Consider the following 67,878-nt stretch of genomic DNA (forward strand, 5'->3'; position numbering starts at 1 on the left):
GTAACCTGAAGTGTATGTAACCCGAGGTACAACTGTAGATAAATAGGTACCGCTCTGGCGGGAAGGTAAACGGCGTTTCCATGCGCTGCTCTGGTTTCACCAGAAGTAGCTTAGTCATGCTGGCCACATGACCCGGAAAAACTGTCTGTGGACAAACGTCAGCTCCCTCGGCCAGTAAAGTGAGATGAGCGCTGCAACCCCAGAGTCGTTCGCGACTGGACTTAACTGTCAGGGGTCCTTTACCTTTACCTTTTTACACTTCGTAAAAGAATGAAAGTTTACCACCACTCCTTCTCTCTTCCCACCTCTCTTTCCCCCAACCTTATTCTGTATTTGACATCAGTGTATCACGTTGTATCACTGTAGAAAGGCCTCTATGAACTGAAAGCAGAGATGTTGTATGTACTTTGGTAACCCCCCAAAAATTCTTTAATAGGAACAAATTAAATATATATATACAGGCATGTGTAAAGCATCCTTGTACACCCCCCATGACACACAAATGCACCAGTTTCATTTCCTGCCTCCTTTATCCTCTATACCAGCTCCTGCATTTTCCATCACCTTTGGTCCCAATGTGACACTGTAGACCTAATGAAGAGATCTGAATGGCATCCCCATTGCATCCAGACTTTCCTTTGCCTGAATTTGAACATAGCAATGGGAAAGATACTCTGGGGGCATCTTAAGAGACATTCAGCAGGCATCCTCATTAGCGTCTCTGAACTTCGGGGGGGGGGAATGCCATCCACGTACCATCTGGAGGCCATTTGTAAGAAGACTTGGAGACTTGTCTGCACACATTCTTCCGCAAACAGCAGGAGACCCCATGAATACCATGGAAATAATCTATTTATTTAGAAATCCTAAGAGAAAGCCTAATTGGTTAAAATGCTGTGAAATTGCTTTCCCACATCTGAGCTCGATTCAAATGCAGAAGCATCTGAAATAATTACAAGTTATCCGCTCGCAGAGACTCCATAATACATGTGAGAATCGGGAAACGAAACACTTCAAAATAAGAAAACACTTCCAAGAGTGTGGCCTCCATGTTTTTTAGGTGTTACTGTACAGCCCAGATTACACACGTCTGTTTACTGGCCTGCAGAGGGAGAAAACAAGCTTGTGAGCACACGGAATGCAAGCACACAAGTGAACCAGTTCCTTCCAGCTGGAACTAGGTTGTTGCTATAGCAACACCCAAATGACAGACAGGTGTTTTTTTTTAATGTGCCCAGGTCTCCTGTGATAACAGAGCTTCCAAGATTCTCTCCGTGCCACCCCCCCAAAAAAAAAAACAGTTTCAAAAACCTGTTAGAATGCAATGGTACCAAATGCCACGTTGTTTTAAGAGCTGGCTTTTAAACACATTCTCGTCCCTTTTAAATGCAGCGTTGTGCCTAAACTGTCATCAATGTTTAAAGCGCCGCTGCTCCAATTTGACACCACGCAATCTGAACTAAAACCTTTTGGTGCACGCTTGCAGATGTGCTACTTTGTTCCAGAAGAGCTGTGGGAATAAGGCATGCATTCCTTATTCATTGGTCAGAAGGATGTGTATGGAGGGAGGGGGCAAGGATACCCCTTCAGGACTGCTGAAGGCAATATGCCTCTGAATGACAGTTACTGAGGAACCTGCGTAGGCAAGAGCACTGTTGCAGTCAGGTCCTGCTTGTGGGATTTCTATGGGAATCTGGTTGTCTGCTGTGAGAACAGGATTCTGGACTAGATAAGCCTTTGGCCTGGTCTAGCAAGGCTCTTCTTGTGTTCCAAGGCTCTTCTGAGAGCCAGTGTGGTGTAGTGGTTAAGAGCGGTAGACTTGTAATCTGGTGAACCGGGTTCGCATCTCCGCTCCTCCACATGCAGCTGCTGGGTGACCTTGGGCTAGTCACACTTCTCTGAAGTCTCTCAGCCGCACTCACGTCACAGAGTGTTTGTTGTGGGGGAGGAAGGGATAGGAGAATGTTAGCTGCTTTGAGACTCCTCCGGGTAGTGATAAAGCGGGATATCAAATCCAAACTCTTCTTCTTCTTCTTCCAATGACAGCATAGCGCAGCAGGCTTTTCAGGCCAACCAGAGGAAATGTACGGACAGGCATCTCATAGACAGAGACTCAAGTGATTCTCCTACATAGGCTTCAAGGCCTGTTGATGCTATTAGTCTAAAACAGGCCTAGGCAAACTCGGCCCTCCAGATGTTTTGGGACTACAATTCCCATCATCCCTGGCCGCTGGTCCTGGTAGCTAGGGATGATGGGAGTTGTAGTCCCAAAACAGCTGGAGGGCTGAGTTTGCCTGTGCCTGGTCTAAAAGGTTACCCAGGAGAGAATCATTTCTCCATACCATCCAACATTTCTCCAATGAAAATAGAGACATCCCATTCCATGATAATAATAATCATCATCATCATTTTATTATTTATACCCTGCCTGTCTGACTGGGTTGTCCCAGCCACTCTGGGCAGCTTCCAACATATATAAAATCACAATAAAACATTAAACTTTTTTTTAAAAAAAAAAAAACCTTCCCTATACAGGTCTGCCTTCAGATGTCTTCTAAAGGTTGTATAGTTACTTATCTCCTTGGCTTGGGAGTCACATAACTCCATACCTGCCAACATTTCTCCAATGACAATAGGGACATCCCAAGGAAAAGTGGGACATTCCAGGAACAAATCCGTAACCGAGACAGTTTCTGTAAATCCAGGACTGTCCTTGGGAAATATGGACACTTGGCAGGTCTGTTGCTCCTTGTGGCGATCACACAGGGTCCCTGGACACTTCACCATCTATTGATCCCTGTGCCACTACTTTATTTCTCACTGCCACCACCCAGGCCCTACTTAGTACAATACTGAGTCCAGTCAGGGTTAAATTGGAACATGAACTTCTGTTTATTTATTGCAGTTTAACAAGCATGTGGTTTCATAAACGGTATCGGTCAATTACAATCATGGGGTGCCATTCCAGATCTATAACTTCCGCTACCTGCTCTCACTCACTAAACCACCTCTCAGATATTTACTTGTCTTCCTAGCTCCTAACTGTTCCTGACTCAGCTTATTTCTCTACACTAACTCAACCTCCCCACAGACTCTATCCCAATTCATTCCCACTCCACCCAACTCCCAACGAACTCCTCCCTTCGCCCCTCCCAGAGCTGGTTTTATAGGCCCTCTGACTCCACCCCCTGGGTTCTGATTGGGTAACCTGTTTAACTATTTCACCTCCAGCACTCTCATATGTTAACGTCACACTCCTCAGAACTTGACTCTGTACAATGTTTTTTTTATAAAAAAAAAGGAGAGAGAGAGAGAGAGAGAGAGAGAGAGGGAGGGAGGGAGGGAGGGAGGGAGGGAGAACACTTGTGGATCAAAATGACACTCAGTGCCAGACATTTCTATAGCGTCCATAATTCCTGTAACCTACAATTCTATATTAAGTAGCTTCTAGTTAGCAGTTTATGCTGCAGCCATGCAACTCACCAAGAGTGTGGAATTCTGGCTGTATTCTGTAACACAGAGACCTGAAGAAGAATCTGCCCTCGTAAGTGTCTTTCAAATATTCCCATATTGCATAGGGGAATAGAGAGATAAATCTTTTAGCAGCAGCCAAGTCTGGCATGTTCCTTTCCCGCAGAAAGTGGGCAGAAATAATTTTGTCCTCCGAAAGTGATCTGCTCTGTTTGGAAAGGGAACCAGAGGTGGATGAAAAAGCATATATCTTGGGAATCCTTCACTGCAAAGAACATCCAGCATCTGTCAATGTCTCTCACATGTTCAACTCTTCCAAATCCGACAGAGGGAGAAGGTGCATTAAGTAGCATAAGCAGGGAGGAAATAGATTGCTAAACTGGGGAGAGAGCCGCTCTAAAAGCAAAAACAAATGCAAGCTTCCTCTTCCTTTTTCTTCAAACCAATGAATAGCATCTGAGAGCAATTGTGCGTGTCTCTGATGTGGTACAGCAAACAGACGTTTCAATTCCTTTGATTCAGATGGCACCACTGCAATTTTGAGAGGGAGAAACTAAACCTGCGTTGAATATCCCAGAACTGGCTGTATTAATTTATTTAAGGGAGTTACACAATCTCTTTCCTAATAAATCCCCAGCACATAAGTTGCATTTACCCCCACAGCTGCTGTGCAATGAGTCGGCATTCTCAGTGAACCATCAGAAACAATCCCAGAATCCCTTTCCTAATTAGTCACCTCAATTTATTATCTCATGCATGGCATATGTTAAGTTAGGAGAATTATCATCATTGTTATTAGTGTATCACTTTGCAGTTACTTACACTGAACTTCTTTTGATATTTTGTTGCCCAATCCCCCAGTTTGGACTACATGTGAGAGATGGTCATTTGGGAACTCTTTGAAGTCCACTTTGAAGTCCACCATACTGAATACTTTGGAATTACCCATAAACTTGGACACATCACTGTCTCTGGATATGACGTTTGATTCCTAACAGTGGTCAAGAGCAAGCCCAGGAAAATATGAGACAGATGGGAACCCTGTGTTTCCTATGCTTTGTAGGGATTGGCAATTTTCCCCTCAAAAACTAAACAAATCTCACTTGCATGGGGCTTCTGGCTTCATGTTATTTAACAAGCCTTTGAATCCCCTTTATTTTATTTTTTTGACAAAGTAATAATCATGAATAAATAAGAATAAAAACGTCACTCCCCCCCCCCGAGACCATTCCATTGTAACTATCCCACCTCCCAAAATTCCAAAACCTCTCGCGATGGTTTGACCCCTTTCTGTTTTAACAGTACAAATTCTACAGATGCCGTCCATCTCTCCTCAAAATAATTTCTCCTGCATATTCTTCCCCATCTTACCTGAATGGAACATGTTAATTTATCATTAATAACTATATCATGAATAAACATTTTTAAAAATTCTGTAAGCCACTTTGGACATCCTTCATTGAAAAGCCAAGTAGGACTATAGTGGTACCTCGGGTTAAGAACTTAATTAGTTCCGGAGGTCTGTCCTTAACCTGAAACTGTTCTTAACCTGAGGTACCAATTTAGCTAATGGGGCCTCCCACTGCCGCCACAGGGCAATTTCTGTTCTTAACCCGAGGTACTATTTCTGGGTTAGCGGAGTCTGTAACCTGAAGCGTCTGTAACCTGAAGCATCTGTAACCTGAGGTACCACTGTATTTAAAACAAAATAAACACATTGAAAGTAAAAAATATGTCCTGTTGCAACTAGGAATGTATACAGTATGTGCTGGGGAGCGAGGGGGACAACCCTGGCTGTATGAACAGGCAAATGAGATACATTTCTGACACCTTACCAGCAACCTTCTGTGTGAGATTTCTCTAGGCTTTCAGAGAGTGGTGAGTGCCTCTGCAGACTTCAGCATTCCTGTCACACTCCGTCAGCTCAACTCACTCTGGGCAATGCCTCCCCTTTTACAGCTTATGCTTTGAAGGGTGCCTCAGTTACTTCTTGGCATTGCAACCCAGTTGCCTGAGGCAACATTACAATCCTTAGGGGAACTCTGCCATCATTCAGAAGTGGGGGGAAGCAGGGAAACCTAACAGCAGGCATAACGTTCCTTTAGAAGTAATTTCATTTTAATTTGAACTGATATAAAGTCCAGGAGGAAGGATTTGAAGGAATAAGACAAGTAATATCTGCTAATAGGAGCACTTATCACCCAAACGGCTAAGTTCTTCATCAGTAATGACTGCAGCTGCAATCCCGACTCTTCTGAAATCAGTGGGAAAAGGCCCGTTCGCGGGAATCACTAAGAACGCAATCACAATCTGCATATTGCATTAGTGAGATTGGGGTTTTTTTCTCTCTTCATCTATTTCACAGAATAGCCCAAGGAACTGAAATTCAGTCAAGAGAAAAGACGGGCACGACTATGTACTTAAAAGCCTTTGTGCTTGGCGGTGGTGGTTGTGATGGTGATCGCCTCCGCTGCCATCGTAGTAAATGCACAGCTGTCATTTGGTTGTCGCTGGGAATCCAAGTCCATCTGATGGCTACGGTGGGAAATCACATTTTCAGAAAAGAACAAGAAACAGGAGGGAAGCCATTGGCAAAACAAGGCGGAAAGGCTGCTTCCTTTAAAGAGATGATGCACCGCTGGAGGTGAAATCCTGAAGATCAGAGGTGGTGACTCCTCTAGTGTTTGTGGAGTGGAAGGGGAACCAGGGCTGGCAGGACGAGGACAACCCAGTGTCATCGACTGGCTGGATATAAAGGTGTGGTACCAGTTGGGGAACCCCTCTAGGGATCACCCAGGGGAAGAAGGCTCAGAGCCAGGGGATTGGTGGTGCGGTGGCAATGAGTGGTCTGAGGGAGAAGAGCAGGCAGACTGGACACAGGAATCATACAAGAGGAGGGACATTGGAGAATGACAGAGACAATGGCAATGGAGAAAAGCATCACCTGAATAGTGGAGCAGCATGTGGGTCATGCTGGATGGCTGCCGTGATGGGAGGAGGCAATGGCAAGGGGCGCTTTGGGAGAACCATCATTGCCAACACCTAGGAACCACCAGGGGCAGAAGCCTGCAGCACAGCTAGCTAGTGAACAAGAACCGCCAGTCCTGGTATTGGGACTGAGAACATCTCCGTGGCCATTGTGGCACATGGCCTGCTGTCTTCGGTATCGAGCGCCTGCCTTTCTTTGTGCACTAGTTCTGTCCAGTTGTGCTATGGAAAGCGCTTCTGTTCTCCAAAAGTGGCAGAAGGCTCTCTGAAGATATGCAGGTGTCCCTGAAGATGTGCAGGTGTTCAGGCAAGGCAGGCAAACTGGTTCAGCACCAAGGACAGCTCCTAGGGAGCAGCTTAGGTTGCATCCCCACTATACATTTGAAGGACATAGCTTCCCCTCCGCAAATCCTAATTTGTTAAGGATGCTGGGAACTGCAGCTCTGTGAGGGGCGAACCACAGTGTCCAGGATTCTTTGTAGGAAGCCATTGCTGTTAAAGTGCTAAAATCATGCTTTAAATGCATTGTGTGGGTGTGACCTTGCTCTGACAAAGACAAAGCCTTTTAAGCTTCTGCCTCCAGTCCACCCCTCCTAAGCTTGGCCACCTTTCCTGAAGTGTGGAGACAACACCCCTGGCCTGCAGATGGGCACATCTTTTTCTCTCAGGCTCCTGCTCATCAGTTTCCAACTCATCTGGCTCCTAAACAGCAAGATCAGGTTCAGTGACAGGAACCCAGCCATCAGCACCACGACAACAGGTTCAGTTAGCTCAGGCATAGGCAAACTCTGGCCCTCCAGGTGTTTGGGACTACAATTCCCATCATCCCTAGCTAACAGAACCAGTGGTCAGGGATGATGGGAATTGTAGTCCCAAACATCTGGAGGGCCAGAGTTTGCCTATGCTTTAGTTAGCAGAGCAGCATCCATGACAAACCTCAAGGAAGTCATGTCTGGTGGTTCATGTTGGCCACTGTGCATGCTCAGAACTTCAGTCATGGCTTCAAGCTTGGGGTCAGCTATTAAAGGTAATCCCCGATACCCCCACCCCTCAGTAAGTTTATAAGGGAGTGATGAAAAGCTTCAGGAAATACACATGGCCAAACCCAAAAGGTATCTCTTTCATATCGGCTTGGGTTCTGATGGACATCCAGATCTGATCTGAAGACTGGTGAGGGCACACATAGGAAAACCAATGCCTGAGCTCCAGTTTTTGCCAATTCTAGTCCATTGCTTCAAAATACAATACTGGATCTCATGTGTTTAAAAGCATATAGGCATTGGGGACTTCCGGGTCGGCGCCATCGCCGAATGGCGGGCTCCCTCCGAGCTCCGGAGGGAGCCTGCTCGGCAGGGGCTGGGTCCTACCGCACCGGCGATGCGGGGACCCTTAAAAACCACGGCCACGGAGGCCGTGGACATGGAGACTTGGCTGGCACCGTCAGCGCCCTCTCGATTCGTGAAGGAGCCTTTTTAAAGGCTACGGATCGGGTGCCGGGGAGGAGCGTGGTGCTTTGAGTCCTCTGCTATCCCTGCCGAGCGCAGCCGCATGCCATCCGGCGGAGAGCGCTGACTTCTTCTATTGAAAATTTGGACCCAAAAGAAGAACCCGTGAGTAATTGGAATATGGACTAAAAAGAGGGATAAATTTTTAGAATTTGGAGCGAACGGGGGAGGTGGAAAAAAGGAAGTCAGCCCCCCCCAAATTGTAGAAGAGCCAAAACAAAGGACTGGATAACTAAGATCGAGAGGAACCTTATCTTGCCGAACTAGCAACTTCGCGAGGGAAATTTATAAGATTGAGCTGGAGGAGAAAAGTGGAATTCGTATTAAAAAGCAACCCCCCCGGAATCCCTGGAGCGATTCGTGAAAATGCCTGGAGAAGAATAACGGAGGTTTTGACAGCTGTCAAAGAGCTGTCAAAACGGAAGAATGAAATTGAGACTTTGTTATGAGGACTTTGCCGGTTACATTTGTTATAAATTGGAGATAAATTGTTTCAAATAAGGATTTATAAGTTATTTGGACTGGCGGATGTGATCTGGAAGGGAACTTTGTTATTGTAATCCACCTAGAGGAGCTGAGGGACATTGCATGTGTTTTCGACGGGAAACTTGAACAGTTGGATAGAACTTTTAATCTCCTGGGAAACTGCAGAAATGGAACATTATTTTGTCTACAGAGGCCTACACGTTACTGGAAACAATGGATTAATCTGTTGAAAAATGAAAGGAACATGATGTAATGTTTTGCTCCTGAATAACAAGCCTCTGTAGAGACACTAGAAGCCTTTGGAAAAAGAACATTTCTGTGAGGGAACAGGGAAGTAAAAAGGAGGAGAGTGATTGACAAGAACAAGGAAACAACAAGAACTGGACAGAACTGGAGTGGGAACATTTGGGATATCCAGATTTGACAAGCTTATGGATATAAAATTGGAGTTTATACTCCTGGATATAAAAATCTGGATAGAAGAAATGGGCCCCCTTTGATAGACTCCTTCTATGATTGGACATCTGTAATTTAAAAAAAAAAAGACCGGTAAAGAACCAGAGGGATGTGGGTTTAGTGAAATGTGGGTTCATCAGGAAGACATTAGAAGTGGAGGGATAGGAGGAACGCAACAGGGAAAGAGGGGAGGGAAATTTGGAATCCAAAGGTTGTAAAATTATTGTTTGTTTTTATTTTATTTTCATCTGTACTATATTTGAAAGGGGGGAACTCGTGGAAGGGAATAGGTCGACCTTAGGGGATGGAAATTTGGATAAATTGAGTTATTGATGATGAGTGTATTTTGGGAATAAGAATTTGTTGAATATTATTGCTTTTTTTGGAAGATTTGGAACACAAGAGGGGGTGGGGAGGGGAAGTCCTGGATATTGGAAAAAGTTTATGAATTGGATTTTATTTGTTTTAATTTGGAAAACCTTAATAAAAATTATTTTAAAAAAAAATAAAAGCATATAGGCATTGGTTAGAAATGCCATGATCAAAAATGAGCTGCCTATACAATTAGATCACATAGCCCTAGGGCAAACTTTAGATACATGGCATTCCAAGTTTTGACACTACTCGCCCTGCCCGCCCACCCCCGCTTATTTCTATATAACCATATATATATAACCATATATATGTGGTTTTTCAAATTACAATTTTACAGTCACACATCCAACTTACAACTTGGACTTCCCTTCTCTCCTTTGTGGGTCCTATTGTTAATCATTTCCTTCTGCATCTTTTATGATAATCCAAAATGTTTTTCTTGTGTCTAAAATTCACCATTAAACTACAAGTGATATTCCAATCCCACTGATGATTTTAACTGTTTACAATGGTTTTCAAGATAAGTTATAAAATTTCCCCATTCCTTATTAAAATTTTGGTCTTCCTGATTTCTGATTCTTCCAGTCATTTTGGCCTTTTCGGCATAATCCATAATCTTGATCTTCTTTCCATTTCTAGGCCAATAACATCTGCGCAGCTGTGGTCGCATACATAAACAGTCTTATCTGCTCCTTTGGGATTTCGGCACCTAGAATTCCTAAAAGGCATTTCTATATTAAAAGCAGCTTCAGGAAGCTGTAATCTTAAATGGGGAATTGGTGGGTGGCAAGAAGGTGCTGGGATGCTTTCCTTGCCAGCCACTTCCCTGCTCAAAATCCACTTTCCCGGCTGCTTTCCCACCTACAGGGGGAAAGATACAAGCGCACAACAAAAGAGTAGCCTCAGACTTCCAAACGGAGTAGGTAAAACCAGATACAATTTGTGAATGGCTTTCTTGGCCACTCCCCCAGCTCAAAGAACCTTGCCAACGATCATTCATAGCCCTCCCAGTATTTGTTTAGAAGTGGCAATTGCCAGTGTACAGCAGATTTCTTTTGTTACATTGGTGAGAACTATGGTATAGGACTCCCACAGGCAGCTTCAAAGTGCTCTATTTACTTGCATCGGTTTTTCTCCTGCTCTCTGTCTTTCTCATCACAAGCCTAGCAAAATGGTTCCTGCTCTTGGCTCTCTGTCTGAATCCCATCTTGTGCACAGTTGGTTCCTGGAGCAGATATAGATTCAAGCACAGTTTCATTAACGGTATGAAACACGACATTGTAATACAGCCAGGCGTGTGCAGACCGAGGCTAAGAAAGGGGCATATTGTACAACAATATGGCATCCACTGATAGCTTTCAAAAGAGATGCTTCATCCTTCCTGAGCAGAGCAGAGACTTCAGATAATGGCAAACACCTGCTCCAAAAGCCCTGGATGTCCAAGAGGGAAAGAGATGAAAGGGGACTTTTCATGTAGAAGACAGATAAAGGCAGCAGATGAAGAACAAAGGTAGTTTGTACATCTCTCCACCCAAATGCTAATTCAAAGCCTGAAGAGTTCAACATTTAACAACTCAGATCAAAATGGCAATGATGAAAGATGTATTGACCCAGACCTTTACCTTCGCTGCAGTTGGAGGTGGGGAAACGATTCCATGTCTGGGTTACTGCAGTCGTTTGTTTTGATGTAGTTCAGTCCCCATGTAGTAATATGAGGATGTATCATGGGGTGAGAGGGAGCTAAAGCTATTGATTCAGTGAGAAGAACCCTTGGACAGCTGAAGGAGACTCCAAGAGTCAAAGCAGCTGTGATGCCAATGCTGCTGGACTCCTTTCCAACATCGTGCAAGTTTGGGGTTCCAGAATGCATAGAATCCTGAGTGAGGAGAAGTCTATGTGCGTGGGCTTCCTGTTGCAAATGTCCACAGTCAACACATGGAAGTCAGTGGCAGAGCTCATTGTTGTGCCCAACAGGGGTGAAACATGCATGATCCATTGGTGGGTCATCCTTCATGTAAGCAATGCATGAAGCGGGGGAAGGGGGCTCTTTTTCTCTCTGGTGGGCTAAGTTCCTTGTTTTCACATAAGGAGGTTGCTGCAGAGAAATGTAAATCTTTGTCACAGTGAAAAGTTGTTCTTCTCCAGTGGTGGCCTTCCCACTGAAAACTGTCAGATGCACTCTTTTGCTCCTTTTAGAAAGAAAATGTAAATTAAATAATATATATTTGCCAGACATTTTAAGTAGTTTTGTCACTGCTTGGGCTGGAGCCTGACAAGAGAGAGAAGGGAGGCAAGCAAAGCAGCCAAACTCACTTCTTGTTGACTTTACCACCACCACAAAGTAGATGTCTAGATTTTTCACTGGCTCCCTCCACTAAATAGCACTTTTTGTTGTTTAGTTGTTTAGTCATGTCCGACTCTTCATGAGTATCCAGGTATACTATTTTACATTGCTTCCTCTTATGTGTCCCTTCATGGTCATATCCTTCTTCCTACACATTGTGACACTAACAGCTCTCTTAAAGTGTTCCAGCCCTTTCCCCACTCTTGAAACTCTTCAAATACAGGTCATCAGGTTTCTGGCTCTACGACCCTCTAACTAACTGCCTTATTTTTCTAGCATGACTTGAGTACAGTATTTTTACTCCCCGCCCAACCTTTTTTGCTAGTCAGGAGGAGAGGTTAAGTTTCTATTTTCCCTTAATTGCCAGGTTCCTGGTAGGAACTGTTTAACCTTCCTGTGCACACCTTCCTAAGCAAAACATCCCCTTGAACTTTTAACCTTCCTGTGAACAGCTGACCCTCCTGTGCACAACAGCCTTTAAAGCAAAGAAAAAGAGCAACCATTTTACAACCCATATTTTACAACCTAACGCCAAACACAAAAGAGCTAAAGTCCTATTCCTGCAAAAATTTGATCTCTAGTGTGCGCATGTTATTTTCTACATTTTGTATTTGCTTTGTTGTTTTACTTATTAATTAAACAATTTCTATATTTATTCTATTATCTGCTTCTTTGAGGATCAAACAGTATTTTATAAATGGAAATGAAATATGGCAGTACAGTAAAATACTAAATACTCAAAAAAACTAACTAAATACGTGTTTCCAATTCAGTCAAGGTTATAAAAGAATATTAAGTTTTAAACACGTTCCCCATTGTAAGGAGGAAAGAGAGCTGTGTGTATGTTTTAGGAATCCCACACAGATATTGCTATGTGGGGAAGCAGTCTGAGTTACTAAATGTATAACTAAGGCTGCAATCCTAGCCCACACTTGGCAGTAAACCCCAGTGGAATTCAATTGACCTGTTAGGATTGCATTGCTTATGTTGTAAAGAAAAGTACAGGATTGTAACAATGTCCCTCAAAGAAAAGTTGCAATGTACTGAAATCCTGTGGTCTGAAGCAATTTTGTGGTATTGGTTTTGTTAGGGCATTTTTTGTTTCCCGGAATGCAGGGCTGTAAAATTAATTGGAAGCAAGAGGTGGTGTAATTACAGACACAGCATTGTTTGCCAGCATCCATAATAATAAAACAGTGCACGAACCTAATGGCTTGCCTCTTCCTCATCCTCACGTCTTAATATTTGATTGAAAAGGGGGGAAATGGTATTAGAATCCTGCTTCCTACAGGGAAGCACAAATGTCTTTGGGATTATTCAGCTCTCTTTAGTAGTTACTTAAGAACCACAGCAGATGCATTTGCATTGGGCGCCATCTTAGCGCTAGTCAATGGGTGGTTCTAAAGCAGAGATGGGATATCTTAAGGTTACCAGATATCCAGAATTTCCCAGACATATCCCGAATTCAGGGGTCAAAAGCAGTGTCAGGTGGGAAGGGGGAGCTCAACTACTTTTCTGTCTGGATTTTCACTTTTTAAAATATGTCAAACCTAGGCTATCAATGACCTTCCAGATATTGTTGGACCACAACTCCCATCATCCATTACCATTGACTCAGGATGATGGGAACAGGAGTGCAACAAAAACTGAAGGTCCACAGGTTTGCCATCCTGCTTTATTTTATTTTTTTTTATAAATATTTATTAAGGTGTTTTTTTAAAAAAGAATACAATAATAATAAACATTATTGCTTTGTTTTAACAAAGTTTCATAATATTCTTGAGCTTCCTCACGTCTCCCGCTCCCATTTACATCTTTAATAATTTTTGTCAAGCAAATTATCATCTTGTTTCCAAATCTATAACCACATGCTTAAATATCAATTCTTAATCTATTTTAATGATGGCCAATTATTTATAACCAAGCATCTTTCTTAGCATTCCACTAAATCGCAATATTTCTGCAAGTAGGTCTTGAATTTCTTCCAATCTTCTTCAATCCTTTCTTCTCCCAGGTCTCGGATTCTGCCGGTCATCTCCGCTAGTTGCATATAGTCCATCAGTTGCATCTGCCATTCTTCCAGTGTGGGTAGATCTTGAGTTTTCCAGTTCTTAGCAAGTAGTATCCTTGCTGCTGTTGTTGCGTACATGAAAAATGTTCTATCTTTCTTTAACACCTTCTGGTCGACAATGCCCAGAAGAAAAGCCTCTGGTTTCTTGGTAAAGGTATACTTAAACACCTTTTTCAACTCGTTATATATCATTTCCCAGAAGGCCTTCACTTTAGGGCAAGTCCACCAGAGGTGAAAGAATGTTCCTTCATTTTCTTTACATTTCCAACATTTGTTATCAGACGAATGGTATATTTTGGCAAGTTTAACTGGGGTCATGTACCATCTGTATATCATTTCATTACATTTTCTTTCAAAGCATTACATGCAGTGAAATTCAACCCAGTGGTCCACAACCTTTCCCAGTCCTCAAACATAATGTTATGCCCAATGTCCTGTGCCCATTTTATCATAGCCGACTTAACCATTTCGTCTTGCGTATTCCATTTCAGCAGCAAATTATACATTCTTGAAAGTACCTTAGTCTTAGGTTCTAACAACTCTGTCTCCAACTTCGATTTCTCCACCTGGAATCCTAGCTTTTTATCACTTTTTAAAATTTCCTTAATCTGAGCGTAATGTAACCAGTCTCGCACTTTATCCTTCATTTTCTCCATACTCTGCAATTTCCAGTTGTCCCCATCTTTTTCTAACAGTTCCCAATATTTCGGCCAGTAGGCTTCCATATTGGGTCTTTTCCAAGCCTTAGCTTCCAAGGGTGAAAGCCACCTCGGAGTTTTATTTTCTAATAAGTCTTTGTATTTTGTCCAGACATTAAACACTGCTTTTCTGACAATATGGTTCTTAAAGGCCTTGTTTATCTTAACTTTGTCATACCACAAATATGCGTGCCACCCAAAAGCATTGTTAAAACCTTCCAAATCTAACACGTCAGTGTCTTCAAGAAGTAGCCAATCTTTCAGCCAACAGAAAGCTGCGGCTTCATAATACAGCCTTAAGTCTGGCAGGGCAAAGCCCCCTCTTTCCTTTGCGTCTGTTAATATCTTAAACTTAATTCGGGGCTTTTTGCCCTGCCAGACAAATTTAGAAATATCTCTCTGCCACCTCCGAAAACACTCCGTTTTTTCCACAATTTGCAATGTTTGAAACAGAAACAACATCTTTGGCAACACATTCATCTTAATGGCAGCAATTCGGCCTAACAAAGAAAGTTTCAATTTTGCCCAACTTTCCAAGTCTCTCTTAATTTCAGACCAGCATTTTTCATAATTATCCTTAAATAGACTCAGATTCTTGGCTGTTATATTAACCCCTAGGTACTTTACCTTTTTCACCAATGATAATTCTGTTTCTCTCTGAAACCGTTCTGACTCTGCATCTGTCATATTTTTCCCTAACACCTTCGTTTTTTGTTTATTTAGCTTAAATCCTGCGACCTGTCCAAAATCATGTATCAGTTGTAAAACTCTTTTCGTACTAGATTCTGGCTCCTGCAATGTCAAAACTAGGTCATCTGCAAAAGCTTTAAGTTTATATTGTTTCGCTCCGACCTCAATCCCCTGCACCAGCCGGTCACCTCTAATCAAGTTCAAGAGCACCTCCAGGACTGAAATAAATAACAGAGGGGAAATCGGGCAGCCTTGTCGTGTTCCTTTTTCAATTTTAAATTCTTCCGTTACCACATTGTTGACTATCAATTTGGCTTTTTGCTCTGAATATATTGCGTCAATCCCATTTTGAAAACCCCGCCCCGCTCCCATTTCTTTTAAATTTCCTTTCTTTTAAATTTCCCTTCATAAATTTCCAAGAAATGTTGTCAAAGGCCTTCTCCGCGTCTATGAAAATCAAAACTGCTTTAGTGTTTATATTTGTTTGCAAAAGTTCCAAAATGTCTATAATGTTCCTTGTATTTGCAAACATATGTCTTCCTGGGAGAAAGCCTGCCTGGTCCTTATGAATCACTTCATTCAAAGCTCTTTTAAGTCTGCTTGCTAAAACATCAGCAAATATTTTGTAATCCACATTTAAAAGGGAGATGGGGCGGTAGTTCTTCAGTTGTGTCTTTTCAGTTTCTGATTTTGGTATCAACGTGATAAAAGCTTCCTTCCACGATTCCGGCGCCTTCTTTCCCTCCAAAATTTCATTGCTGACCTCCATCAAAGGTTGAATCAAATAGTCACTCATTGTCTTGTAATACTTGGAGGTCAGGCCATCTGGTCCTGGAGATTTGCCCAGCTTCATGTTCTGAATGGCATGTTCAATTTCTTGTCGTGTTATTTGACTATTCAGGAGTAGTCTATTTTCTTGTGTAAATTTTTTAAGACTATATTTTTTCAAAAATTGTTCAATCTCAACTTCATTTTGCGGCCCTTGAGTGTATAGTTTCTTGAAATATTTCTGGAAGGATTTTCTAATTTCCACAGGGTTCTGAATATTTCTTCCTTCAATTTCTAAATTTGTTACTATATTCAACTTTTGTCTCTTCTTCAACTGCCAAGCCAGCAGTTTCCCACATTTATTTGCCGATTCAAATGTTTTTTGTTTCATTAGCTTAATCTTCCATTCTATTTCCTGGTTTATCAATTTGGAATATTGTGCCTGATAAAGTTTAATTTCTCTCAGAATCGGCTGCGACTTCGGATTTGCTCTTAACTTCTTCTCTAATTCTCTTATTTTCTCCAAAATTTTGTCTTTCTTTTCATTTTGTTTCCTTTTCTTAATGGCATTCTGTTGTATTAAGAACCCTCTCATCACAGCATTACTTGCGTCCCAAATTGTTCTTTTTTCCACCGTTGTATTCAAATTTATTTCGAAATAGTCCTTCAAGGCTTTTTGGGCCTTTTTGATAATCTCCTGATCTCTAAGTAAGTTGTCATTCATCTTCCATCGAAAGGAACCGGTTGGGAGCAGTGTCAAATCCATTTTCAAAGCGTTGTGGTCGGAGCAGGTCTTTGGGCAGATTTCCACTTTCCTAACCTTAGGTGCCAGACCTCTAGTAATCCATATTTGGTCGATTCTTGTCCAAGTCAGGTGGGCTTCAGAGAAGAATGTTCCTTCCTTTCCCAAGGGGTTTCTTGCCATCCTGCTTTAATACCAGCTAGGGCGCTTTGCTAGTGGACTCAGACACTAAAGAATTTGAAAACTAAATCAGATGCAGGAAATCCATGACTGGATCTACCAACATTTCCCCTTTCCCTCAAATTTGGGCTACAAGAAGCCTAAATTTGGTCCTGAGCCAGGTATGTTTTACTCTGTGGAACAAATAGCAGTATTAAGTGTACAATCTAGATCAGGAGAATAGCACAAGCTGATTTCTCCATGAGTTTAACAAAGATTTGACACCTTGGGCATTGCTTATTCTCAGTCCATCTCCCCACAAACTCTGAACTGACTTCTCTAGTTTGCTGCAATCAGTCTCACACCCAAGTAGCAGAAATCCTCAGGTCTCTTCTCTTACCATTCATTAATCAGGACCAGCCAAAGAGGCAAAGGAGCAAATTCACCAAACCCACAGTCAAGGTGCTTAGTAGACAGGGATGATCAAGTTATTTTGTCACCTGAGGCAGGTAAACCCACAAGCTCACCTTTCTCTCCTTGGTACTATACTAGTAAAACAATACTAAAAGGTCCAATCATAATAAATCAGATGGCTCAGGATTTTCTTCCCTTCCAGGACACCCAAAATCAGCTACCTGATTGGGGGAAGGCCATTAAAAGTTTTTTTAAAAAAATAAATCTGAATGTTTGCTGTGATTCTTCCTCCTTCACTGTCTCAAGGCACCAGCTATAAAATAATAGGTACATGCAAATACTTATAAATATGGGGAACCGGAATATCATACAGTGGTACCTCGGGGTTAAGTACTTAATTCGTTCCGGAGGTCCGTTCTTAAACTGAAGCACCACTTTAGCTAATGGGTCCTCCAGCTGCCGCCGTGCTGGATTTCTGTTCTCATCCTGAAGCAAAGTTCTTAACTTGAGGTACTATTTCTGGGTTAGCAGAGTCTGTAACCTGAAGCGTATGTAACCTGAAGTGTCTGTAACCCGAGGTACCACTGTATTTGCAAAGGGATAAACGGTTTCAACCACCACACCAGAGAAATGCTCATCGTCAGTTCCCTGTTTCTTTCCTGCCACAAAACCAAGCATCCCTATAAATTTTTCCTTCCCTCATTTCAAACCACCCCTCAAGGCTCTACAGCTTTGATTGTGAGTCGGCAGTCAGAGATTGTCTTTTGAAGCACCTAGTAATTTTAGGTGCTTGATGATGATGACAGTGGTGACAGTTCTTCAGAATTCTGCATAACTTTTGTCCACTGGCTGTGGCCAGAAAAGCATGAATGGTGATAAAGCTAGCAGAATCAGATGGCGCAGAACAGCTGCACCACTTCCCTGACCTCCCTCTGGCTGAGTTGCTGCCACATACCAGGAGGAAGAGCTCGCAGGGTGAGAGGCAGTGGCAGAACTGATGCAGTGCACATGCACTGGCAGAGACAATCCAGTACTCCTGCCAGCATGTTTGCACCATGCTGACCTCGCTGTCGCTGCCTCGTCCCTCACTCTCCCAGTATGCAGCAGTGACTCGATAGGAGGGAGGTTAGGTGAGCAGCCCCACAGTGCCATTTACTACTGAAAGCAAGACCAGAGCAACTCCTATTGCAATCCTTAACCCACCTCCTGGGCTGAGAGTTCTCTTAACAAAAGATGGCAGCAATATCATTCAGCAGCAGTTGACTTGTCTTTTTATCTGATTCAAATGCCAAAGGAGAAAGAAGGAAAAAGCCACACACGGATGTGTGAAGGAGGGTAAAATGTCAACTAGCATTAATTATAACATTAATCGCTCTTAGGGAGCTCAGTGTTGTGAAATTGACAGTTTCCTCACTTCTCCTCATTGACTCAGTTATTTAGAATAATACCAGGCAGGTGCATATTAGGCAAACCTTCACAAGGCCATTTATGTCAAGTATTCACAATAGTCCAGCAGATTCCGTCCACTCCCACCCCCACCCCACACTGCAGTAGATAAAATCCATTCATTTCTAGCTATCCAATCCTTATCTATACATGTTGTGATGGCCTGGGAATCTGATTCAGAGGCCGAACCTGAGGAATCCCAGCCTGCACAGGAGTCCCCACTTCCAGGGCCAGCTGAGCCGGGGCTGGGGCTTGAATCTGAAGGGCCCGCACCTGTGCCGGATCCTCAGGAGCAGACACCAGATGAATCCACTCTGGCTCCAGAGGTGATTGAGGACCCATTGCCTGCAGGTGCTCCTCTCCCAGCCCTGTCAGGGGAAGGTGAGGTTGCTTCTGGGTCCAGTAACCCTCCAGCCTCTCCTGAGCTGCAGAGGCTCAGGGCAGAGAGGCGGAGGGAACTAAGTTCTCTCAGGAGGAGTGCTCGCCTTAAGGCCAGGAGGGGCGAGTCACCTGTAGGCTGGGACCGCCCTAGGCCTCAGAGGAGATAAAGGCCAGTCAGCCCAGTCCCAGGTTGCAGGAGCAACATCGCTGGTAACCTGTTCCTGCCGGCACCCTGACCTGCTCTCCTGAGTTCCTGACCACTCCCGACTCCTCGCTTTGGACCTCGCTTCGCCCCTGACGGACAGCCTCCTTATCCTCGACCTAGGATTGGACTTAGACCATGCCCCCCCCCCGGGACCAGCACACATGTTCAGTAGACAGGCCTGATTGAAACATTTTAAAAGATGTGGCTTGCAGGGTCCCTTACAACTTGTGCCACAAGTTACAAATGGCAAGATGTCATTCATTCGGAGCCAAGGAAGTCTGGCAAGGCTGCAGGTGAACACAAGCAACATAAACAGGGCAGAGATTGTTGGTTTCTGTTTCCGTCACTGAGCAGCTGCTGGTAGTCATAGGACTATGTTTTCATTCCACAGTCCAGATACTGTTGGATTCCCACGGGAAAGGGAGACGGGATGTGACGTTTACTGGTTTCCTGTTTCCTTTGTACTGTCGTTTTCTTTGTGGGAGTTGCTCTCTGCTTCTCACAGAGACAAGATGTACATTTGTATGCTCTCAGCATAGCTTAGCAATAAAGCGTAGCAATGTAGCCATACCTGCCTCATCCTTTCATTGTGGACTCTGGGTGTTTTATACTCTGCTGGGCTCAAGCGAAGATGAGCCATATCAGCTCGGAGGACCGGAGCTGAATTTAACTTACAGAGATAACAACTGTGGTCCAGACTGGATACAACAGGGCAGGAAACCAGGAAGGACATTGGCGAAGAAAGAAACAACAGGCAGGAAGTATGGAGAGATTCAGGCTGGAAAACAGAAGCCAATGAGATATTTTAGCAACAAGTTGTCAATGTTGACTAATGTCACAGGTCTTGGCGTTATATAAGATACCAAGGCACAGGATTAGTTCTCCTGGATCACCTGACTCAGGGTCATGAGGATTCTGGTCTCTAGAATCTGTACCTTGGATTGAAATGCCTGCAATGCAGCTTCCATCTCCAACTACCGACCCTGACAGTACAGGAACTAGTACGGAATAAGTGATTCACCAAAAATACTCCATAGCTATTATGTATTCAGTGGTCTGTGTTTGCCTGAGCTTGAGTCTGGGCTAAGGATTCTGAGCCCCTGTGTTCTGATTCGATACATGATATCCAATCACAGAGCATTTCCGGATTTGGGCCTCTGCCATTGGCCCTTAAACTCTGAGTCATGATTCGCAGCTTGGAAGTTTAGACAGCCAATCACATTGGGAGTGGGAGTGGGCCCCAGGCCTTCAGAAATGTATATAAGCAGTTGCTTTGCCCCTGTTATCCAGTTCTGTTAGTTCAATAAAGGTTCTTGCTGTTATCACTGTGTCTTGCCTCATGGAAACCCATCTACACTTCAATAGCCACTGGGTATAGACTGAAGGCTTGCAAGGCTACCAATTTGCCAAAACTAAGCAGGCCTGGGCAGTCTCAAAGCCACAAGAGTAAGCTCAAGGAAAAATAATATAGTGCAGCTTGGACTTTAACAACTTTTTAACATATGTGATTGTGTGTGTGTGTGTGTGTGTGTGTGTGTGTGTGTGTGAGAGAGAGATCGAGAGAGAGAGAGAGAGAGAGAGAGAGAGAGAGAGAGAGATCTCTCCACATGCACTGCTGAAGGCTCCAAAATATCCTGTAAACTCTGAAAGGCAATAAATGTTTCTGGCCAGGGTTTAGTGTGTTTAATTGCTGATTGCTTTCTCAATAAAAGGGCATTAGCTCAGATCCTGAGGCTGTACCTGTCCTCTGTCATGCACAGATGTCCTGTCTGAATTTCAGTAGAAATGTACTGCATTAGCTTCAGCAGAGTGAAACAGCAAGTCCAGTCCTACCATTTGACAGAATGAGGCAGCCATCTCAGAGGGCAAACCCTGTGGGAGGAGAGCAGCAGTAAGATGCTGGAAGATAGAGGCTGGAGCTGAGTGTGCTACACAGCCTGCCTTTAAACTAGCCCAAGCTAGCTTAGTGAAAGTAGCAGCCCTGTTGCAAGTGTCAAACTACATGGAATGGGAGGGGGCATCATCTTATGCTAAAATATAAATTTATTTTTATAAAGATCATACTCTGTTTTGAAGCAGCCCTGATTTATTTTGATTTCCTAGATGCTGCTTGTAGGGTTCAGAATGTATGATGATGTCCATAATTTATATATATTCATTCCGCCCTTCCATGTTGCTCAGAAAGTGTGAATTCATTTCCTCTGCAATCAGTGGTGGCAACCCAGGGATTTCTAGTTTGTGGCCACACGCAGAGTCTTATTACTAGCCAAAGATCTAATTACCCTAATCAAGCAGAGGTACATGGAGTGTGAAATTAACTTGACTTTGCTTTTACATTGTACAGTGAGCCAGATTTATAGAATCACTGTAGAAAACTGAGTTGTGAAACATATACGAGGGGAATCATATTTTAATTGTTGTTGCTGTTGTTAATAATAATATGTTACTTACAGTACATGCAGCAAACAGAGCATTGTGCAATTCTCTGTGTGCTAAAAGGGAAGCCATTTTCTGCTGAGCCCGATATGCTCTTGGAGGCTGCTTCCAGATTGCCATTGTTTTGCAGGTATGAGTCAGTCGTACACCCGCAAATTCAGATTGCACAATAAAATGGATTTAGTGCTCATGTGTTCTTGTGCAAGAAACCTGCTTCCAAGCCCCACCACCTCACACACAACTTTTGTGGAAACAGAAGTTACAGGAAAACACACTGGGATGTGTAGGTTAAGAGCAACATAGGGCAAAGTCATATCACCTTCCATGCAGACAATTCAGAATAAACAGCAGCATCTTACAACCTCTGTGCGTGTTGTGCAACGAATCAGGATGAACGCTCAGTAAATAGGTTGACTGGAAGAGCTCAAACAGAATAACAACAATCTCCTAATAAGCCAAAGTTCAAATTCTGCTTCCGGTCATGTGTTTCACTTTTACAAAGGAGAGCAGTTCTTGCATTTTGTCTCTGTCACAAGAGACTAGGGCCCTGCGGGACTTGACATCTTTCCGCAGTGGGTGCAAGACAGAGCTGTTCCACCAGGCCTTTGGCCAAGGCACAGCCTGACCCCCTCCTTCGATAATCCTCACAGAACTCTAGCCCAATGGTTGCCATTAATTTGATTTTGAATTGATTTTAGAATGAGTTGATTTTAGAATGCATTTCAATTAATTGATTGTGATTTTATGTAAATTGTGTTACTTTTATTGTTGTTAGCCACCCTGAGCCCGGCTTCGGCCAGGGAGGGTGGGATATAAATAAAATTATTGTTGTTGTTGTTGTTGTCATTTTATTCCCTGCATACTTAAGACCACTGATTTTGCTGATTTGGGCCATAATGAGTGTCACAGACTCGTTGGACGCAGAGGAATGGTGGGAAGAACCAACCCCCAGGGGAAGAAGGCTCTTCAGAGCCAGGGAATTGCTGGTGAGATGATAATGAGTGGTCAGAGGGAGAAGAGGGGAAAGACTTCAAGAAGGTCTTGGAAGCTGAAGAGTTAATAGGGCTTTGTGACCCAGAAGCTGAAGCAGGAGAGGAGGGAGGCCAAGAGGCAGGGATGAGTCCGGCTGCTGAAGAGACAAGGTTGTCTTCCCCTCCTGCTGCGACAAGCAGAGGCCCACTGGTCTCTCAGAACCAGGAGAGGCATGAAGAGAGCAGAGGAGAAGTTAGCTTCATGCAGGCACAGTCTCAGACTGCTTGGGGAAATAGCTGAAGAGGAGAGGACTTAGGCAGCTGTGCAGAGTCTCAGCAACTGCTTCATGGGGGCAAGACCTACCGAAGAAGAGTTACTGAGCTCATTGGACTTCATACTCCTGTGCAGATCCTGCTTTTGCTAATAAAGAGTTAACTCTAACTTGCTTGGTGTGATTTACTGCTGGCTCGCTCCTGTCAATTAGTTTCTGTGCATCATAATTACCTTATGCCCTCCAGATGTTTCTGGACCACAGGTCCTATCATTATTAGCCATGCTGGCTGGGGTTGCTGGGACTGGTAGTCCAGAACCAGCTGGAGGGCACCATGTTGGCAATCTCTTGTTCATCTCATACACACAGCTAAAAGGGTTTCATAGTCTGTGTGGGATATTTTAAAAACAAGCAATTACTCCAAGGTTTGCCTAGCCTGGAACCACCATGGGGTATTTCCTGCTGCATGTGTGTTGTAACAACAAATTGATATTTAGGTTTGTACTGCCAAAATCCAGAGCTAATTTCATCACCTGCTGATCTCCTTCCTTCTGGGTGTTTACTAAATAAAAGTTGCGTGAAATAACCAGTCCTGTAAAGGTTCCAGTTTACAAGTTAGTTCTAGAGTCAAATTCAGCCAGTGGAAATAGATTAATTAACAGTTATTTGGAGGCGTCAGATTTTACATTAATCAACACTGTGCAGAGGTGTTGCTTTGTGGTAAACAAATGATCAATGATAAATTATTTTGGAGTGATATTTAAACAACACAAGAAGGGACAAACAATAGATGTTTATTTGTCTTTCAGGCCTAAGTAATCAATGAATATTAATGTTTTTTTAATGAAATAACTTTGAAGTGGCATTTATTATCTCTCTTTTGCTCAGAGAAAGCTGACATAGTTTTTAAGGAAAATGCAGGTTTCAGGCACAAGGGGTGAAGATATTGCATGGTAAATGGCAAAGTTAAAGCTGTATTGCAACCCTTACAATTCCCATGGTATTCTTGTTGGGATATATATACATGTGAAAACATGAGGGATAAGTCAACACTTTATTGATTGGTAAAAGCTGGACACAAAACAAATATCAACACTTGACTTAAACACAAACAATGGACAACTGGAAATGAAACACCGTAAAAGACTTTTTGAGTAAATATGGGCATTCCTTGATTACACTTATCTTCCTCTGCTTCCTTCTCCATGTTGATTTTTTACCACTTGAAGCAGGCACAATTATTCTGTAAACTATTAATCACAGGGATGGAATTATATAAATATAATTATGATTTTTAGAAAGCAGAATGACACGATTCCTGATTTACTAGTAGCGTTCAGTATCACGTTCTTTCTGTTCTGTGAAGACGTCACTTTTCTTTACTTTGAGAAGGAATTTTACACAAAATTTACAGATTGCAATGGGAAAAAATCAATCTCCACAGAATGTTTAATTCTGAGGTGCTCCGCTTCTCAGCTCCCCTCACTTGTGACAATTGTTGCTATTCAATGGATATTCACAGGGGGGAGTTAATTTCAGGGAACATAAATGAGAGGTTTTCGCATTTCTAAGCATTAAGGTTACCACCTCAAAATGTAGTGTTTTTCTTTTAGAAAATTGGTGTTTTTAATGGGTTCTCAGAACTATTCACTTTGTGTGTGTGTGTTGGTGTTGAGGGGGCTTGATATCAATGAACAGGAATACGAATAAAAATTTTTACAGACAAGCAAGGCCAGTTGATTTCACGACTGGCAGGTGAATGTGTGAGTTAATTTTTTGGGTAGCATGATATCAGGTGCTATGGTCTTGTATGAATGAGTCATCACCAATCTAAGGTTGAATACAGTGGTACCTCGGGTTACATACGCTTCAGGTTACATACGCTTCAGGTTACAGACTCTGCTAATCCAGAAACAGTACCTCGGGTTAAGAACTTTGCTTCAGGATGAGAACAGAAATTGTGCTCTGGCGGAACAGCAGCAGCAGGAAGCCCCATTAGCTAAAGTGGTGCTTCAGGTTAAGAACAGTTTCAGGTTAAGAACGGACCTCCGGAACGAATTAAGTACTTAACCCGAGGTACCACTGTACTCAAGAATGTTGCCCAAGTGGGGAAAGCTGGCACCTCGCTAGTAGTTGCTTAGATTTTCCAAATCTAGAGAGTTTCTTGAGGAATGGTTTTACTGCCCCCTCTCCTCTCAGGCATATCTTCCCTCCCTCAATAAAAACAAACAACAACCCCCCAATTAAAACAACAATGTTGTGTGTAGGCAAGCAGAAATGTGACAGCCAGCCTAACAATATCTAGGTAGATGACAGCCTTTAGGAAATGGTTAGAGAGGAATATATGACACAAGTTAGCACATGTATGAAAATATCAACATTCTTGAATTACTGGCCTGTATAGCCACGGTACGTTTCCTTTTCTGACTGATGCATACTGTTTAATGTGGTAGAAAATGTTATACAAAATCATGTCACTTTCTCTCGCTTGATTATTTTACAGAAGCTTTCTTTTGGCCTTCTTTTGGCATGCATTTGGAAAATGTGATTTTTTTTTTATCAGTTAACATTTTCAGCAAGAGAAATTGAGACCATAGCTCATTGGTAATGAGTTCTATTATACACAAATTCAGGGAAAGTGCAGGGCAAAATTAATGTTTGTAAAATATTTTATGTAAAATGTTTTGACCAATATTCATCGCTCAGAAGGGTATTCGGCCAGTTTTGAGGCTCAGATTGTGCCTGACAGTTACTTCACAATGACGAACTCAGTGTGACTTACTACCAAATAGACTTGGATAGATTTGCACTGTTAAGTAATCCTATATTGGGAATTGATGTCTGTTCCTTATGCACAGATGTTTTGGGAAAGGACCCCCTATCTTGAAAGATGTAAACACCTAGAACGTACTTTTTACAGTTAAGCATTTAGCTCTATCCTCAGTACAGTGTATTTTGTTTTATTGCTATGGCCAGTGGCTGATAATTAAAAAAAAAAGATTCTGTGTATGTATGAAAGATATTCCTGAGTCAGGAATAGAAAGTAGAGCTTTAAGAACTTAATAACCCATACTTGAAAGCAAATTTGTGTTTCAGCCACTAATCTGGAGTAACTCAAACGATGCTAATGTTGGGGGCGGGAATTGAAATTAACAAATAAAAACCGAGAGTTAAGGAGTAGGGATGTTAATTTATGAAAATCTCAATGCTGGATTTACTACGCACATGGATTCCCCATCACCACCACCAAATTCCTGTTTTACTCTTTGAACTCATGGGAAGAAAGGTTTTTTTTCCAGAGCCACTAAAAATAAGAGCAAATACTGCATAGACTATAAGCAAAACAGTATATGCATATACAGGTTTCCTAAAGCAGTCAGATACATAGAAACAAAGCATAAATTAATAGAGTTTGCAGAGTTAGTGAGTTTGACGGCCAAAATAAAGAATACTGATTTTTTTAAAAAGAAGCAAGTGGGAATGCCTTTGAAGAATATTTAAAGAAAGATGACATTAAGGTAAACTGGCAAGTAAGATGAGCCTATCATCAGCAGTAGACAAGGTAAGTGATGGGAAAGGATGAAAAAGGATGGTAAAATAAAGGAGATGTAGCAAAATAAAGAATGTGAAATAGGATGTCAGTGAAGGATAGGTTGGGAATAAGACTATGGATAAGACTATGGTAAAATGGTGAATGTATGTAAAACATAATCTGAAAAATGCATACATAAAATTCAGCAGAAAAGGATAAAAAAGAAACAATGCATATAACTGGTTAAAAATAGTGACTCATTAAAATATAATACTATGCTGCTGAAACATGCTTCCACATAGGGGATGAAGCTCTTATGCATATCAGTCATATAATTTTGTTGTTGTTTTCAAAATTGCATATGAAATTGCATATAATTAGGCTTTGCTTATAAAGCAATAATAATAATAATCCAGTGTAAGTGGATATTTATAGAATAGTCAGTGCAATGTGGGCAAATCTTGATTAGGTTAGAATTGCTGGATTCTGTTTAGAATCAATTGCTCCTCCATCTTCATGAAAGCGGATTCTTTCCCCATCCCTACTACGGAGTTTCCACCTCAATTGCTTATACTAAGCTCTCAGACTGTGGTTGTGGTCCACGAGCTTCATTCAGGTAGTCTCTAAAAATACAATTAAAAAGCATACAGCCTCTGGCACAGCCCTTTGAAATTGCTACAACAGACAAAGAAACTATCAAGTGGTCCTCCAAGATCTTCAACTATTTCCAAGTGGGTCCACGGGACAAAATGTTTGGGAAACACTATTCTGGGATATTTATCCTGTTGCCATCCTGTGTATGTTTTGTATGAACACAGTTGCCACAGATTAATTGACTTTTAGTGGGCTGGGCACTTTATAAGTGCCATGAAGCAGGGGTCTCCAGCTGGCAACCATGGGCACATATGCGCCCACAGAGACCTTCCCTGGTGCCCACATAGGTATCCCCTCCCCTGCTGAAATTAGACTTGAAAGAAGCCTTCTGTTGTAGCCAACATAATAGGTTGTTGTGTGGCTGGTTTTGGTGCATGAGCGTGTGGCACTCACAATACTTTCGCTGGTTCGCAGATGTGCCCAAGGGCCGAAAAGGTTGCATAACTATGGCAGGCACATCCCCCCACCACACACACACCTTGTACGTCGGCTCCCAAACAATCAAACCTGGAAGTGAGTGTTTCGGTTTTCGAACGTCCTTTTGGAAGCCGAATGTCTGACGGGGCTTCCGTGGCTTCCGATTGGAAGCAAGAGCTTCCTGTGGCCAATCAGAAGCTGCGCTTTGGAAGTCAAACATTTTGGAAGCCGGACAGACTTTTGGAACGGATTCTGTTTGGCTTCCGAGGTACAACTGTATAATATTTGTCTCTGTATCACCACAAATTGGACTGTAATATAGCCCAGGGGAGAACAAAGGCATCGTGACACCTGGGGCGGCAAACCGCTATGTACGGGACATGTGCGGCATTTCTACCTACAGCGCATGTGCCGTACATAGCGGTTTGCCAGCAGCGCCGCTACAGCACCGTACAGACAGTGCCGGGATCCTCTGCTTGTGGCTGCAGCCGTGAACAGAGGATCCTACACATTCGGTGGCACAATGGCTGCTCGCATCATCGCAAGCCCCCACGGGGACCCTTCTTGTCACCCCCCCCCCAGACATGGCACCCGGGACGCCACTGATGTAGCCTCAAGGTAATGTCAGTTTTCTCAAGGTTAACCATTTCATATGGAATCTGGAGATTAGCACATTTTTCTCCTTGGCATCAGATTATGACTCCCCACCCCTACCCGCAAAAAATTATGTCTAAACAATTGCTGCTCAATTTCCTTTTGTTCAGATATTGTTTGTCTTGGTGTGCTCTTCATACTTTCAACTAACTAGGACGTATGGATCTTGCACTATCTTCCTGCTAGCAAGCATATTTCATCACGACAAGTTTAAAGGGCAGAGGAAATGCTTCCTTCAGAGATAAAACTTTCCCACATATCAGGATATTAAAAAGGGAAATTGATTTACACCCTTTCCCTAAGAAGAGGATATTAATCCTTTGTAAGCAAATGCACTTCCAGATACAATTACAGGTCCAGCATTCCCGTGAAGCACCAACAGTTTTATCTGCACCTACTTTGTCCAGAAATTGAAGTGATTATTGCTGCACACAGTAATTATCTTAACATGTGGTGTGATGCTGATTAAATGGAGTCTGCAAGTGACAAGTATATCAGTGGACAAACTTAAAGCCCTCTGATTTCAATGAGTCTAAGCATGACCAAGTCTGGATCCAATCCATTATGTTCCAAGTTTCCCAATCATATTTACTCCAGTTAATTGGAGTGCCTTGTGTGTCTCTGCCATCAGCTTGCATCCATCTGTTAATTTTACCTTGTAAAACAGATTTCGCAACTCCACAGAATAGTAATATGAGTAAGACAAACCGTATTCATGAGAATATTCACAAAACCTTCAGATTCATTTTGCAAAATAAAATCTGACTGAATGTGGAGCGCGACTTAAGGAGGGGAACACCTGAGGTGAGGACCCAAATTTACTTAAATGTAGGGTTGCGACAGTCAGTGGTGGAGCAAGCCAATCGGGCACCTGGGGCAGCACGCGTGCCCTGCACCCAGGGGCGGGGCCAGCCACCTGTGGGGCGGGGCCAGCTGGGGCAGGATGCTCCACGGGGCCAACGAGGAGTCTGCCTGCCTCCTCCCGCCCTACAGCTAAGGGGGAGGCAGCGGGTGGACTGTTGGGGGCAGCGCGGAGCCTGCGGGCACCCAAGCCACCACATTACTCCCAGGACAGACATGTGGCCCGGGCACACTGCAGGCCACCCAGCATTTTGTCACCCCCCCAGTGGTGACACCTGGGGCAGCCTGCCCCCACCACACCCCCCTTCCTCCGTCCCTGGCGACAGTGACCATATAATAGTAATAGTAGTAATTGTTGTCATCACTATTTTGTGGGAGGCATTAAAGGACTTAAAAAGTAAAGGTAAAAAGGGACCCCTGACCATTAGGTCCAGTCGTGGCCGATTCTGAGGTTGCAGCGCTTATCTTGCTTTATTAGCCGAGGGAGCCGGCGTACAGTTTCCGGGTCATGTGGCCAGCATGAGCAGCACTCTGGCAAACCAGAGCAGCACACGGAAATGCTGTTTACCTTCCTGCCGGAGCAGTACCTAATTATCTACTTGCACTTTGACATGCTTTCGAACTTCTAGTTTGGCAGGAGCAGGGACCGAGCAACGGGAGCTCACCCTGTTAAAGGGGTGCATAAAAAGTGCATAAAAGTGCTCTTTTAAAAAGTGGGCTTCTTGCAGTTAGAAAGGTGGCAGAAAATCCGCTAGAAAGTGTGGGATGAATGAATCATTAATGGGAAGGCATGTAAGCACCCTGAAAGCAAATGAGGATAGATGCAGGATGAATGCTCCTTGTTAAATACCCACCCAGGAAACAAATCAAAACAAATGCTCTATAAAGGCAGGGAATAGTTTAACCACTGTGTGCAAGCAGAGCTGGATGAATGCTGGATAAACAGGTTGTCTGGAGGAGCCCAAAGTAGCAGCAACATGGTGTAGATATCAAAAAGAAAGGCAACAGAAATTAGATTTTTATAGCTACAAAAGACATGGTGTCTCTCTGAAACCTCAGTATTTGCATGTAAATTCTTGTCCCCTTTGTAATATCTATTTTCCAGCAACTCTTCTGATGTTTGCTGATCCCTCCTCTGATTAAAATCTTTGTTTTTCCCAACAACCTCCTCCCCACAGGCCTGCCTTAGATCTCTCTCTCTCTCTCTCTTTGCCGTAGTGACTTGGCAATTATTGATCCTTTTTTGTTATTAAGAGAACTTGCTTTCAGGTGGCATTTGTCTGAGATACATACGGAAAATCAGGCTGCTGCTTTCTTTTACACAACGTGCCAACATCTTCTATAACTTTTTGAGGAAACGTAAGCTCCTTTTCGAAAGCTTATTTCATAATGCACCAACCAGGGCGGGTGGGGTGTAATTTGGTGTTTTGAATCGTACTGATCCTACACAAATTTCCTCCCTTTGTCAGCAAAATGCAGTAAATATGTTAAGTGGATAAAGTACTTAAGAAGGGATTTGTGATCTTTGTTTCATTTATGTACGGTGGTTTCTTGCAACAATTGAACTCTTTCATTTTCTTTACGATCATATTTTTGATTCACATTTTGCTTTATTACATTTAGGAGTCTATTATTAACCCCCCCTTTTAGAACATGGTCTCTTCTTTCATCTGAATTTCACATTGCTGTGTTTCATGTTATTTATTCAAAAGTGCGTAAGTAAGGGACACGGGTGGCGCTGTGGGTTAAACCACAGAGCCTAGGGCCTGCTGATCAGAAGGTCGGCGGTTCGAATCCCCGTGACGGGGTGAGCTCCTGTTGCTCGGTCCGTGCTCCTGCCAACCTAGCAGTTTGAAAGCACGTCAAAGTGCAAGTAGATAAATAGGTACTGCTCCGGCATGAAGGTAAATGGCGTTTCTGTGCACTGCTCTGGTTTGCCAGAAGCGGCTTAGTCATGCTGTCCACACTGGCTCCCTCGGCCAATAAAGCGAGATGAGTGCCGCAACCCCAGAGTCGGCCACGACTGGACCTAATGGTCAGGGGTCCCTTTACCTTTACCTTTACATATGCGTAAACTCCACCCCACCCCCCAAAAAAAGTATTGCAAAACCTCCAATTGCCAGAGTTAATTAACAGTACAATATTGTCATCTTAAACAGTTCCTCTAAATTAACATGGCCGATAGCCCAGATTTAGAGGTCAGAAAATGAAGCAATGAGCCTCTCCATCTGTAGCCACAAACTTTATATTATTCCCATTGTGGGTTGGGATCATGCATGCAGCAATGAACAGACATCGACAAACTTCTGTGGCGAGATGGTGTCTGTGATTGACATAGTCAAGACAGACACCAGCACCAGCCTATCTGCACAAAGCTAGGTCCCAAGTCAACACTGGTAGTAGCTGCATACAAAAGGCCTTGTATCTACCTGGACTGCCTCTGTGAGATGGGTATTTGGGGCACTGTTTTACAGTTCTTCTGTTATCTACCTACTGTCTTGTGTCCATAGAGTAGCATTAGAAGACTGTGTTTTGGTTCCTTGCACTACGGTGTAACACAAGGTACAATGTTGTCCCCTGTGCTTTTTAACATCTATCTGCAGCCACAAGGCATACTACAATGCCTTATGCCAGGCTTAGGCAAACTCAGCCCTCCAGATGTTTTGGGACTACAGTTCCCATCATCCCTGACCACTGGTCCTGTTAGCTAGGGATCATGGGAGTTGTAGTCCCAAAACATCTGGAGGGCTGAGTTTGCCTATGCCTGCCTTATGCTCTCAGCAGAAAGGTAGGTTGCTTGGCAAATCTCTTTAGATGATAGGTTCCCAAAATGAAAGAAACGGGAAAGGTAATTCAAGAAGGTTATTTGTTTGAGTGTTAGATGATTGAAAACTGTTGTAACAAAGGCCATTTGGTTAGAGTTATATGAGTGTTTGATAATTTCTGCTCTTAATTTTAGGACTTGCAAATAATGTTTATAGATGCTATGATGATTGCAATTTTCTGAGGTCATAAGTTGTTCCTTAATAGTTCAGTAAAGTTAATTGGATAGATATTGCTATTAATAACCATGAATGCTGATTCACTAGACAGGCAAATGGTTTGCCTATCTAGTGAATTAGAACTCATGAGGACTTTATTATCATTAAAAACTACATACTAAAACTACACAATGCATTTATTATGTCACTATTATATGTACTTAAATATATTATATTGCCTATTGACAGCATTTGGGTGGGGGCAGGAAGAAGACCCTGTTATTAGACTGGGGACTCACCTACATTCGTAAAGATAAAGCGTTTTATTTACGTTATAACACTGTGACACCAGATGGCGCTGTGGAGTCCTGTATTTTGCCAAAGGGATTTCCCTGTATGAAGTTTACAACACATTTAACTGAATCACTTTTTTGATGTGTCCTAGGTGCAGAAAAGTTGCTTACTTGGCTGAAACTCACGTTCAGCACCTAATGGAAGCACAGCCATTTGTGCTTCCATTCCCCAAACAAATGGCTTTTGTGGAACGAATTCCCTTGGGAAATTGTGGACTCTCCTTCACTGAAGACTTTCAAGCAGAGGTTGGATTGCTCTCTGTCATGGATGCTTTAGCTGAGATTCCAGCTTCGCAAGGGGTTGGACTAGATGATCCTCGGGGTCCCTTCCAACTCTAGAATTCTATGTTTCTATAACGGCACCAGTCAGCTCTTTGGGGGTCTGGAACTCCAGAGACTGATCATGATAAATCTGATTCCTGTGATCAAGCCAGTTGCTATCAGCCATCCATCACCTTGACTGAAGCAACAAGTTCAGGAGTCCATCTATTTGCTGCTGGTTATTTGTCTGTTGGCAACAGGAACATCAGGTTGTGCAATCACTGTTTTACTGTACAGTTAACACCATGCATGGACCCTAACTTAGCATGCCTCACAGGCTGAAATTTCTGTACATTGGGTTGCAGCGAAAGGCACAGGACTGATTATCGTGGAAAGGTGACTATGCTAGTGGAAAAGAAATGGGAGGAGGCGGATGGGACTCTACACTCACTTAAAATCAGCGTCAGTGCCTATGTGCCTTCTCAGTGGCAGCTCCCAGATTTTGGAAACCACTCCCTGGAGAAGTTAGATGGGCTCTCTCCTTGTCCTTCTGCCACCAGGTGAGGACTTTCTTGTTCCAATAAGCTTTCGGGAACTGACTGCTTTTAATGAAAGCACTGGCATTGTGCTGCTTTTATGGAAATTATCTGGATGGTTTTAATAGTTGTTGTTTTTTTAAGTACATATGGTATATTGTTTTAACTCTATCAATGTTTCATTATTTTCTTCTTCTTTTATGTTTTTAACTGTTCTTATTTTTATCTGTAAGCCTCCTTGAGTCCCTGTCAGGGGAAAAGGGGGAAAGTCCCTGTCAGTGGGGTAGATATAAATAAATAAAAAATAAACACAATAAGAATAATAAATGATGCTAATAACTCAGCAGCAGGCTGCCTTCTGGAAAATGGAATTTGAATCTCTCAGGCAAGACTGTGCCTTTGCCTCGCAGTGTTCCCACCCTCAAGCAACACGTCTCACGTGATTTTCAAAAGTGTCAACGCGAAGAAAAATTGTCCCCACAGAAACATGAAAACCCATCCACACCTCAAGCGAAGTGATGATGGTGACAGGATATCACATTGAAGGTGGGCAGCATAGACTAGCGTTCACTCCCGTGCTTTGGAACACGTGCCGTTGGTTGGCAGGCTGCTTGAAAAAGAAACAAGAAAACAAATCATAGCAGGAAACAAAACAGGACAAACAGCCCACTCCATCTTTTGTTGAGCCAGTGCAATAGTGACACAACCGGTGGCATAAACTGGCAATTCACTCCTTTTATGCTATAGGGTAATGCTATGAAGGGACCCCTGACCATTAGGTCCAGTCATGGCCGACTCGGGGGTTGGAGCGCTCATCTCGCTTTATTGACCAAGGGAGCCGGTGTACAGCTTCCAGGTCATGTGGCCAGCATGACTAAGCCACTTCTGGCGAAGCAGAGCAGCACATGGAAACGCCGTTTACCTTCCCACCAGAGGGGTACCTATTTATCTACTTGCACTTTGATGTGCTTTCAAACTGCTAGATTGGCAGGAGCAGGGACTGAGCAACGGAAGCTCACCCCGTCACAGGGATTCGAACCTCCGACCTTCTGATCGGCAACTCCTAGGCTCTGTGGTTTAACCCACAGCGCCACCTGAGTCCCAAATGCTATCAAAAGCAGTGTCTATTTTTGCAATGACCAATCCTCAGGTGCCATCTTCTTAAGGGGACTGAGGTGTTGCCCATGCGCAACATCACACAACGACCTGACATCGCATGCACAACACCAGGCGGCGAAGCCAAACGCTCTCTGGATATTGAGGGGGCTTGGAGGAACTGCCTTGGCCCCTAGGAGTTGGTGCGCCTGCCCCAATCCATCCCTGAGCCATAACATTTACCGTAGAATGGGTGGAGAATCTCGCAGGCTTCTCCTCAGGCCATACTGACTCTGCCCAGGCCACACCACTTACAAGCTTTGCTTTGCACTGTGACTATTTTTACCTGGCTGAAATGTGTCCCTGAACTCTGAAAATGTCCCTTGCTTGTCTGGAAGGATTGTGTGTTGTGTGTGAAGGAACGAGCCTACTGCACAAAGATAAATTTTCCCCATGGCAATTAATCGAGCTTCTGGTATATATTTCTAGTGGCTAACACAAGGGGCTTGGCAATTCACAATATGATAGCCAGGCAGCAACCACAAATGTTTCTGGATAACTGTAATGGATTTGGGGGGAAAGGACCAGTCAGCACAGAGCGATTATGGCAGTGTAGCACACCATATTAAATCAGATATTATTTTGCAAAATGAGTCTGAGGGTTTTGTGAATATACTCCTGTATACTGTTGTGCTGGCTAATGTAACTATTTTTAGTGCAATCCATTATAACTTGTACGGATGAGAGAAGGATGAGCGAATCTTTGGGAAGGCAGGTCTGCAATGTGGCCAGAGTTCAGCAAGTTCCAGTGACTGATAGCTATAAACAGGACCTTGTTTTAAGCAAAACATCAGGTTACAGGAAATGTAACATTCCTTGGGAGTTTAAACTGCATGTTCCAAGATAGCTGCACCCATTTTCCTAGGCGGTAAAGGCACAGTGATAGGGACAGAGATGATAACCTTGTGTTGGATGACTGAGAGCTCTTCAATAATTGAAATCAATAAATATTTTTGAAAACTGGTACCACCAGTTTGGTCTCTGTGCCTTTCCTCTTTGCTTCAGGTTGCATTTATGACAGCAGGAGCCATAGAACACACTTTGATGTGTGGTCAGTCAGGCCCCGACCCAGCTGAACTGCTGTTGCTTGACAAAGACTTTTTCTATTCCATAAGGCTTTTAATGTATTATGCCTGTTACTAACTTTTTACCTGAGGCTTTCATTTGTTTTAAACCCCGTGTTCTTTTGTTGGTCTACTGATCGCTGTGTAAAAGGTTTTGTGGCCAACTCTGGTGAAAAGCAATCTGTGAATATTGGAAATAAATACATAAATGTGAAGAGAATACTATTTATAAAGTTTACCAGCATGCAAATGTAGAACAGAAGTGCTAATAACCATTGTCTGGAAATATCTCCTATTCATCGCAACAGATTCTGCAAACCATACGGCAGCCTCTGCAGAGAATATAGCCTAGATGGAAGGGTGTGGGTGTAGAAACTATCCTACAGTAGAAAGTGAAAATTTTGCCCTGCCCACTTTTGTCTCTGGCTATGCCCACCTGGGGACACGGGTGGCGCTGTGGGTAAAACCTCAGCGCCTAGGACTTGCCAATTGCATGGTCGGCGGTTTGAATCCCCGCGGCGGGGTGTGCTCCCGTCGTTTGGTCCCAGTGCCTGCCAACCTAGCAGTTCGAAAGCACCCCTAAGTGCAAGTAGATAAATACGGACCGCTTACCAGCGGGAAGGTAAACGGCGTTCCGTGTGCTGCGCTGGCTCGTCAGAGTACCTTCGTCATGCTGGCCACGTGACCCGGAAGTGTCTGCGGACAGCGCTGGCTCCCGACCTATAGAGTGAGATGAGCGCACAACCCTAGAGTCTGTCAAGACTGGCCCGTACGGGCAGGGGTACCTTTACCTTACCTTTACCTTATGCCCAACATTACCATGTGGACCCCAGAAGGTTGCCTGTAAGGTAATGTGGCCCTCAGACTGAAAAGTTTCCCCTCTCTGACGTAAGATGTTGCGATATATGGAAGCCCCACATGAAACACTCAAGAGTCATGCTACAATTTAAGTAAGGCTATGTTCCAATTGCAGTCTTGCATCATCCAGGAATCAGCATACACAGGTGGGATTACATACAGGGGAGAAGGCTGTGTGGGGAAGTCAAACATACCTCTTTATACTAACCGGCTGTAGACCAATTTGGCAACGCCCCATGTCTCATGTTCATAGGAGCCAACTTCAAGGGGCCGAGGGGTCTTCAGCCTCCTCTATAAAATATTTGAGGGCCTCCCACAAAGTAGATAGGTGCTGGCTTTCAAATAGGGTGTGTGCACCGCATCATGTGATTACTTATTTGGGGCTGAGTTTACCGGGGGGTTCCCCCCTCAATATTTTATTCAAATTGGCACCTCTGCTCATGTTGCTGATTCACAATTCAGCGTGGGACCAATTCAGCATCAGCCTTTATGCGCTCAAGACCATTCTCTGAGTCACTTCTGGAGTGGCGCCCTTCATGTTAAGGATTTCTATACTTATTTCCAATGTATCTCCTGCAGCAAGGTTAGGTATTCCAGGTCAGTTTGGTAAATGTTAAAGAGTTAAAAACCATTTGGTCTCAAGAAGCTTCTATGGCTTTAGCAAGGCTACTCCTGAATAAAAGTAAAGGGACCCCTGACCATTAGGTCCAGTCGTGACCGACTCTGGGGTTGCGGCGCTCATCTTGCTTTATTGACTGAGGGAGCCAGCATACAGCTTCCGGGTCATGTGGCCAGCATGACTAAGCCGCTTCTGGCGAACCAGCACAGCGCTACGGAAATGCTGTTTACCTTCCCGCCGGAGCGGTACCTATTTATCTACTTTGCACTTTGATGTGCTTTCAAACTGCAAGGTTGGCAGGAGCAGGAACCGAGCAACGGGAGCTCACCCCGTCGCAGGGATTCGAACCGCCAACCTTCTGATCAGCAAGCCCTAGGCTCTGTGGTTTAACCCACAGCGCCACCCGCGTCCCTTACTCCTGAATAGACGGGTTTTAATATAATGGGACCCACATACAGTGATTTTCATAAGATCTCAAAGTGTTGAGCCTCAAAAGAATTTTTAAGACAGGCCAGTATTGTTCTCCCAATAGCACAGATGGGGTGCTGAGGGTAAGTATTAGTAGTTGAGTTCAAGGCTCAGCATAGATTTCATAGTGCAAACCCTAACAAGGAATGTGGAAGCTGTGGCCCTCCAGATGTTGTTGGACTACAATTTCCATCATCCTTAACTCCTGGGGCTGATGGGAGTTGGAGTCCCACAACATTTGGAGGGCCACAACACCGAGGCATCCCAAACCTAAACTTGACCTTGAGCTCCGGTCAATCTCTCATGCCCGATTAAAAACATTTAAAACCTTGGCTGTGCCAAATGTGCATTTATTTTATTTTCCTTATATTTAATTTCCTCCCACACTTACTGATTTTATACAGATACACATCACAGTTTCTTTTGTTCCCAAAGTTAATTGGTTCCTCTCAGTGGACATTGAAAATAATTAATTAAACTGAAGATCTGCAAGCTTAAAATACCTCTCAAATTCAAAGAGACCACTTTTAAATGGCCAGCTTTCTCTTGAATACCTCCCAACTGCAGATCTCATAATGCATTTTTTCTGGAGTTGCGTCAAATCAGGTCTCTTTTAATGTGTGCCAAGTGCAGCCATGGGATTGGATCTCACAACATCTTTTTCTTTTTCACTTCAAAGCAGCTGTCTGAGGCTACAGATTTAATCAGGAAGCGGTGTTGATGTGTTTGGGAGGGAGGGGTGGACATATTTCCATCATGCCATTTTCCTATTCAAATCGCCCCCCATAACTGCTGTTAGCTCTACTGGGGGGAAAGGTCAAGTACAATACACATAACTGTCTCTTTACCTCCAAGAAGCTAATAGGTTTTGGGAACAGGAGAAAACAAACGACCATTGGGCAACAATAATAAATAGTAAGGGAAAAGGTTAAATTGTTGCTTGATCAAATTAGCAGTCCCAGACAGCTCTGGAGTTAAAAAAGGAAGCTGGAAGATCCAGTCATGTATTGCCAGCATCACCTGTAATATCTGTTTGGCACTCATGTGACGCTAAATTCAAATGCCTTGAAGCAAGTTGCAAGAAAGAAATAAGTGGGCAATCTGATTTGAGCAACAGTAACCAGTCCAGGTGTCTCTGAAAACACAACTGAGTGGCAGTGAAGGATTCGGGGGGTGAAAGGGACACATGTTTCTATGTCTGGTAGCAAATACAAAAAAAAAGTGTGGTGATCACACAGGGTCTCCGGACGTTTAACGGTCTATTGATCCCTGTGCCACCACTGTGCTTGCTTCCCCGCTGCCACCAACCCGTTACTCTCGGGTACACACTGAATCCAGACAGTTGTTAAAATTGAACCAAATAAACAAGTTTATTTTATAAACATTAACAAGTTTATGGTTTCTCAGATAATATTCCTGTCAGTATCTTAACTTTAGTTTCTTTACCGCCCTATACCTTCCTAATACCTTCTGAATGATTATCTCAACTGTTTGACTGACTCCTCTTAACAGATTCCCTCACTCTCCCACATCAGACTAGCCCAACCCACAGACTTATCCTCTCTGTCTCTTCTCTAACTCTAGGCTGACTTCGCAACCCCCCTAACTCTAACTCCTCCCCTTGGGTTCCCATTGGTTAGTCATTTTACAATTAGTTAACCCTTTCCTTATGAACCCAGTATGATGTCACACATCTAGGAGGGCAAACACCACAACAACCAACACCATTGGCTTATTATGCTTAAGACTTCCCATTTCCAGAGCACATTTCAAGCAGGAAGAGGTTTGAGGGAAGGGTGCAGATGGGGCAGTAGACAAGGACAAAAACTCAAGACCTAGAAATGTAGAAAAGAAAGAAGGGAATGGAAATTAAGTATGGCTGTTGCCCATATACATGCTTCTACCATTTGTTGGGCATTTCACTACCCACCCTACCATAAAGCTTGTAAAATGCATTAGTTCCCTAAAAGCACGAAACATTTCCTGAACTTGGAATCCAGTAATTGCATCTAAAATTCTAAAATTTCGCTTTGCCAGCTTGTAAATGCTTAGCAGTTCTTTCGGTGTAGCTTCCACCCCAATCTCTGAGCACAGCAAGATTCCAGGGGTTCTAGGTTCATGGTTCCTTTTGGAAATGAGGCACAGCAGAGACGGTGGTGTCTTTATGATATACAGTTTATTTACACATTTATACAACCTGAGCCTATGATGGAAGGTTTCACAATAATACACCCCATGAGGTTCTTGCTTTTCCCATGGCCTCATTGTTGGATGCCAGCAGAAATCAACCATGACCCTCTGGCCCTCTGCTTCAGCTTAATAATAATAATAATAATAATAATAATAATAATAATAATAATTTTATTGTTTATACCCCACCCATCTGGCTGGGTTTCCCCAGCCACTCTGGGTGGCTTACAGCAAATTTAAAAACACAATAAAAGCATCAAACATTAAAAACCTCCCGATACAGGGCTACCTTATGTTTTCTAAAAGTTGTGTAATTCTTTATCTCCTTGACATCTGAAGGGAGGGTGTTCCACAGGGAGAGCGCCACTACCAAGAAGGCCCCTGCCTGGTTCCCTGTAACTTTGCTTCTCACAGTGAAGGAACCAGCAGAAGACCCTCAGAGTCCGAGCTGAGTGATGGGGGTGGAGATGCTCCTTCAGGTATACTGGGCCATGGCCATTTAGGGCTTTAAAGGTCAGCACCAACACTTTTAATTGTGCTCGGAAATGTACTGGGAGCCAGTGAAGATCCTTTAGGACCGGTGTTATATGGTCCCAGCGGCTACTCCCAATCACCAGTCTAGCTGCCACATTCTGGATTAGTTGTAGAGTCTGAGTCGCCTTCAAAGGTAGCCCCACGTAGAGTGCACTGCAGTAGTCCAAGCAGGAGCTAACCAGGGCATGCCCCACTCTGGCGAGATAGTCTGCAGGCAGGTAGGGTCTCAACCTGCATACCAGATGGAGCTGGTAAACAGCTGCCCTGGACACAGAATTGACCTGCACCTCCATGGACAGCTGTGAGTCCAAAATGACTCCCAGGCTGCAGACCTGGTCTTTTAGGTGCATGGTTGCTGCAATTAACCTACTGCAACTATTTCTCACATTCTGAAAACAACAACTCTCCTTCCAACCCTAAAACTCTCCTCCTTTTGTCTTTCCGACAACTCATCTTTAGCAGGCCATTACCAGTCTGACCCCCTGCTTGTATTTTAACATTCTAAATTCAGTGTCTTTCACCCTGGAATTATAAGGGGGCTCCAGGACTTAGAAGGGGAGTCCAGACTCGCCTCAAACTCATAAAAATACGTGCAAACAAAAAATGTGTAGGATCAGAGTGCCATCTTTCTTCACATTTCAATGAAATGTCATATAATTAGATTTCTTTTCATATAAAAATAGTCTGTTATGCATGGCTAAGGTCGCTTCCAGGTGACCTGTTTATTAAGCATTCATCCTGATTTATTTGTTGAATGTAGGGAGGCTAGATAAATGTTGGCTATCATGCATTTGTGCTGATTTCATTTTGGGGAAGTTAGATGATCAAACATTATCTCAGAATTTCTAATTCATTTTCCTGTCGCTTCTCACAAAAAGTCTAAATTGGGTGGGTGTTTTTTTTGGGGGGGGACACAATTTGGTTGGACAACAGCACAAAACCAGTTTAGTTCTGCAACCTGAATTTGTCAGTATGTGACTGAATCTCACCTGAAAATGGTGACAGTGTGGAATCCTAAACTGAATACAAATGCTTCCCATTTAATAGCATGGGTTAACAACACAATGTTGTTAATTTGCATCTGGATATTTCCTGGGAAAATAAAGAGTTTTCATCTGGCGACATGCACTAAGTGGCATTTGGTAAAAGCAGCAGAAAGATATCTCAGCTGAGTAGAATTTTAACTGTCTCCAGAATATCAAGCAGGATAAACATGCCCTCCACACAGGTGCTCCCCTATAATTACAGTACAGCAAATCCTCCAATCTGACTTTGGCCCAGTGGTTTGATTTCTGCTCCACTTGATGAATTTCGTACAAGACTAGTATAGACATTGGATAGACTAGTACAATTATATGTCTGGGAAGCATTGCTAAAAACACACTGAGCTCTGGGATAAACGAGAATGGGGTAAACGAAGGGCAGTTTTCTTGACCTGCTGCAATTATGTGAAGGTCACAAAAGCAACTCGCTGCCTTTTCTTTTTTTTTGCAGACGTAGCTGCTTTGGTGTTTATAATCATTGCTGATTTCTCCAGATCAAGGGCAACAGAGCCTTAATGCATATTGCATTCTTAACACTGGGAACTGGGGAGTTAAATATATGTGTAGAAAAGCTTCTTTTCCCATCCTCCAGTCAATGCCTTGTTAGATTTAGCATATATTCACAGGATGCTAATGCGGAGAATTATCTTACCAGAGGCTTTCTGAGGACGTATCTTCTACGTTAACAGCAATTGCTTCCTGATAATTTTCCCGTTTAGAGATGTAGCGAAAAGAGAAGAAGAAAAAGTAATCATACCAACAAAGCAACCTGTTTAGAGTTGGTCTCATTTCTAATAGTCTGGCTTGCAGTGCAGTCCTTTCTTTAGTACTTCTGAGATGCAGCGCTCTCGAGAGCCTGAAGGTGAAAGATCTTTCTGTGTTACAAACACACAAAAGAGGAAGTGGAGAAGTCGGGAGTGAAAGGGGAAAAATAAATTGCACAAATAAAGATATGGACTAGAATGCAGTGACTGCAATATCCACCTGGCAACATACTCATTCGTCTATATAAATACTTGCACAGAGAAATGTATAGACACATAACACCTGTAGCCATACAAGTATTTCAGTTTGTCACAATTTGAAGATGTTGCTGCTGAAGTCTACTAAGTCTGCACTCAAAGGGTTCAGGAAGCAATAATGCAAACACACAAATTCTAATACAGAGATCAGTCTGCATTTGGACCCAACTTTTCCTATTCATTGGGACTCGGGTGGCGCACTGGTCTAAACCACAGCCGATCAGAAGTTTGGCGGTTCGAATCCCCACGACAGGGTGAGCTCCCGTTGCTCGGTCCCTGCTCCTGCCAACCTAGCAGTTTGAAAGCACATCAAAGTGCAAGTAAATAAATGGGTACCGCTCCAGCAGGAAGGTAAACGGTGTTTCCGTGCGCTGCTCTGGTTCGCCAGAAGCGGCTTAGTCATGCTGGCCACATGACCTGGAAGCTGTACGCCGGCTCCCTCGGCCAATAAAGCGAGATGAGCGCCACAACCCCAGAGTCGCCCCCAACTGGACCTAATGGTAAGGGGTTCCTTTACCTTTACCTATCTCCTATTCATTGCAGAGATCCCATTGGAAAGAACCAACTGGCCATGCAGAAAGGAAGACCAATAGGCAAAATAAAAAGCAAATGCTTATGTGTGATAATCATGCAAGTGTCTAACAGTGATCTTAGGCGTGCATGTTGATGATTTGATCATACAGTACAGTTATCCCAAGTGAAGTACTGCAGCCAGCAAGTGCTGTCTCTGTCACCTTTGATAATTTCAAAGCAAGGATTTAGTAAGAAAGGGCTCTTTCTTTCTTTTTGGTGCCCAGGTTCAGCTCCTGAACATTTAGTAAGATGGCTGATGTGTATGGGAAGATCCTGGTTTAAAAAGAGGTAAGAATTCTCTTAACTCCAGAGAGTATATTCCTCAAACCCTGTGACATCACTTCTGGAAAGCAGGAAAGCAGAATGGAAATAACTTGCCTGCTTCTTACTTCAGTGTGGTGTAGTGGTTAAGAGCGGTAGTCTCGTAATCTGGGGAACCGGGTTCGCGTCTCCGCTCCTCCACATGCAGCTGCTGGGTGACCTTGGGCCAGTCACACTTCTTTGAAGTCTCTCAGCCCCACTCACCTCACAAAGTGTTTGTTGTTGGGCAGGAAGGGAAAGGAGATTGTTAGCCGCTTTGAGACTCCTTAAAGGGAGTGAAAGGCGGGATATCAAATCCAAACTCTTCTTCTTCTTCACACAATCATTCCTTCTGCTGAGCTGAATTTCAGACTTTAGGAGGGTTTGGGCTTTGGGCACCTGAAGTAAGAAGCATCCAAATAAGAAGTCCAGTTTTCATGACATGCCCAACATCTGTCAGACGTTAAGGCGCAGAGGACTCTTGCAATTATTTCCGCAACAAACTAATACGGCTACACAATCTCTGGAAGCTGCAGAATGGGTGCATACTGAACCTTCAGATTACCATTTAATTCCAATCTGAATGATGCAGGGATCCACATTTGACTCATATTTATATCACAACATCCTCAGAACACATTATTTGGGCACACAGATCCAAGGTATGTCTTAAGATCCATGCACATTCTATGCTGAAGTTGCATGTGCTTTGCTGCAAACACACTGATGTTTGCCAACATGTACTGTGGCAATGTAAAGTAGGAAGAAGAAACAGTTGTGAAAACATGTCAGTCAGTATGAAGTCACATCCCAAACCACAACCCTAGCATGTTTTCAAATGTCTACACTTTCCATGAGCCTTGCTCAGGTGTTCTGAATTTGTCAATAATCCAGAGTGGATTGATATGAAAGTCTGATCAGAGTCTACTCAGCTACACATAAAGAGAGAAACTATGCTGCCAGTACAGTTGTTGTTGATGATGATGTTCAACAAGTATACAACTTTGACAAAAGAAAAAGAGTAAACACAAAAGAAAACAAAAATACAACCACGGACATGAAAGGAATATATATCATTTTTACAGTACTGAGTCTATATATGGTACACTTTTTAATAGACATTCAATGAAAGAGCACTAGCATCTAATTGTAAACACACAGGCAAGATTAAGTCGTGGCTGGAAAAAGTAAAACAGAAAAAATACTAGTTAAAGGAGCTTGCAAAAAAAATCATAATTTGTAGGGGACAATAATAATATGTGGATTACTATTAAGATATGTCCACCAAATGCCCACATAATCTTCAGGCACCTGTGCAATTTTTAAGGCTTTATTAGCGTCCAAATTTAGACTTTCAGATCAACAGACAGAGGCTGTAACTAGGCACAGAAATAATGACATTCTTCTCCCCCTTTTCCTTGCCGATTATGAGTGCTTCTTGGTAGGTGTTTATTGTGGGATCAATGCTGCTGCTCACATGGGCACGTTTTTCACAGCGCCCACACAATGCCATTGCCATCAACATGCCAGCCTGCATTCTCCCTCTTCCATTTAATCTGGATTCCCTCTTTCCATGGGAAACCCAGTAATTAAAAATAAATAAATCAAAACCTGTAACCAACAGCCCCTTTGCAACATCTACACGACCCTTTGGCTATTATTAAGCCCCCCCAAAAAAACCCTGGAAGTGTTTTTATTGGCCATTAGCATTCAAAACGTCTGGACAGGGCCAGTCCTACTATAAGGCTGCCTCAGGTGTCTAATTTGTGCTGTCCTGAAATGCAGGACATCATTAGCTATTCACTTTAACTCTAACTCTCTCTCTCTCTCTCTCTCTCTCTCTCTCTCTCTCTCTCTCTCTCTCTCTCTGTGTGTGTGTGTGTGTGTGTGTGTATGTACAGTGGTACCTCGGGTTAAGTACTAAATTCGTTCTGGAGGTCTGTTCTTAACCTGAAACTGTTCTTAACCTGAAGCACCACTTTAGTTAATGGGGCTTCCTGCTGCTGCCGCGCCACCAGAGCACGATTTTTGTTCTCATCCTGAAGCAAAGTTCTTAACCCGAGGTACTATTTCTGGGTTAGTGGAGTCTGTAACCTGAAGCATATGTAACCTGAGGTACCACTGTATATGTATATATACAGTGCTTTTTTTCTTCTTAAAAAAATGTTTAGGGGTACTCTCATTTTGACTCAAGAAAATCACCAATTTATAGTTCAAATTGGGAAAAATAAATACGGTAATTGGACAAAGGTACAAAGATTCACAAAATGTTTAGGGGCATGCATACCCCTGTGTCTCCCCAGAAAAAAGCACTGGATATATATGTGTGTGTACACACACACATAACAAAAACTCCAGGGAGAGGCACTTGAAGGGTTCTTTGCATCTGGCTCCAAAATGACTTAGTCGGCCATGGCTTGCGGAGGGTGGGCAACCATTTGCTGCTGTGCCTCAGGCGGCAAAAAATATTGAGGGGGGGGGGTGCATCTCACAAGGAACCCAAGCGACGTCGCCGCAGCTGCGCGCGTCAATTTGGTCTCTCCCGTCCCACCTGGGCATATTGGGGGTCCGTTCCCCTCAGCCCCAACTTGCAGAAGACTTTTGAGGGAGAAGCTGCTCGCTAAGCCTTGGGCGCGAGTTGGAGACCAAATGGGTGCGGCGCGGGAGAGGGAGAGACAGAGCGAGCAGTAGCAGCGGGTGCGCGCGCACCCCCCCCCCCCCCGAGAGACCACCGGCAGCATCCCCCAGTTTCGAGCGAGGAGCCCCACCCGGGCGCTCGCTCGCTCGCTCGCTCGCTCTTTCTCTCCCTGTGCGCAAAGGGGTTGCCCGCCTGCGTCCAAGTCTCCTCGGCCGCCCTTTCCCTCGAACAATGAGCAGGGGCCGCGCGCGCCACCACCCACCCCTCCCCTCCTCTCCCGTCCCTCACCGCTTCCCTCCCGCCCACAGCCCGGGACTAGGAGCCGGCGGAAGCAGCAGCAGCAGCTGCGGCAGTTCCCACCCCTCAGCAGCCACACAGAGACACCGGCAGCAGCAGCAGCAGCAAGACGCGGCAACGGCGCCGGGTTTGGTTCAGTATGTCCACCACCGCTCGGCGCCGGCGGCGACCGAGGCTTGCAGCGGCCAGCCAGCAGCAGCGGCTGAGCTTCCCGGGTCTTTAACTTGACCCTCTGCCGCCGCCGCCTCCTTCTCCTGAGGTAGGGGAGGCAATGGTAATGAACTGACCCGGCGGCAGCGGCCAACAACCCAGCCTTCTTCTGCGCTCCCCACTGACGGTAAGGAGCGGCGAGGGAAGCGCGCGCTTTTCTCACCCTGCCGCCCACACACCCGCCGTCCCGGGAGGCGGCGAAGTGACCCAGTCACAACAAACAGCAACAACCAACACAATATTTTCCAAAGGAGTCGAGGGAGAGAGAGAGGCGCTGCTCTTTGCCGAGGGAAGGAGAGGCAGGCAGGAGAGCGCGCGCGCGCGCGCGGTGGAGCCACACAGCGTGCAACCTTCACGGCCATGTGCAAGGAGGGGAGAAGGCGGCGGGGGGGGGGACGGGAGCCGGGGTCAGAAGCGGGAGTCGCCCAGGCAAGGGAGCTGTTTTTTGGGGGGGGGACTAATAATGCAGTGCCACTGAAGTGGGGAGGGCGTGGGAGATAGGAGGAGTTGACAGTTGGGCGGCTGGCAGGCAGCAGGAGGAGCTGGGGGAGGGGGCTGCCTGCGTGTGTATTGGGGGGGGGGAGAGAAGCTGGTTGGCGCGTGCATTAAAAGGACCCGACTCCCCCCCCCCGCCAGTTTCCCTCGAGGAGCAGCGAAGGAGATCTGCTGTCTAAAGCGAAGCTTCGGTTGCTGCTGGGTCTTTGAGGAATTCCTAGAATGTGGTACGTTGCTGGGTTTTCTTACTGCACACCCCTCCCCTCCGTGTGTGTGTGTATATCTCTATATGTGCACGCGAGAATTCTTCGCCAAAGGGAAAGGCGTTCTTTTTTTACCCCCCCCCCCGCTAATGAGGGAGATGCTGCCTTTCTCCCCCCCCCCCCCATGGAACATCGCCGCCCGGGCTTGGCAACAGCAGCACCGGAGCGAGCGAAGTGGCCCCCGGCGCAGCGAGCACACACACACTCTCACACCGAGATTGTGGCAGCTTGCAAAGTGCGTGGGAGATCAGAAGTATTTTGCCCTCTGGCTCTTCGAAGAGAAGTGCGGCCGTTTCTTTCTTCCTCTCTCTCTCTCTCTCTCTCTCTCTCTCTTTTAATAACCCGGCGCTTTTGTGTGCAGGGAAACGCAAGCCTCATTCAAGGAACGGGCTAAGTTGTCCTGCAAATCTCCCAGAGCTTCAGTGATCTTGAACATGAGAACCGGGTGGGAGCCGAGATTGGTTCGACTCCTAATCCCTCTCGTATAAATGCAATTTGAGGAGGGTGTGTGTGTGTGTGTGGTTGTTGTTGTTGTCGTCGTCTTCGTTGAGACCAGTTCCTAAACTATTTTATTTATTTATTTTTGCTAATGTTTAGTGGAGCCCAGCCTTTTTGTGTTTTGTTTCCAGACTTCTGCGGCTTACAGTAGGCAGTGTGGTTATTTATTTATTTATTTATTTAGTGAGACTTGGCTGTTCAAAGAGTTGAATAGATATGTTTAGAGAAGCAGCGCTTTCCAAGAATTTAAATGAGGTCTTTTTTCCTTCTTTTTTTAATGGCTTTCCAGGACTTTTCTATTAGCTCTCGTTGTTTTCTCTGGCTGACCTTTCGGTAGTTTAGCAACTGCACTGAATTTTAAGACAGAAGTATATGGCCACACAAACATTTTGTTGTGCGTCTTTTGTTTGTTTTTCTGTGCAACTGGAAATATTTATCACAGTCACCATGGTGGGAAATATTTGCATTTAACAATATGATTTACAGTTATAATAAAAACAATAACAATATGCTCTAATACCAGCTTTTCCTTCAATCAGATGTTTTGTGTTTTCATAAAGTGTTTATGTGTTTTAGAATGGTATAGTCGAATTACAAGGACAGAAATTATTTAGATTGCGAGCCTTGTTACTTACATGCTTATGATTGCACTGAGGTCACAGGTTACATGACTGTTCACATGTTTCACTGAACACAGAGACATACTGTCTCCACACATGTACAAGTGTTTGTTCATTTGCACAGTTAGACTGATATGTACAGAGACTGTACACTGGTTGAATATTGCATGTGAATTGCTGAATGAGTGTGCAGCTTAACTATCTCTGTATTTGTACATTGAATGTCCATCTAGACATGTTTACTCAAAAGTAAGCCCCATTGAATTCAATGATCTTTACTTCCAGCCATAGTTTCTGATTTCAAGCATTTGCACTTCAATCCTAAACACTTTGACTTTGAAACAGTTTCTATTGATGAGAGTAGTTTTGTTGAGAATACATTATATGGAAATAAACTTCCCTGAAATTAATGGGTTTCATTGCAAGTGAAACTACTCACGTTTTAAGGCTCAGTTAGCACCTTGGGGGGTATCTCTGTGTGTAAAATTAAACCAGGATTTCTTCCAAGAAGAACCATTGCACTGTTGCTTTTTAATAGTTGAAGAAAATAGCTCAGATAATTTTTGAGGAATCATTTCAAGTGACGGGGGAAAGTGTATTCTAATTTTAGAACTGAACTCTTTCTTTTTCAAGAAAATGCCAATCACTTCACTAAAATGCCTGGGAGTTTAAAGTTGAAATTGGACATGGAAATAGCTAGTACTCAGCAGAAGTGCTTTGAATCTTCAGAGACGATTTGCCATGATTGGGGCTGAGTTAAAGAACCTGTAGAAAAATCACATGCTGTGAATGTGTGGACTACTTTGCAAGAGGTTTTCCCCTCAGAGCTCATAAACCGCACAACTAAGGGAAACTGTGTGATGCATGCATGAATGGTAAGATTTCATTGTGTAGCATTGCACTGCAAGTTAGGAATGGAAGTCATTCTGCGCAGTATCTGGATGTGCAGACAAGATATGAGCTGTAAATACACTTGGGTGCACCTGCATTTCTATCCTACCTTTCCTCTCGGGAGCTCAAGGCACAGTGTAAATGGTCCTCCCTTTTATTCTCACAGCAACCCTGGGAGGTAGGCTAGGCTGAGAAACAAGAGGTCCAAGTCACCCACTGGATGGCTCAGTATGGATTTGAAACTGGGTGTTCCAAGTCTTAAACGTTAGACTACGTTCTACAGATGTAGGTAGCCCTGGTCTATATTAAAGATGGTTGATGGGAGCAACTGTATAATTTTGGTATAAAAGTTTGGGTCAGAGCTTCGAGATAGGAGGTCTTATATTCGATAAACTTTGTAGGAGAAAGCCCTATGAACCTTTTGATCATACACAGTTTATGATATTTGCATTTCACCCAGTAGTTCCAGTGGTACCTTGGGTTACATACGCTTCAGGTTACATAGGCTAACCCAGAAATAGTACCTCGGGTTAAGAACTTTGCTTCAGGATGAGAACAGAAATTGTGCTCCGGTGGCGCGGCAGCAGCAAGAGGCCCCATTACCTAAAGTGGTGCTTCAGGTTAAGAACAGTTTCAGGTTAAGAACGGACCTCTGGAACAAATTAAGTACTTAACCCGAGGTACCACTGTATGTGGAAAGCAGATTTATAAGATGTGTGAACTGTCGAATCTTATGTTTCAGAATTTCTGTGAACTTGAGGTAGAAGACCTGTGAGATCAGTATCATGAATCGCCCGCCCGCCCAATAAATATAGTATTAGAGCCTATAGCATTGTGAGATACTATCAAGGTCAGGTTGCACATCAAGACGATTGGTGTCATATATGTACTTCCATTTTATGAATGTTGTTTACCAGTAATAATGGTATCTTTATGCATTTGCATGGATGCATGTTGCTTCTGGAAGTATACACGATGCATTTGTTTATGCATATAGTGCAAGGCATACTCCTGTAGGGGCAGTGTTTTGTACATAAACTTTATATAACCTTTCAAGTCTGGGTGACTTCAACAAGGATCTGCCCTCTGCCTCCTCGTTCTGAGGGATCAATACTTAATTTTTAGTTAACATGTACTAAGTACACTGGAACACGAACGCAAGATACAAGGTTTTTCTTCTTTGCAAAGATTTTCAGTGGAAGACCGTATATTTTCATTTGTGTATCTTAGGACTCATTCACACATGCATGTTGACTCGTTGACTGTAACACTGTGATGACCGGCATGTCTGAATCACAGATTCATGTCCATTCACATGCTTACAAGAGTAAGCAAGCACTGAATGTACAGTGGTACCTCGGGTTACATACGCTTCAGGTTACATACGCTTCAGGTTACAGACTCCACTAACCCAGAAATAGTACCTCAGGTTAAGAACTTTGCTTCAGGATGAGAACAGAAATCGTGCTCTGGCGGCGCAGCGGCAGCGGGAAGTCCTATTAGCTAAAGTGGTGCTTCAGGTTAAGAACGGACCTCCGGAACAAATTAAGTACTTAACCCAAGGTACTGTGGGTTAAACCACAGAGCGTAGGGCTTGCCAATCAGAAGGTCAGCGGTTCGAATCCCCGCAACGGAGTGAGCTCCCGTTGCTCGGTCCCTGCTCCTGCCAACCTAGCAGTTCAAAAGCATGTCAAAGTGCAAGTAGATAAATAGGTACCGCTCCGGCAGGAAGGTAAACAGCATTTCCATGCGCTGTGCTGGTTCGCCAGAAGCAGCTTAGTCATGCTGGCCACATGACCCGGAAGCTGTACACCGGCTCCCTTGGCCAATAAAGCGAGATGAGCACCGCAACACCAGAATCGGTCACGACTGGACCTAATGGTCAGGGGTCCCTTTACCTTTACCACTGTACATGAGTGAAACTAGAACTCTTAGTTACAGTATGAGACACTCAGTGTTTATATAATTTGTTCTAATGCATGAACTCTGGTTTCAGAGAGCATCCATGTTTGTAGAGGGTCACAAGGATCTACATGGAGGTGTGATGTTATGCTAAACTACTAAACATATTTGAGAGCAAATAACGTTTGTGGCAATTTTTTCCTGGGGTGAGAGGTATATGCAGAAACAACAGGTCTTTGTGAACAGCTTGATTGACTCCACTGACCAGTGGAACTGACCTCTGGTTGGAAAGGGATGATGAGAAGTTACTTGCTGAACTTGGCAGAAGGGAGAGCAGGAAACTTGGCATGGTGCAATGTACTCAATGGAATTGGCATGGACAGCATCGATAGGAAAAGGAACATGGGAGGTTTTGATTTAAGTAAAGAAACCTAAACCCATTTTCTTTAGGTGGATACTACTTAATCGTTGTAGGGACGCGGGTGGCGCTGTGGGTTAAACCACAGAGCCTAGGACTTGCCAATCAGAAGGTTGGCAGTTCGAATCCCCGCAACGGGGTGAGCTCCTGTTGCTCAGTCCCTGCTCCTGCCAACCTAGCAGTTCAAAAGCACATCAAAGTGCAAGTAGATAAATAGGAACCGCTCTGGCGGGAAGGTAAACAGCATTTCTGTGCACTGCTCTGGTTTGCCAGAAGCGGCTTAGTCATGCTGGCCACATGACCCAGAAGCTGTACGCCGGCTCCCTTGGCCAATAAAGCGAGATGAGCGCCGCAACCCCAGGCCACGACTGGACCTAATGGTCAGGGTCCCTTTACCTTTACCTTTACTTAATCGTTTTAGTTCTATTAAGGAGTCTGTGCCACACACCCTTTCTGTAGCAATGCTGTTGTCCCTTCTCATGGTGGTAAAGTGTACCTGAAGTGATTTGAAGAACCAAGGTTTTATATTTTATTTTAGCAACGAGTTTCGGTAATTTAACAGGGTTTCATGATATGGTGGTTTAGACTTCAAACCGTTTCACTGCCTCTGGGTCTGAACTGAAGCAGTGCTGGGACAGCATGTGGATATTGGTTTTGCCTTCTTTGTTTACTTGTTCCTGCAGGTGTGGAATAAGATCTGAGTCTTTGCTTTTCATTTCTTTAAGAGTACACACTGGCCCAGTTCACACATAACACTAAGCCTAACAATGGCTTAGAGCAAACAAGAGAATGTATGGATTCTCAGAAAATCTGCCTTCCCTGATACCCAGGCCTTAGCCATGGTTTGGCTTAGCATTATGTCTGAACCCATGCTCATAGTTTTGTCTTGCTTCAGAGCAACTGCGAATGGTAAACCAAAAAGAAACCTTGATTGCAGCTTCTGATTTGTCTGAAGTGAGGCAAACCATGAGCCTGGATTCAGGCATAATGCAAAGCCAAACCATGGCTTAGGACCTTAAGTGTATTAAGTGCAGTGGCAGCAGGACCAGGGGAGGAGTGCAGTGTCTGTGATTTTCACTCTGAGCACCTGCATGTTTGCTCATTCACACTAAGTCATGGCTTGACTTGGCGTTAGGTGGGAACTGGGTCATTGTGCACTTGCTAATGAAAGTTATCTTATAGAGCAGCATTTTCCATGCATAGATATAGTTGACAATATTATAGTTGGTGCTAAAATTGCTGCAGGGGACAAGAACTCTGCTAATCCCCGTATTTCTGAATACTATACCTCAGATTTAAGGCAAAGATTGCACCATTTTCAAATACCTGCATGGCTGCTTTTCTGTGCTGAGTGGTACTGGTTGTCTCTTGAACTGGTAGTTCTTGAGCCTTGGTTATGTTTGTCAATAATGTATTTCAGAAACGTCAGAAAGCAGTTCTGTGTTTATTACTGCTATGTTAAAAGATACCCAAAACACTTTTTTTTTTTTCCAAATTAGAGGCCTTTCTTTCTGACAAGTGCTTGGCTGCCCTCCTTATCTTCCTTAGAAAACATTTCCCCAAATATTACATCCTTATTGGCAATTTTTGGACTTTAGCATTACCCAGAAGGCTCCCTCATGATTCGGCAGTGAGATAAATGAACTCGGAGCACACAGACCTCATCCTTTATGAGGCTAAGATGTAGTTCTGTGTTTGCTAGATGGTGCAGCCAATTACCAGGCATTCCTTTCCTATGCTTCCTCTTGGTCGCAGGGAGAGAGCTTCCTATTACTTTAAAAACTTGTCCCTGTAGTATACTGACATAGGTATGCATCCATAACGAAAGGTAGGCAGATATCAAAGCTCTTGGAGGACCAGGTTTCAAGGCTAGCACCTGACAGATAAGTAGAGTTGTGGATTCCAGTTTCCAAAAGGTGTTGTTTACTAACTGAATGGCAGGGTGTAGTTTGGAAGGTGTGACTGTGTCACAGAGATGGAGCACACCTGCTAAAACTGTTCCCTGCTACAGAGATTTTGAAGAACAGGGACTTCTTTCATGTCACAAATTGGCAGCAATGCCAGGGAAAATCTGTTCTTTTGCAGTAGTTCACCTCAAACATGTATCTATGGTTAACATTATGCTATGTATGTGTTGAACACTTTCCCAAAGACATAATCGAATCTGCAAGAAACAGTGAGGGGAAGGGACTTGACCATGAATGTTGGTGTCAATAGATTGACTCTTTGCTCAAAAAAAAAATGCTAACGCCTTTGTCAAAGGTCTTTGATCCAGTGAGCGTTAACATAAATAGTTACAACCACTTTGCAATTGCTTTGTTGAAAAATGGTAAAGAAAATAAAAACCACTGTTGGTATACTTTCAACAGGTTTTGCTTTTATAAGTCAGTGTAAAATTCACTGCACATTTTTAACATGCATGAGAAGAATGGGGGAGAAGGGATGGCTGGGAAGGAATTAAAACACAAAATGTGGTGCCTTCCGCTTGTCTTTCCACAAAATGTTATAATAGTCTTCCACAACTTGGTTAATTTGTTTTGTAAATGGCTTGTTAGGTATCATGTGATCTTTGTCTGGTTTAATTATCAGAGATCATCATGGCAGTCTATATATGCCATTGAGCTACAATAATTCTATTCAGCCCCTAAAATGAGCATTTATTTGTTTAGGAACAAGCTTGTACATAATGCACCATAAACTTTAAACCTTTCTCATCCTTAATTGTTGCAGTTTTGGTACATACAATTAAAGTGTGTGGGAGAGGGAGTTTGTTTTGCACTACTTAAAAGAAAAGAAAGATAAATGCCACTGGATGTAATTTTTGAAGCTGTGTTATTTAAACAAATATTTTGTAGTTAATTATACACTATACTACATATTTAGGAGCTACAGCACGGTTTCCTGGAACTTGAGTTATTTATAACTATAGTGGGTTTCTCAAAATAATCAAGTGAGGTTCCCATCTTTCAGGCTCAGATACGTTTATTTGAAATCATGTTTGCTAAAAAGTCAGGTATCTTTATTCTTTCTCTCTCTCCCTTTGCCGCACTCTGCTATGACTACGGCAGCAGTCCTATGCACATTTACGTGGGAGTAAGTTCTGCTGAAATCAGTGGGGCTTCAGATTTTACATGCATGGTAAGAAAAAATACCCAATATGGTACTCTGCAGATAAAAGCAACCCTAGTTGGTAGTGACATGTATCAAGCTGTATGGAACAAAATAAACAGGCTGTAATCAGCAAAATTTTGAGGGTGTACAAAGCTAAATCACCTTCTCAAAAAAAAAAAAAAAATGGGGGAGAGGGTGATATTTGGACCCCACGCCCAATGTTGTCACTAAGTTTGCACCTTCATACTGCCACATATTACTTCTAGATCTGGGCGATACATCAATATATCGTCCAAAACCGGTTCAAAGTCCATATCGTGATATCGGTTTCATATTTTTTGACCGGGCAATATATTGCAAATCATGGTGTGTTTGTGTATGTGTGCTATGCAAAAATCATCATGCGGGAAAAACTGTGAAGCCAGCTAATGCCTCTACAGAGCTCCATCCTTACTTCCTCATGATATATCAGTATATTGCGATGTTTAGCTGGTGATATATTGTGATGTATGCTGTAGATTTGGGTTTGTGTAATATGTGTGTTTGTGCACAAAGATGCAGATAAACTCATGAGTTCTTGAATATATGGATCTTTGTCCCATTGTAAAGCTGGGTGTTTTATTTTTTATTTTAGTTTTTGATACTTAGTTTTTATTATTTGTTTGTTTGTTTAACTTGCATTCTGCGTTCCTCCCAAAGGTGCCCAGTGTAGCAAACACATTTGCAACAAAAAGCGATGTAACTAAAAAAACAAAAACATATGGATACATTAAAAAAACTTAAAAGCATTTAAAAACAATAAACGGGGGAAATGTTGAACAAAATTTTAAAGCGGCAGATTGTTGTGTCTGGATAGGCCAGCTGAAAGAGAAAGGTTTCCAGCAAGCATCTTAAACGGTGAAGTGAGGGTTCCTGCCTATCATCAAGAAGCAAGGAGTTCCCGTGCTTCACTGATGTGGTCCAAAGGAAAGCAGAGCAATGCATTTTGCCAGAAGGAGGTGTACAAGTTGCTATCCAACCACCTTAGGGACTCTAATCCAGATTTGTGTAGGGTTCACTTCTCAGCTTTTTCTTTTCCCGGAGAAATAATGGATCAGAGATATGCTTCCTAGATGGGCTACCTTCCGGGTAGACCAGCCCCCATCTGCCCCTCACTTCCCTCACCACAGCATGTCCATAAAACTGCCTTCTTGACCATTGGACCAAGTATTGGTCTCATCTGCTTGATCTGTTGACGTCTGTCTTCACATGCGGGGGAGGTTCCTAACTCACCAAGGGTTTGAGACCCATCAGCTACCCTCACCTGGTTCAGCCAGCCAGTTGGAGCCATTCCCAGAGTGTGGCCACTGTGTCATCCTGACAGCTTCTTGGAGCCACAGGTGAGAGCTGAGTGGAGGGTGAGGACTAAAGGTGGACAAACTACACCAGAAGGAACATGGTGTCCCCCACCAGATGTACTACCCCTCCCCTAACATCCCATACCCCCCAACCCCCCTGAATATATAAATATATAGAGAGAGTGGGGGAGTTTCTCAGGATGTCATAGACTTCATTGATGCTTTATATTTTTAAAGATCAGTTATTGGTGTGGTTACAAAGACTCCCTCCCCATGCCGTGAACAAGAGTTTTTACAATCAACCTTCAAGGTGAATTTCATGGTTAGGGGTCTTGTCCCCTCACAAAGAATTCAGGCCCAAGTGCAATTTATTTACTCTTAAAAACTGAGCTGCACTGTTACAGTTTTATCTGCCCAAAAAACATCTTTATCCCACCTTTCTGCTAAGAGTGGCCTCCGAGAAGGTTTACAGATTCAATTTTAAAGCCATCAAATGACAAAAACTAATTAAAAGTTCCAGATCTCCATATCTTTCCAAACCTCCAAACCTTGATGTAATTATCCTTAAAGAGATTACTATTCCTATTTGTTAATCAGATACCCAGATATTTTGTTTTGTTCACTATTGCCAGACCTGATGTTTCCTGTAAATAATCTCTTTCCTGTGTTGACATGTTTTTTGCTAGCAAGTTGGTCTTACTTTTATTTAATTCGAATCCTGCGACCTTTCCAAATTCTGATATTCTTTCTGAAAAAGTTGGCACATTTTCCACTGGATCTTCAGTTGTTGTTATCAAGTCATCTGCGAAGGCCTTTATCTTATGCGATTTCCCCCGAACAGTTATACCCTTTATTTCTTTGTCTTTTCTAATTGCGATCATTAAGAATTCCAAAACCATTATAAACAGTAGGGGCGAAAGAGGACAACCTTGTCTAGTCCCTTTATTTATTCTGATTTCCTATGTCATCTCGTTGTTGATAATTAACTTAGCTCTTTGTTCTTTGTATATTGCCTCTATGCCCCTGCTGAAATTTTCTCCAACTCCTGTCCTCTTCAATGATCTTTTCATAAACTTCCAAGAGACACCATCGAAAGCCTTCTCCATGTCGATTAGCATTAAGATAGCATTTTTAGCCGATCCTATTTCTAAGTACTCCAAAATATCAGTAATATTCCTTGTATTGTTATGCATGTGTCGACCCAGTAGAAAGCCTGATTGGTCTCTGTTTATTACTTAATTTAGTATTTTTTTTAACCTATCAGCCAGAATGCTCGCAAATATTTTATAATCATTGTTTAATAGAGATATAGGTCTGTAATTGTTTGCTGACGTTCTATCTGTTCCTTGTTTGGGTATCAGCGTGATATACGCTTCTTCCCAGGACTTCGGTATTTTCCCTTCTTTCAATATACCATTTAGTATAATTTTCATTGGTTCCAATAGCACATCTTCTAATTTAATTAAAATTATCATTACTAGGTAGAATATCTGTGGTTAAAATGAGCATCCTGCCCAGGATGATATTCTTATTTCAAATGATACCAATAATTGGTGGGGTAGGATGCTTTAAACAATGGGGGGGGGGAATCTAACCAAATTTATTTGGCAATATAAAACATCGAAAATTAAATTACTAAAAGATAGTAAAAACACAGGTTTGTCATTACCTGACTTAAATTTATACTATGATGCAGCATTCTTCATGTGGTTGAAAGAATGGCTAACATTAGAAAATGGTGACCTATTGGATTTGGAGGGGGTTGATAATTGTTTTGGATGGCACGCTTACCTAGGGTATGAGAAAGTGAAGGTGCACAGAGGTTTCCTTAATCAGGTCATAAGAAAATCATTATACAAAACTTGGGAGAAATACAAAGAACTTTTAGAACCCAAAGTACCCTGGTGGCTGTCACCCATAGAATTGTTAACGATTAAGAAGAAAAACATAGGAACAAATTGGGCCAGCTATAGGGATTTGCTAGAAGAGAAGAATAATAAACTAAAATTAAAGGATTATGAAGAAATGAAACACCACCTAACAGGGTGGATTCAATATCACCAGCTACCAGTAATCGATATCAATATCACCAGTAATTTTAATAAAGACAAAAGAAATAAAGGATTTGTGACAGAAGTCTCACTATTGGACAAAATTTTATTACAAAGCAAAGTAAAAGTAATTTCTAAAATGTGCAGATTATTGTTAGAACGGGAGGTTAAAAACAAACAAATTAAAGAAGTAATGGTAAAATGGGCCACATTCAGATAACACAATGGGAAAAACTTTTGAGGACAAACTGGAAGTTCACAGCATGTGAAGCTATAAAAGAAAATATGATAAAGATGTTCTTTAGGTGGTATTTGACACCTACAAAAATCTGTAAAATGCAGAAAACTAAATCCAACTTATGCTGGAGGTGCAACCGATCAGAAGGCCCGCTTATACACATGTGGTGGCAATGGGAAAAAGTTAAGGGCTTCTGGGACTTGATTTTTGAAGAAAATCTTTAGATATAATTGGGGGGGGGGGGGGACAGAAGCCTTCTTGCTTGGATTAACTGATACAGATATACCCAGAGAAGACAAAAATCTATTTTTGTATGCTGTGGCGGCAGCTAGAATCCTGATCGCAAAAAAATGGAAAAAAAGAAACAATTCCATCTAAATGAGAATGGCAAGATTCATTTACATTGAACTAGCCAGGCTGACAGACATGATCAGGGGCCACAGCAAACAAAAACTTCAGAAAGACTAGGGAAAATATAGTGATTATCTGAAGAAGCAATGCCTGCAAATTACTTCTTGGACTTGTTTTAATTAACTTCTGTAAACTGATGTGGGACGTGGGTGGCGCTGTGGGTTAAACCACAAAGCCTAGAACTTGCCGATCAGAAGGTTGGCAGTTTGAATCCCCGCGACGGGGTGAGCGCCTGTTGCTTGGTCCCTTCTCCTGCCAACCTAGCAGTTCAAAAGCATGTCAAAGTGCAAGTAGATAAATAGGTACCACTCCTGCGGGAAGGTAAACGGCGTTTCCGTGCGCTGCTCTGGTTCGCCAGAAGCGGCTTAGTCATGCTGGCCACATGACCTGGAAGCTGTACGCTGGCTCCCTCGGCCAATAAAGTGAGATGAGCGCCGCAACCCCAGAGTTGGCCACGACTGGACCTAATGGTCAGGGGTCCCTTTACCTTTAAACTGATGTACGGTTAGAATAAAGACAATCAAAATGGAAAGTAAGTTTAAAAAGAAGATTAAAGAAAGCAGATTACTATGGTTGATATTAGACGCGCGTAGAGGACGAAGGAAGTCAACAAAGAAAATAGAATCAAATTTAGGTTAATACATCTCTTTATTTTTTGAGATACGTTCTTTTTTTCTTATTTGTTCTTTTTTTCTGTTTTTATTTTCACGTTTATATATTATTTGTATTTTGTTTGTAATATATTGTATGTCTATGTGTTGTTTTCTCTATGTTTGTCAGCATATAAATAAACTATATATACAAAAGAAACCACTAATTAAATGTTTAAGTGAATACAAGAAATAAAAAGACATTTTAAACGACCGGCGTGAAACAAAATGAATTGTGCACTAAGTATTGTTAAAAGCACAGGCAAAATAGGACAGACTTTACCTGGCACCTAAAAATAGTAACAGTGTTACCAGGCAAAGTCACAGTTTGGGTAATACCAGTCCCTGTGTCCACCCATTAATTCTCTGATGGTGGGAATATACAATTCTAGCAGACATTTAATTGGCTGACAGGCTCCTAGGACAGCAGTTGGTCCTTTAGCATGGTACAAACCGCTTAAACCTTTGCGGTATGGTGAATGTGGGGTTTTTTGCCACTTCTGCAGGATATTGCAATATAGATGTGAGAATACAAACGTTAACATTTCAAACACCACCGTGATAGTAATAATAATTTATCTTAATACTTAGGTGCTCAAGTAATTACTTTGTTCCTGTTCTCTTATGCTCATTGCTTTCATAGGGGGAGAGCTAGGTAGGCAGTATAGAGTATATTGATTCTGCTGGGTCTTGTGTCTGGAGCAGGTCTTCTAACCCCTAACACTGCCTGTCAAAACCATATTATAACAAACCCTGGCTCTGTGTTTGTGATTTCCAAGCATTCATTTCAATTCTAGTGCCAAGCTCCTAAGATACCAACCCTATCCTTGACATATAGCCTGCTGCAGAGATGGGGAACCTGAGCCCCTTCCCCAAGATGATGTTGGCCTCCAACTCCCATCATCCCTGACATTGGAGCAGTGTATCCAGCACAAAGTGCAAAGAGTAAGTATGCACTAAGGGCTGCTTCTGTACTGCTGCCATTGGTGAAAGCAGTGGGGAGTGCAGCCATTTTGAGCTGGGGAAACACCACATGTTCCGTCCTCTTCATTCCTCTTGTAGACCATTCATAAGGTGTCCTATCTTTCAGGATGAAAGCTGGGGCATCTGCAGCAGAACGAACAAACAACATGGAGAGCACACCAGTGTGTACGGGATGTGTGAGTATTATATTAATGACTACTTTGTCCTCCCCCAGCAAACATCAGTGGAAGGCAGAGCTAGTCTGCAGGTGTCTCCCTTTCTCGAGACCTCACTCATGAGCCCCTAATGAACCCCTGGTCATTATACCTTTTGGTTACAGCTGTTACCCATTATGCATTTTCATGTACATGTTTCTCACGTCTCTCCACAGGCAACCAGGCAAGCATCCAACACAAGCAGAGGAAAGGATGTTCCTCGCTTCTAGTCCAGTGCCCAGTGGAAGACCAGTTGCTCCTCTGGGAGATTGCTCTGGTACCTTTCTATAGAGTGCATGGTACACAGTATTTAGCAAATGCAGCATGGACCTGAGATGATGATGGAATGAGCTGTCTGGTGTGCAACTGTCGCAGGTACAGGAACCCTGCTGCCCTAAATCTCCATGTTGTGATACAGTTTAATAAAAAAGCCACGACTGTTTCATCTGTGTCTTGTCTTCACGTTACTTTATTTATTTAGAGCGTTTATATACCACTTGATCAAAAAGAAAATCTCCAAGAAGTTTACAAACAAAATCATAGAGAAGATGTGAGTAAAATCTGTTACGGAAAAGGAGCAATGCAGCAGCGAGCTGCAGCTGGCTGGAAAGCCAAACAGGATGTTGATGTTTGGGACTGTACCATGGGAACGAAGGGACAGTCTACTCACTGTACTGAGCACCGGATGTTAGCTCAGAGTGTCATCTGACCTGTACTGGAAGTACAGGGGTGGAGTCTCTCTCTCTGCTGTTGGTGTATGGAGAGTGCAGACGTGTTTCTCTGTACTGCTGCAAAGACAGAAATAAAGGCATGAAAATACATTTCTGTCTGTCTCTTTCCCCTCCGTGGGAAAGGCAGGGAGGAGGGAGGAGTGGTGTGTTCTTCTCACGTTTGAGGAGGATCGCCGATAGAGACCTCGCCTGTATCCTGCCGGGAGTCGCAGACAGGGAGGTCAACAAGGAAATCACGCCGGGTGCCTGGAGAGTGGCACATTCCTCTGACTAGGCCAAGAGATTTCCTGACAAACGAATTGGAAACAAATAGACACACACATCATTATTAAAGATGAGGGCGGCTCTGCAAGCTATTGTGGCCAAACCACACCCACCTGGCCTACACCTGACGTCATATATGACATCAAGTGTGTGGCAGGTAAAGTCACACCTGGGACAAATGGGGTTTGCAGGGACTGCTGGTTGGTTGGTTGGTTTGGCTGCCCCTATGAAAACTTTGAAGACACTCTGAAGCCCTGACTATCAGCTGATTGTCAGGTTTTCAAAGCGCAGCAAAGAGCTCTCTGCAGGCACCAATGAATGGTTGATTGTTGGTGCTTGAAGAGGTCCCTGCACAGCCAAAGCCAAGCCAATCATCGGACTGGCTGCACTAGTGCAGTCAAGGGGAATGGAGGAAGCAGCCTGGAATCAAAGTGCTTCCTCCATTGCTTTATAAGGACATAAGGTGGGTGCTCCCCCCCACACACACCTGTCAAAGTACAGTGGTACCTCGGGTTAAGAACTTATTTCGTTCCAGAGGTCCGTTCTTAACCTGAAAATGTTCTTAACCTGAAGCACCACTTTAGCTAATGGGGCCTCCCGCTGCCGCCACGCCACCGCTGTGTGATTTCTGTTCTCATCCTGAAGCAAAGTTCTTAACCCGAGGTACTATTTCTGGGTTAGCGGAGTCTGTAACCTGAAGCGTCTGTAACCCGAGGTACCACTGTAGGCCTAAACAAACATAGAGTCATAGAATTGGAGAGTTGGGAGGCATCCAGCCCAACCCCCTGCAGTACAGAAACCACAACTAAATCATCCAAGACAAATGACTATCCGACCTCTGCTTAAAAACTTCCAAAGAAGGAGAGTACACCACCTTCTGGGGGACTCCATTCCACTGTCGAACAGTTCTTACTGTCAGAAAGTTCTTCCTGATGTTTAGTCGGAGTCTCCTTTCTTGTAACTTGAATCCATTGGTTCAGGTCCTACCCTCCAGAGCAGGAGAAAAGAAGTTTGTTCCCGCTCCTGTGTGTCAGGTCATTAGATATTTGAAGATGACTGTCATATCTTCTCTCAGTCTCCTCTTTTCCAGACACAGATAACTAAGTCATGCTTCTCAATAGGTTTGCTGAAATGCAATGGTTTTCATCAGGCATCTAAAACAATATGGTGTGGGTACCTGCCTTGGGGCAGTAAGTTCCAGAGCACAGTAGCTGCCCCACTAAAGGAACGACTCATCAGGAGTTAGCTGGCAAATAGGGTCCCTAACCCATTCTGATTGTTACCTCCACCATCTTCAGGATGGTACACAATGGGAGGAGGGCTAAATGAAGGGTTGTGACTTGCCTACAGTACAGTGGCTGGTCCAGCAGCAAGGAATTAGGGGGTGGCTCTTCCAGCTTACTACCCTCCTGACCCTTCTCCTTCCCCAGCGGTTATGGTCAGCCGGTTGCGTGAAGTGGGCAGAGAGGAAACGGATAACAAGCTCTTGTGGGGAAAGGGCTGCTATCTGCTGGTCTTCAACCAATGGGAAATGTGGAATGTGTGGCTGGATTGGATGACATGAGCCTTGGGGCCCAATTAAGGGAGACAGCTGTGTGAGGTCCCAGATGTGTGTTCCCCCATCAGCTCTTTCATCCCGTGTTCTGTGGCCAAGTCAGCCCCCTGCCTACTGCGTCTGTGCTGTTCCACTGATCTACAGCTCTCCGTAGACCTCCTTGAGTAGCAGGCTTTGTGGTCAGGGGCATGATAGTCATGGGAGACTATCAAGCCCGCCTCCCCCAATCATGAGCTCTTCTTTCTGTGGCTGTGTGGTTAAAAATGATTAACTGAGTGGAATGGGAGTTGTGGTTTCTACTCTTGCTGACTCGCCCCCCTTTCTATCTATAATTATTGTTGCTCACCAGGCACTGTCTCCATAGAAGGGCTTTAGTTTGTGGTTGCCTGTCCATTTCTTTGGTGTGAGATTCAAGTTCATCCTTCTCATTTTTCTGCTCTTTTCCATTCGTTAGGTCTTGGAGCTACTTCCTGCTTATGCACTTCCTGTTGTAGCTTCTTCCTTGTGGCCCTTTCCCCCTCTCCATGGCAAATGCATAAATACCAACATAGGCATTGTGCATGCAGTGTTATTAGCATGGCTTGCTTGGAATGTTTAGTTTTGCAGGAGGAGTTTCTCTGGAGGGCTTGTTGTCCATGTTTTCTTCATGCAGATTTCATTATACCCACAGAACTGATCTATGGAACTGGTGGACTTTTTCTGGACTGGATTGACCATTTCCCCTTGAACCGTGTCTACCGTATTTTTTGCTCTATAAGACTCACTTTTTCCCTCCTAAAAAGTAAGGGGAAATGTGTGTGGGTCTTATGGAGTGAATGCAGGCTGCACAGCTATCCCAGAAGCCAGAACAACAAGAGGGATTGCTGCTTTCACTGCGCAGCGATCCCTCTTGCTGTTCTGGCTTCTGAGATTCAGAATATATTTTTTCTTGTTTTCCTCCTCCAAAAACTAGGTGCATCTTGTGGTCTGGTGCGTCTTATAGAGCGAAAAATACAGTAATTTATTGGCAGAAGAGTTGCTCTTTTGGTACCTGTGTCCTGGGTATATCTGAGAATTTGAACCCCTGCCTAAAGCAGCCATAGTTCGATCTGAAAAAAATATAAATATTTAGGTTACAAAGCTATAAAAATAAAGAAAAATTAAGTTTGCAAAACAATCATTACCACGTGGTTAGGGTAGATCAACGTGTCAGTGTCCACTTAGCCCCAGTGTAAATATGACATACTGTATCAGCAAAAGTCAGAAATTGAAAGATAACTATAGCACATACACAAAAATTGATTTCAGATTTGAAATCAGCATTGAAAGAACATATAAGAACAGTTGAAAAATCTCATGCAACAGAAAATGAAGGGGGAAAAATTGTTCCCCAGTATACTCTGTATCCCAAGGGAATACATTTTTTTGCATACCTCCAACTGTACATAGATATACATGTCATTTTCAATGCTATACATATCTTGTTCAATGCTATGTAAGTCACTTACATTTATATTCATACTGTATTGTACTACTTCGGCTATGTTTAATAAAATATTGAATTCTTGCATTGTGAAAAAGAAAGATTATGGTGAAAAGTGAAAAACACGAATTGCAAAAAAAACCCGAGCTTACAGAACAAAACCAACTTCAGATATGAAATCAGCACGTCAAAATTAGGTTAGAACAACTGCAGGTATCAATGCAACAAAAAATTGGTTTCCCAGTGTTACTGCATCAGGTCTGGTCTGCGGCCCTTTCTAACCATTAAACTTCTAAGAATTTGCAACTGTGCTGGAAGAGGTGCTGTGGGTTCACCCAATAGCGGAGCTTCATGCTCCGGGGGGCGGAGAGCAGGCGGCAGGGCTGGCGCGCGTCCCAGGGGTGTGATGCGTTGCCCACAGGAACGTGGCGCAGGTCCTGGGGGCGTGGCACCCAGTGCGGGCGGGGGGGGCAGCTGCAGTGGCATCGCACTGGGATCACGCTGCCAGGGGAGGTGCGCTCCCCCCACACTCCCCTTCGTCCACCAGTGGGTTCACCCTCACAGTGTGGTTTTGTCTTGCATATGAGAGAGGAATTGTGCGGGTTAAGTGATGTTGTCATAGTGTTTATGCTGTCACTGCATGTTAATTGGTAGTTTTCATGAGAGCCAGTGTGGTGTAGTGGTTAAGAGCAGTGGACTCGTAATCTGGTGAAACGGGTTCGCTTCCCTGCTCCTCCACATGTAGCTGCTGGGTGACCTTGGGCTAGTCACATTTCTCTCTGAAGTCTTTCAGCCTCACTCACCTCACAGAGTGTTTGTTGTGGGGGAGAAAGGGAAAGGAGATTGTTAGCTTCTTTGAGACTCCTTTGGGTAGTGATAAAGCGGGATATCAAATCCAAACTCCTCCTCTTCTTCATGCCATGTGGAGGCAACTTAACTGGTGGGTGGTGGAATGGTTACAGGGGTGCCCAAACTTGTTTCAAAGAGGGTCAGATTTGATGAAGTGAACGTACATGAGGGTCAACCAAAGTTGAGCTTTTTTTTACAATTTCACCCCAAAGGTATTGAGGTTGCTTTTTTTACAATTTTGCCCCAGGACATATACTGCCATGGGAGCCAGATTAAATCGATTGGTGGGCTGGATTAGGCCCCCGAAATGGACTTTGGACATGCCTGGGTTACAGTCACTGCATGGGAGTAGCCATCTCTGTTGCTGCATTTCCTCTTTTCCCAGCACTGTTCTTGTGCTTTTATCATTGCTGCTTGGGAATGCATAGGAATGCAGCTTGCTACACCAGTGTAAGCTATAGCAAAGTGGCTAGGACAAAATGGATAAGTCCTGGCTTCCAGGCATCCTTCAGATCCCCCTAGTGACTATCTGCAATGAATTCCTATGCCCTTGTTACAGAAGTTTCCTTGGAACAACCAAATGACGGGATAACTGGAGAATGGAAAATTGCTTTAATTCTGGATAGTGCCTCTTAGAGGGCTATAGAAACATTGTTCTCCCAGGAGCTATGGGATAGGTAAGAACATAAGGGAATTTGATTCTGAGCTATTGCCATACAGGGCTGTGTGGATAATGGAGGGCTGAACTCCGAGATAAGCAAATTGTTCTATTCCCAGACACACTGTAGTGGCGTACTTTAAATGCAGAAATACATACACAGTATTTAAGCCCTGCAAATAAAACATCTCTGACAAATGCATGATTAGCTAAGCCAAGAGATGAGGAAAAGGCTTTGTACAGACTATTCTCTTGAGTAAATAATCTGAATTTTATGGGTTTTGTAGGTTTGAGGCATAACTTTAATGTTATTTAAATGTAAGGATTTCTTGAGTGTGGTCAGCTATAATAGCGTATTGATTTTTGAAGATGCAGCGAGTAATTGCAGACACTTGGAAGCTTATTCTCCTTTTGATGCACTCTTGTAACTTCCATCAGTGTGGCAGTCATGCATGCATGCATTTGAAAAGAACAGGCTCCTTTGTAGTCAAGCCATTTTTTCACTGTAGATACATATTTGCAGAAACCGAGGCGTAAATCCAAGTTAAAATGGAGCCTTGGATTTTCTATCAGCTGATACTGCATGCAAATTGTAAATGACTCACAATGTTAATCACCCACAATAACCACAAATAAAAGGAGAAACTACATATTTTCAATAAAGTAATTCCCCTTCATATCGTATGCTCCCTGGTGGAGGTGGAGAATAAGTTAGAATTAATAGAATCAGAGTATGTGGTAATTCCTTTTCGATGGTCGCACCCAAGCACTGTTGCCATGCAGTCACTAACGATTAATTTCAATGGGACTTGGCTTGGAATTCTGGTGTAAGATCCTCTACCTTGAATGGAGAGCCTCTGTTAACAATTGGGCAAGGGTACATTTCTTTGCTTTCATTTTTTTTCGTGTAGCTATTGAGCTTGGAGATTGCTACGTGAAATTTTGAGACACTTGGACCCTGCCTTGGGCTGGTCCTGAACACCATTTTTTTCTATCACATAGAAGGTTAAGCATTTTGCTTGCCATTTTGTCACAAGCCATTTCCCCCCTCTTAAGTTACAGCAGTATGCAATAAGGCTTAAGTCCTGCACCTTTGCGGAAGTAGTAGTCCTTCTCTATTCTGCCTTGGTCAGATCACACCTGGAGTACTGTGTCCAGTTCTGGACACCACAATTTAAGAAGGATTTTGACAAGCTGGGGCTTGTGCAGAGGAGGAATACCAAGATGATCAAAGGTCTGGGAACCAAGCCTTATGAGAAATGGTTGAGGGAGTTGAGTACGGTTAGCCTGGAGAAGAAGAGACTGAGAGGAGATATGATAGCCATTTTTAAATATCTAACAGGCTGTCACATGGAAGATAGAGAAAGCTTGTTTTTTTCCTGCTCTGGAGGGTAGAACGTGAACCAGTGGATTCAAGTTACAAGAAAGGAGATTCCAACTAAACATCAGGAAGAACTTTCTGACAGTAAGAGCTATTCAACAATGGAAAGGACTCCCTTGGGAGACTGTAGACTCTCCTTCATTGGAGCTTTTTGAGCAGAAGTCGGATGGCCATGTGTCATGGATGCTTCAGGTGAGATTCCTGCATTACAGGGGGACAAACAAATGGTCCTCAGGTTCCCTTCCAACCATATAATTCTATGATTCCATAACTGATGACCAACATAGATCAAATAAGTTGCATGGAGGAAGAGAATGGGTGGCCATCCAGATATAGTTGGACTTCAATCTCCCTTCAGCTCCAGTGGTCAGGGATGATGGGAATTCTAGTCTAGCAACATTTGGAGGGCCACAATTTATGTACCCATGGGCTAATATCAGGGTTGGCCCGGGATGTTCTGCCACTGTAGGCACCAACCCCAGTTAACTCCTCCTGGAAGATCTGGGCCCCCTCCCTGACCACACTGTCAACACCCACGCTGCTGCCGGCCCCACCTCTGCAACTTTGCCTGTGGCTACACCTGCACTGTCACCTTGATGCATTGGCAAGAGTAAGGGCAAGGCTACTGTGGCAGCAGTGGCAAGTGCAAAGTTGGTAGTGGTGCAGTGGTGGAGGAGAGGGTCAGGTCTGCCACCTGAGTCAAATTGCTTTGCCTTGTCTCAAGGAAGCACAGAAGGAATTCCAAGTGACTGTCTTGTTGAACGGTACTGCCAGTGTGAACTGGACATAAGTCACATCTTACTACTTACATATAGAA

General features: G+C 43.5%; 2 long non-coding RNA genes across 2 annotated transcripts; one reads left to right on the top strand and one right to left on the bottom strand.

The window, feature by feature from the left end:
- Positions 1–33,289: 33,289 nt before the first annotated feature.
- LOC309367877 lies at positions 33,290–35,511 on the bottom strand. The gene is made up of 3 exons (XR_014167412.1): positions 35,434–35,511; positions 33,633–33,734; positions 33,290–33,373 (listed from the first exon to the last, which is right to left on the bottom strand). It is a non-coding gene; the product is annotated as an uncharacterized lncRNA (long non-coding RNA).
- An 11,132-nt stretch (positions 35,512–46,643) lies between these two features.
- On the top strand, positions 46,644–60,603 carry LOC309367859. The gene is made up of 4 exons (XR_014167384.1): positions 46,644–46,820; positions 59,781–59,928; positions 60,074–60,143; positions 60,338–60,603. It is a non-coding gene; the product is annotated as an uncharacterized lncRNA (long non-coding RNA).
- Positions 60,604–67,878: the final 7,275 nt, after the last annotated feature.

Source organism: Podarcis melisellensis, assembly GCF_964234715.1.
Source record: "Podarcis melisellensis genome assembly, chromosome: 4".
NCBI classification, from domain to species: Eukaryota; Metazoa; Chordata; class Lepidosauria; order Squamata; family Lacertidae; genus Podarcis; species Podarcis melisellensis.